This window comes from Anguilla rostrata, chromosome 6, assembly GCF_018555375.3.
Source record: "Anguilla rostrata isolate EN2019 chromosome 6, ASM1855537v3, whole genome shotgun sequence".
In the NCBI taxonomy this organism is placed as follows: domain Eukaryota; kingdom Metazoa; phylum Chordata; class Actinopteri; order Anguilliformes; family Anguillidae; genus Anguilla; species Anguilla rostrata.
The window spans coordinates 37694246-37766334 of record NC_057938.1 but is presented as its reverse complement, the minus strand read 5'-3'; the positions used below and the strand labels follow the sequence as shown (position 1 = coordinate 37766334).

Here is a 72089-nt window from a genome sequence, read left to right as displayed (position 1 = left end):
AAAAATTATGTAAGCATTCTTGATTGCCTTGTGTACGCAGTACTTAAAACATGTCAAAATACCTTGAACTTTTAGCATTTTTTCACTCAACAACTAAAGTAAACCAAATTACTTATCTTACTTAAACATAAGTTAAAACATTATTGTTACAGTAAATCATTTTGCTTGAATTATGTATACATTATTCAGATCATTGTTACATAATATTCATTTATTCAACAGGATATTTACTTAAGCAATTCAGGGTAAGTACCTTGTTGAAGGTTACAAGGGAAGGTGTACTGTAGATTGTCATACAAGGTAAATTTATAGATTTTTATACAGTTTGTGGAGATTTCCTCACATTTTCAGAAAAAATCAGTCTGTTTCGGTCAATGGGGGTATCCATACTTAGATTTTTCAAAATATGTTGCTTTGAGTGAATTGCTGGGATACATATATGATGCCTAGAATACATACATGACGTCAGGCAATGTAAGTTTGTTAAATTAAAATAATTATGTAATGTACCACTTTTGTCATGGAGCCTATGACAATAAAAACTAGCATTGTAGCTTGGAGTACTTAGTTATTTCATGGTGGGCTAACTATTTCACAGTCATGTATTACGATGGACTCTATTCTTATGAGTGAGTCATACTGTTCGGGTTTACACCCAGTGGAACTAACATTTGATCCTAGGGCTCTTCTATGAAAGCTGGATTTGCTGCAGCCATAACTGTATCCCCTGAATTGTAACAAGAGGTTTATTGATCTTAATTGCATACTTGTAATGAACAAATGTCATATTATGCCTTTAAAAAGAGGTCACATTTTTGATAAGCGTAATTATAAGCTGAAAGGTTCTATTTTCTGAAATGGAGGACACTTGGTCATTGAAACTGGATTTCGAAAAACAAATCCAAACAAATGGCAATAAGCCAAATCTGTGTTGTGTTAATATGTTTAAGAGAAAAAACTGCAACTTAAACTTATGCTTTCAACAACCATAAATAATTAAATTCAGCATTAAATACATTAGATGCCAGCATGTAACAATATTATTCTCTGAAATCATTTATTTTATCTGTCATTGGTTCAGGGAGCAGTGCTATAACCTGTATACCATTGTAAAGGCTATCCTCTTTACACTTTGATGCAGAGAGCCTCATTTGGTTAGGTAAAACCGCTAGAGATAAAATAAGACTTAGTGAGTAATTTACCTTAAAGCAAGCTACTTACCTGAAAAACCAACCCCCTCTATGATGTACCCATCATGAATTTTGCCCTCACTTGGAAACCCCATAAACATTTCCACAACCTTACAACTTAGTGTTCTTCAAGCTCATTTAGACAGCTTTTGAATGTTGTTAACAGCTTCCTTCTATCTGAAATTATTGTTTAGCTATTATGTTGTGTACCAAGTTGCTTTCTCTTTCCGTTTGTGCATAAATAATTAGTGGCAGCTTAGCACATGCCTTATCGACTTGCATAAAGGCACTGCATAGTGATAAAAATTTTATCGTGAAACATTTTGATTTGATTAATATTTTTGTAAATAATTCTGATTTTTTTCACCCTATTTTGATGAGTAGACATGTGTACCTCTACACCAGTGGGTGGAAACCCCTAGCAGGTTTTTACCACACTGGAAAGGTCTAAGGGGAGAGGTCAGCACAGTCAAATCAACTGTTATTGTTGAGAGAAGCACTTGCTTGCATATGTGTGTGTGTGTATGTGCATCTGTGGAGGAGGACAATCCAGGTTCAGGAAGTAAAAGTCCCCCACAGTAATTTGTCCCAATCACCTGGATTCACTAATTAGCTCAGTTCTTCAGTCAGGAGGTATAACTAATTTGTGAAATCAGCCGGTAGAGTTCATGGGTGGAAGAAACACATGGCAGGACTTTTACTTTCTGACCCCTGGATTTTCCACCTCTGTTTGGAGCACGGCGCAAGTATCCCATGAAACCCATGGGCTGCGTAACAATAAACATGGCGGCATACTTGTTTATCCACGACGGCTCGCTTGCCTTCCTTATCCCTTTTGTCTTTAGGCACCTGTACAGTATTTCACACCAGTCATCACGGTATCATTAACTGTCAGTCACCGCCATTTTTGTAGTTTTTGTTGTTGTTGTTGGGGGATGATGTATTGGCACTGACCCCCAGCCAGTATTGTGATGAACTCAGAAGACGCAGCCAGTCGGGCGCTTGCGGCGGATAGGGGAGGGGGGGTTTGGGAGGGGAGGGGAGGACGACTCATGTCTTCACAGACGGGAGGAGGGAGAGGGTGGGAAAGACGTGCGAAAGACGGCGCGGGCGCTCATGTGACCCGGGGCCTCGCGGCGACGGGGCGAGGCGTCTGTCTGGAATGCGCGCAGCTTAAGGGGAAACCGATACCCCTGAAAGCGCCATCAAAGGACGGGCTCGTTCAGCGGCGGGAAAAAAAGGACGACAGCCCCCTCAGGTTGAGACACACACCCTCCCTTGTCTTCTGCCGGCGCTGCTTTAATGCCGGATGAAACCCCCCCGGAGTGACCCTTTTACCTGCGCCTCAGTCTCTGGCACCGCAGATTGCTGGCAAAGAGCCAAAAAATCAGGCAGACAGGCCTAAACAAATGCATAGGCAAGTAGCAACACAAAAAAATACACAAAAACACTTGCATTTAAGAGATGCTGCGGTAGACATGCACACGAGTACAAGAAACCACAAACACAAAAGCACAAATGACACTCTCCCAAAGGCAAAAAAAAATATGCACAAACTCACACACAATACATACACGAAGGTAGAAACACGCAAGTACGCATGAACTCGGACAGAAATACGTCGACTCAAAAGCAGAGGCAGATACATGCAGACACAAATAAGCACAAATAGACATGCTCAGGCGAGAGAACGCACACTCTCTCCCCCACGCAGCACCTATACATTAAGAAACGCACGCATAAATACACACAGACATCGGCCTGCATAAAGGCAAAGCTGTATGCTAACGCTCTTGCTCCCAGAAGCCCCCATATTACCACCAGCCTTACTGAAAGGCCTCAGAGAGGTCCAGTGCCAGTGACACCACTGCTATTTCCCATGAGCGCCAGGGTGTGGTGGAGGCCTGGAACGGCAGGTAGCTCTCCCATGCCTCGGGGCTCAGAGGGGGCATTCGTCTGAGCGAAGGCTGAGTGAAGCGCTAACGTAACCTTAGCTGTCGGCCTCACCCAGCGCGCGGTGAAAAATCCCCGAATGCCCCTCAACATTTCTGGAACGGGAAATAGAAATATGACACTGGAGTGCTCATATCACCCCGCCCGCCAATGTACAGGCTCCCAGGAATCTGCACTGATTATTTACACTCCGTTGGTGAGAGGAGGAGAAAGGAGATAAGGTGGTGAGGTAAGAAAAGAGAGAAGGAGAGACAAAGAGATGGATGAGGGGAGATTATTGAAGAAAGGTAGGGAAGACACAGAAGGAAAGGTAAATGGGAAGAAAGATAGAGATCGGAGGTTTGAGAAATGGGGCAGAAAGAAGGAGGAGTTAAAATGTAGAAATACACATTTCTACTGGTCACTGATTTGGTAGTTATCAGGAAAGTTGTAATGATATGTCTCCCCATATTTGTACTTTTCTTATTTTATTTCATACAGTAAACATACTCAAATAGCTTAATGAATTAATTAGTAATATTGTATAACTTCATCCACATGCATTTAGCCTTTCAGAGCACCAAATACCACAGAGAGTGTTATGAAGGTGGTGAGATACACCTGGGTTAATTGCCAATCAGCATCAGGTGTGCATTTTAGAACATGACACTGCTACAGTCTGATGTCCTGAGGGCCTCCCAGTTGACAGTAAGTTGGCCATGCGCTGCCCCAGGCTCAGCTCCAAAATCAGTTATCTGTGCTCTGACCTCGGAGGAAGCCACGGGGTTTGGACTCATTAGCACCTGTTGTACTGGAGTCAAAGGGAGCAGCGGGGGGTTGGCAGTGTGGCTAATTGCTAGCACGTTGACAGCTGTCACACCACCTCACCTGCTGGGAACGCCAGCTGAGCCAGTGTGCAGGACCGAATGACACCGACAAAACATGCATTCCTCAACGCCCTCACGCATTGTACGGCAAGTCTTCTGCAGTGTGCTGTAGTGCTCACTTGACCGCACGGTAGTAGTCACTTCATTGGACTACAGTGCTACTTTATTGAATTGCCCAAATGACTGCTTAACAACTGTGTGTGTGTGAGTGTGTGTGTGTGAGAGAGAGAGAGAGAGAGAGAGAGAGAGAGAATTACAAATATACAATCACATTATTCCGTTATTACAGTTTGTCATCTGATGTTTCACATGTTTCGTGCTATGCTTTGGTAATACAAATGCAAATTTTGTCATGCCAATAAAGCACTTTGAATTTGAATTTGAAGATGAGAGCGAGGGAGAGTGAGAGTGTGTGTGTGTGTGAGTGTGTAAGAGAGAGAGAGAGAGAGAGAGGCAGACAATGTGTGGTGGTCATGTTGAGGTGTTCTGGGCTGCATCTGTGTAACTCTATCTTCGACCAAAACTAATGGAGACAGCAAGGAACAGACAGTTGTGACCTCTGGTGCCAGAGAGAGACAGTGAAGTAGTAATGAACACTGCTTCTGAACATCTGTCATCTGTGACTCTTGCCTCCAGCTGTGGTAACCCTGTCAGTGCATAAAACAGCCCAGACCAGCATGTGTGACACACAAATACACATAACAAAAACATTTTCTGAATTAGTTCCTGGAAAATACAATTAGCAAACATAACTTGTTTAGCCAAAATTGGACACTTTGGCTAATCACTTCAGTGAAGTAGTTACTCAGTTTAATGAATGTCTATGGTATGAAATCAATGTGCTTAAGCACCTGAGAACATTGCTCAGCACTTTCTATTCCAATTCAAGCCAGTCAGCTCTGTCACCAATTCAGCTGGTGAGATTGTCACCATCAATAAAGACAACCCCATTCCATAACACAAGAGCACAGTGCACCATTGCCACAAATGCTTAGTCTCACAGTTCAACTAAAATGTGATAGGAAAAACACCTTTAAATCATAATGTTCACAAACTGCACAATTTGTTCAGACACCTGTATCGTGTTCTCTGTAACTCCCCCAAAGGAAACATACATGCACACCTGTCTCAGTGTCATATGATGCTCATCAAGCCCTGGGCTATTTTCTCTTCACAAAAACTCACTCACTTCCAGGGAAGACATTCCAACTTATTGTCTCTCTGCCAGAAGAACTCCGTACCCTGCATGGTTGTACCATAAGGAAAGAGACTTTTTGAATGTGCACTGTTAAGCAGAAAAGTCCTGCTGTATCTCAATCCATACAAAATATGTTCAGTTTAAAGTGCAATGTCTCTCAAAGTCTCAGTATCCGTGTGCCAAAGAAAATCCCCATTTTAAAAAAACGATGAGCATGCTGTGTTGTCTACATTTCATTTTTAGTTATACACTACATGGCCAAAAGTATGTGGACACGTGACATCCAACATGTCATGGTTTTGGGTGGCTTGAGCATTCTGCTCTATTCCTTTCCACTCCTGCTTCTCTAATTGGAGTTTGTCACCTCGTTTGGGTTAATGGTCTGTAGGCATGCAGAATTGACTCTGCCTACAGACCCCTTCCGCACTGATTGGTTCAGAGCTCGGCAGGCGTGTTGATTGCGTTAGCTGCGGCACCTGTCTAACGTTACTTAAGGTTTGGGTTCACAGAAAGACGGTGCTTTAGTGTCATCTACACGCAAGAGCCGGTACTGGTAACCAAACACTGCTTTTCAGCGCGTCGTACCTTATATAAAGTTCATGTCCAAGAATTATGCCCATAGGCATTAATAATCTTTTGCGTGAAAATTATATAAGAGAGGTATCTGGTTTAGCATGTCCGTGACTCCTTTAGTCAGGATTGTCACGGGGTAGAGAGTTAGGAGGAGGTCAGTTCTGCGAGTTGTGCAGTTAGTCCTCTCTCTCTCTCTGAGCTACGGAGGTTTTTGAGTGTAGTGCCCAAAGGTTGGGTCTGCATCAGCTCGTTCCGTTGGGCTGTTGTTTATTTTATTTTCGTTCTGAGTTTTGGAGAACCTATCTACTCCTCCCCCTTGGTTCGGAGTCCTCCTTTTGAGGTTCCCTTATTTAGTTGGGATATTCCCGTGGACGAGTAGTCGTTTCTGTTCGTTTATCTTTACCCTTCCTCGATCTCGGAAGAGATTTTGTGGCGTGCTCAGTTTTTTAGTGAGATGCTTTATTAAGATCCCTGTTCGGTTGCGCTTAGTCTCCATCTACCAACCCTTACACAACATCCAAAATTATGGGCATTAATATGGAGTTGGTCCACCCTTAGGTGAAGGCTTTATGTTATGTCAGAGTATTGCTGCAGGGATTTTCTTCCATTCAGCCAGGGTGGGCACTGATTAGGTGATTATGCCTGACTCGCATTTGGCTTTTCAAATGATGAGTTGGCCAGTGTGGGTGCATACACCTAATTTTACTAATCAACCACTAGAGTCTTTGCTAAGCACCTTGATTCGTAGAATCAGGTGTGTGCAATACTCCAACTTCACATTCAAGATTTGATTACTTATTTAATTTTATACAATTCACACATGAATAGCAGTTGCATTCCTTTGTGGGTGAATGTGTAGGGGACCAATAAAACCACTCATGGGTTTATCACCATGAATGTGTCATGTCGACAATACAAATTTAGCCCAATTCTGAATTTTTCATGTTGCACAAAACAACACTAGAGAATGGTAAGAACAATAATTATATATCGTAACACTACCTTTTGGGTAAGGCAGCCGCAACTGAATTCTTCATTCAGTCCCTTGGGGGTTCTATTTCAGGAGATAAATCCTATTTGCTTCTCACCTTACTTGCGCCGTACTTCCACCTCAGACTAGACACTTGATAACCTCCATGCCAACAACCCCAAGCAAACAAACCTCATGTCCCAAGGAAATGTGATGCTCCAAGACAAGATTATTATTATTATTATTATTATTATTATTATTATTATTATTATTATTAACATTTTTTATTTATAATGAACTGCCAATGACTATAGCATATCTTTCCATGTCTGCCTTCATAATCCATAATGGCTACTCTTAAATGGTTTTGTGAGGTCTACCTTGCTAGTTAGGAGAACTTCTAATGCAAAATAATTACATTTGTACTCACGCAAGATTAAATCTGAGAAGTTTTATTTATATGGTGACTGCCTCAAAGCATTGTGGCAATGCATAATGAAATGGTGAGGGAAAAATAGATCAGTTCTGAAATCTGAGCCTGACAGTAAAGGCTAATCGTAATTATTCATTATAGAATGATGCTAAATATATATTATCCATTATTCATTTAGCACTCCATCTTGTGGCTACATTAGTATAAGAGAGGGAAAACAACCACCTGCTTAGATTTTGGTTCACATTTTGTCTTTTCGTTGTCTCCCTCTAGTGGTTTATATCACAGACCGTATATTTTGCAATTGCTGGCCTTCAGCAAAACGTGGTCTGATTTTATTGTCATGCTGTTAAAATATTCTCTCAAAGGTTTGAAATGTACTGGAATATGTATATGGTAATTTATCATACATTTTAACCCTCCTGTTATGTTGCGGGTCAAATTGACCCTTTTTAAAGTTTGAAAATCTAGGAAAAATACTTAAAATTATTTTTTCAGTATGAAACTTCTTCTACTGGCCTTAATTAGTGTAATCAACATTCTAAATGAAAATGGTTCATTTCATGTATTTGCAAACCCCCCCTGTATGTTTATATCACCCAGGAACATTTTTGCTGTACCTAAAAAATGAACAGAATAGGAGGGTTAAAACTAATAAAAAATAAAATATATTAACTAAATGAAAACACCTTTGTTCGAACACAGTGTATTTACAGTTTAGTTAATGGTATAAGTTAGTGATAAACTGACTTAGGTGGAGCTGCAATCGATTTTGATAATTTTGCAAAGATATTGTGAATGATATTTATCTGCATGTCATTCCAGAAAGCAGCAACCTTTGACTTACACCCAGCCTCTGTGCCCACACTGACTGTGGCTTATCACAGAGGCTTTGTTATGGAAAATAATGATTCATCCTGCTTATTCTATTTTTGCTATTTTCCACCATTATTAAGACTGCAAAGAGAATATAATATTCTCTTAAAATACAACTGTCATTACATTATGTTTTCTTCCATTCTGCTCTAAAATAATTTACTTTAATTCACATATCTGGTAGAAAGCTTTTGTTGTACATTGAAAAATAAAACTTTCTGGGGGATCTTGTCAAATTTCATACAATTTGACCTTGGAGGCTATGCAAATGAGTATTTTGTAAAAGGCACCCCCAACAGGCCATATTGCACTATAACATTGCGAGCCTGGGAATGCTCATCCACATTTTGTCCACTTAAGTATTGTTGCAATCATTGTAAATCTGTGGCCATATGTATATTTTGGCTGTGGTCAGCCATTTTTGCTAAACTGAAAGTATGGTCCTGCAGCCATTTTTGGTCATATCAAAATACCCTTGGCAATTTAACACAGGGACGTGTTATACATCATGCATGTCTACTTTGGTGAAAATCAGGAAAATACTGGAAGAGAAGTACAAAAAAAACTTTTAAATTGTAGTTAAAAATTGTGGAAAATCCACTATGGTGGACAGAATGAGTTCTGTGAAATAATTTGTTCAGCTTGAGGAGGTAGACATGTGGATAAAATGTGGTGCGTGTATGTGAAACAGGGTAGCCGTAATACTGTTTTCAGTATTGCAATTTTGGAGGTGCTGCTGCAGCGCCACCTAGAGTGTCAGATGCGCGTGTCTTGCATAATAAATTGGGAGCTATACTGGAGATTCCAACCAATTTTTGTGAGTTTTTGAACATGGGAAAGCAGTGAAAATTTAGTGAGAGGCTGAAGAAGAAGAAATCCACATATGTTTTGAGGGCCAGTTCAACACACAGTGCAAAGAAAATTCTTCAGTAAATCCTACCCTGTAATACAAACAAGGAAACAAACCTGGATGTGCTTCGTACCAGCCTAGGCAAGCAAAGCTCTAAGAATGTTTGCGTGCTTACGGTCGGAAATATTTTCTTGGTAGATTTACACTATTGTGTTCCAACAGCATTTTTCCTAAATTTATTCAAATACACATGCTGTAGTGCAAGCCACATTATAACCTATTAATACCATGTAATAACAATGCTATTAATGCAGCTTCTTTGTTGCTGCATACAATCAAAGTGAGTCTGCTGCACGAGAATAATCTAATCGTTGGGAACTGGCAACACTCCAAGGTTCCTTACAGTTTGTTTTTCCACTCTTGTGACTTTCAAACAAAGGTAAAATGTTTTAATACTGTCAAATAATCAGTTAGCGCTACAATCAGGGGTGTCACATTGGATGGAATGGTGGAACTGTCCAGGGCATTGGTCTACAATTTTAAGGTGGCCCACAAAGACTGCATATGCACAGGGCCTAGAATTTTGGGCTACACCCCTGACTACAATTAATAACCTGATACACAGTGAGGTAAAAATTTAGAAGGCTGCATGGTACTGTCCAAGGTACTGAAATGTCTTTTCTGCTTTTTTAAATTCAGTGTGAAAAAATGGTCCAGATTCCTGAAGCAATTTCTAAACTATCAATTATGCCATTTATACACTACAGTTTAATACACTACTCTCAAAATTATAAGTAGGTGGTCTTTATGTTGCAAAGTTCTCTTTTTTGGATTAGAGGCTTAGCTAATGGCATTTAGCATATACAGTAAGACCCTGTTGCTTCCCTCAACTCAGTCAACAGCATATATGAACGGCAGGGCTGACTATATACAGCAAAGCAATGCTTGAATGTGGGCACTGCGGCAATGCATGGTCCTAATTTTGGCATTTAATTTAAAAACATCAATGCACTTCGTTCTCTACTTCGGTTTAGATAAAACAAAAAGGGATTGCCTTTAAGGATCCATACACACCATCGAGAGATCAGAAGTCACCGAAATGAGATGCAAATATTTATAGAAAATTGAAAAATGAATACTACTGGAAAGCTAAAAACAAAGTGCATTATAATTACATTAAATGGTTCACTTCAAACAGGCCCTATCACAGTATTTATGTTACTAGTATTATAGGTTTGATGTAGTTTTACAATGCAAAAATCAACATGTGTACTGACAGGTGGAGGGAAGGAATCATAGGCAACATTTTACATAGGACTGTATCCTCCGATACAGAGGGGGAAATCTGACTTTGACAATTCTATACACATTAGATGCAAAGCAACATTAGCCTAACGCAAGTCCAAATGTGGCACAAAATATATATTTCAATTTCGTTTAAAGTCTTTGTGTGTAGTGCTCAGCTTCTGAATTGTGCACATTCACAATTTGTTTTGTCAATATTTAAAGCACTGTGGCTAGTTACTGTCACCAGAGGTCGCTTTTCACCTTTAGAAGCAGTTCAAGAGCACGTTCTAGTGAGCTGAAGTAGGCACGTGTGGGTGTTGGGGGAGTGGGGGAACAGCTTTTGCCCCAAGTGCCCGATGTGCCCCTTTTATTTGATAAGAAAACATTTGTATTATTATATTACTGTTGCTATGATTATATTTCATTAATTCATTTTGATAAAATATATTCTGTACAATGACTGGGCGTTGCAAAATCTTTCTAGGTTGATGTGCCCTTTTTTCTCACTTTGAGCACCTGCTCCTCAAAAGGTCTCTGCACAGCCCTGAGCTGAGGTAATTAAACTACTAAAAGGCAAATTAATCTCAAACTATGATTTGTTGAAATCCCGTCGCTAATATTCACAACAAGATTAGTACAGCAATGCAACATTAGCAAAGCTGTAATTGGCCTACATCATAAAGCGTGAAGCCTTTTGGCACCACGCTTTGTGAACTGGATGCAGTCGGTAAATTCACTTGTCATTTTCATTATTTATGTCATAGTTCACTGTCTCATCTAAACATCTTGTGCTTCCAAAATGCCTGCATCTTGTCTTTAATACAAAGCATCTTATACCCGGTTTATGACAATGAAGCTGATGGCGCGAATAGGCACTGTGTATTGAACGTGAGCGTAACACCTCAATAAATAACTGAGAGGCAGCTCGTTCAGTTGAAATCTTTGCAAATTACTTCTCATTCATGCAAGAAAACTCAGGTCAAAATTGTTTCAAAAATGTTCTGCAGTACGGGCCAGAATGTAAATGAGCACTTTGCCGAGCGCTCGCGCCCTGCATGCACAAAATTCCCTTTCCCGTGCAAGGTCGAAGTGATTAGTGGCTGGCTAAGAAATGGGCCCACAAAATGTCGCTGGACGGTTCCCACAAGGGAAAACTTTTTTTTATAAACACTATTACAAACACAAAAGCTGTGTTTGGAAAGTATCCCACTTTGGGGGTAATGAGGAACGACAGACTTAGAACTCAATGATTCCAGGTGCTCTTTTTTGATAAATGTGGAGAATTGGGTCGAGGAAGGTTTGATTAACAGTACAAGCGAGGCATTGAGACTTTTCTTTGCAGTGCGTATGCCCTCAGGAGAGTATGGTCCCCATTCAACGTTCGTCCTTAATTGTGACACGAAAATACACGCAGCTGCATTTTCTGCTAAAAACACAGAGAGTTAAAATGGTGATTTCGGAACTCTGCAATACCGTGTTTGTGAAGAAAAAAACCTGCATGTGAAGTAGGCTACAAAAGTTGATTGAATTCAGACTGGGGAGTGTTTATTCAAGCAAGCCGATGTCATTCATACACAAACAGTCATTAGATTAGGAGTGATCTGTGGAAGACGGGACCCAGTGGAATGCTTGTCTAATGTGGCTTAATTGCGTAAGTGGGACCATTTCCACTGATGTCTAATTCGGAATGAGCTGTTGGGCACACAGCGGCATAGGACAGGAGGCCAACTGGTGGGGTGGAGGGAGGTGGGGTTTGGGGGGGGGGGGGGGGGTAGAACCACTTCGAGAGAGAAGTAATTAATTATGGTGGGGACCGAGCACTTAAAGACCCCAAAGTTTTCTCGCTCTCATTCAGGGACTTTCCAATTTTTTTATTGCAGGACGAAAAGATTGTGAAGTGGCCACTTCAACACGCAATTAACATTCAAAAAGTAGCAAAAAAATAAGGCTACTAGGGCCTTTGCTGGGAGCATGCAAAGCCTATTAAACAAGACATACTGCCTACTACTAATACTGCCATTATTATTATTATTATTATTATTATTATTATTATAGCACTACACCACATTCTTAAGGGGGGGTCATGCACCCCCAATGGTGGAAAAATACCCCCAATACCACTACCCCCCACCCCCCCACGCCCGCACACACACACACACACACTACTCATTATAGGCTAATTCTGTGTTAAAAATATTTATCTTTCGAGCGGGGTCAATAGATGTGTCTTCTGTAGTATCGTACTCCCATCCAACAGATAGCGCTGTGGCACAGTGGGTATTGGTTTCCCCTCTAGACTCAGCTAAGGTCAGCGTTTATGACTCGTGGGAGAGTAGCAAGGCGGAAACCACTGCTAACCAAGAGAAACATTAATGCTCGTCTCACAAAAAAAGCACCATGATGATCCCCAAGCCTTTTGGGATGTTCTATGGATAGATGAGTCAAAAGAGGTACATTATGGATGACACAAGTCCATTATGTCTGGCATAAAGCAAATATAACATTTCACAATAAGAACACCATAACAACAGTCAAAACATGGTGGAAGTATTGTGATGGTGTGGGGATGCTTTGCTACTTTGGGAGCTGAATGATTTGCCACTACTGAAGGAACCATGAATTCTGCTCTGTACCAGACAATTATTTTTGAGAATGTCTGGTCTCTGTCAATGAGCTGAAGCTGAAGCATAATTTGGTTATGCAGCAAGACAATGTTCCAAAACACAAAAGCAATGCCACATCTGAATGGCTGAAAAGTAACAAAATTTAATTTTTGGAGTACCCTAGTCAAGTCCTGACTTCAAACCAATAGAGATGCTGTGAAAGGACCTGCTTCAAGCAGTTCATGCTTGAAAAGCAATTTGTCTGATTTAAAGCAGAGTGTGCTAAAAGTTCACCACAGCAATGCGAAAGACTGACATCAAACTATAGGAAGCATTTGGTTGCAGTTGTTGCTGCTAAAGGTGGTGCAACCAGTTGTTAAGTTTAAGGGGGCAATTACTTTTTCACTTGGGTGAGCTGGGTTTTTGATCACTTTTTTCATTACATAAATGAAACAATAATTTTAAAATATGTTTTGTGTGTACTCAGGTTCCCTTTGTCTAAAATTACATTTTGTCTAACGATCTGAAACCATTCAATGTGACAAATATGCAATAATAGAGAAAATCAGGTGGGGGGCAAATGCATTTCCAGGTACTGTAGGCCTATGTATAATTATTTTTAAATGATAAAAAAGACAAACATAGCCTTAACGAAAAAGGGTGTAGCCTAAATTCGGCGTTTTCTAAGCACGTGTTAAAAAATATCCAAAAAACACAGCCGCCGCTAGCAAAGTTTCTGGCCAATGGGAATCATTCGGTAAGTCAGCAGAAGGTTTCTTGCAGTGCTTAGGTACGTGTGAATCTTGCTTTTCGAAAGTTGATGGACGATGGTGCACTGTAGCGTTTCCTCAGTTTTGCTCATTAGCCTTCTGATGTTCAGTTGTGACCTGTCCTACACAGAAAATGCCCAGTGCTAATTAATTTATATGAGAATAGCCTACCAATTAGACCAATAGGGACCACATGCAGCAACTCTGTAAGAGTTGATTTAACACTGGACATTTTACTGCCTATATTGTTTTGTTCGAGGTTTGGATGCTGGATTCGGAATTAAGCGTTCTGAAAAGTGCTATATAAATGCAATGATTCCGTCATTCATTCATAATAAAAATGCAAAATGAATTTGTTATTTTATGCATGACTAAAATGCGGTAAACGGCTTGGTCAAATTAGAAGCGCTTAAGAACACTGGAAACATCGTTTTTAAAAATTAAAATAAAAAAATCGAAATATATTCTGACCAACAAAGGTGCAGTAGACAAGGTGACTCCTGGTTTCAGTCATTGCTGATTTTTAAAATGCTCCACAGTTTTGAATGTATGTAGCAACATTGTAGCTGGGGGAAAAAACGCGATGGATGGACTGTCATGGATCGACTTTTCAAAATATTAACCAATATTGAGCCAACCGACATTATTTTACGCGGCTACACACAACGCCGGGGTCTAATCAAGTCGCAAGAACTAACTAACTAACTAACTAACTAACTAACTAACTAACTAACAAATACAATAAATAAATAAATAAATAAATAAATAAATAAATAAATAAATAAATAAATAAATAAATAAATAAATATTTTAGGTAAGCCTAGACATAATCCGCATATCCACACAGCTTTGGTATTGAATTTGCATTATTGTCTACGCTATTGGGATGCTTTTTGACCTTACCGATTGAAGAATCAGTTATAGTATTACACAATGCTTTATATATTTCTATATAGTTCCAGGTAGACACAATGCACATCGGCCAACACAGACCTTTGTACATGCAACTAAATTAAATCCCTTTTCAGCTATTATAGTTTCTATAAAATTATTCTATAAAGAAGTCCAAAGTCTGTCATGGATAAGCCTTAGAAAAAAGAAAAAAAACACTTGGATATGGTATGAAAAGAAACCCTCATTTGACAGGCTTAAAGTTGCGGATAGAAAAACAGTATTGAAGTGAAAGAAATTAGGGTAACACGCGATCTAGCAATTATTTTATTGTAATGTGTTCGAAAAGATTATCACACAAGTATAACCAGTAAGGGGGGCTTATATAGGCCTAGGTCTAGACTGTCAGGAATTGTTCAATAGCCTTGCATAGCTATTTTCAGATTTCAGAAACTATTTTTCTGTGTTATTTCCAGAAATGTTAGCAACTGATCAGCATGTAACATGATGTCAAATATCATCAAATGATTATCTTTCTTTGGAAAATCACAACTCTGACCTAGTTATTTTCAAAACATTCGCCAATCATCATTCGGTTAGGAAATGCCAAACTCAAAGTCATACGTCGTAGTAATGTTCTAAAGTGAATGCGCATGCTGGAGTTTTCTTGTAATGCTGAAAAGGGACTGTGCGTGATGTTAAAAAAAAAACTCATGCTTCCGACCACCATCACCAGCACCATCAAAATGTTCTAAAATCAGTTGTTCAGTCCAGATATTTAAGTAGAACATCATGAGAGGTATGTAAGCAACAAAACGGTTTTTTATCACTGAAAATCATAAAAAATGAATGTTGCATCGTTTAGTTTTGTAGCAACAGGCATCTTAGAGGTGAATGTGCAAATGAAATAGCACTGAATATACACATGCATGGATGGCGGATCACAAAATGAATACAAGCACAATATTAGCTCTATTTTAAGTCATTCGATATTGCAGTCCGCCTGATATCCCAACCTTCGCCGCAAATAAATAAATAAATAAAATACATTTTTGTTACAAACTGTGTGCTTTTAGTACTCACAGTCTTTCAACGGAAAAGTCTTTCATGAAAAAATACGTATTAGCAGCCTACCTAAACAAAACGCTAGGGACTCCCCTTTTGTTCAAAAGGGGACGCGAGACCCCATCATTACTGCTCATTACCGCTGACTAGCTTGACAACCTCACTGACTGCAAAAAAAAAAAAAAAAAAAAAGGGGGAAAAGCTTTTCACTTATCCTTTTCTGGCTTGCCCTCACTCAAGCTGCTTTCCGTCCTCGAGCTGAATAGAACACCAAGTCTTTTTAAAACTGACTTCCTCTTCCTATTTAACACAGAAAAAATATTTTGGATTTAGAATTGTTTGCGATTGAAACACACCAATAACACAGCTTACAATTAATTACAAACACCACCTGTCAAATAACCACCAAACGAGAAGGCAGTCTTTAAAAAGTTGTATATTCCATATTTGCATGACCTATAATCATTAAATATTGTGCATGCACCTCTCTCTCTCTCTCTCTCACACACACACACACACACACACACACAGTAACAGCAACAACAACAACAACAACAACAACAACAACAACAATAATAATAATAATAATAATAATAATAATAATAATAATAATTAATATAGCATTTTTGTTATTTTATTTAAAAATGTAATTATCTACACTTTTACTTTTACCAGATTTTCCATATTATTAACAGTTAGCTTACTATGTGATATGTTTTTATATGCATGCGTTACCTTTATGTATGTTGGGCCCGTGCTGGCAGGCGCAAATAGCCTATATAGTTTTTAATTACAGCAGCAGACATTCAGGATACATAAACAATGAAATGTGCAGTGTTAATGCAACTCTGCATTGCAAAATTCTCAGTTGAAATCAATTGTGTGCACTTTTAACTTCAATAGAATAGGCTACACTTTGCACCCACTGGAAGTTAGACTTGATTTAACATGGTTAAAAGTGATATAACACCCAATCTTTTTTTCATAAAGTTTATATTAGTCCAATGAGGATTATATGTACAGTACAGAAACAGATTTTTTTCAAAGAACAATTTCGCTAACACGTAAATGGACTGCATTTATATAGCGCTTTTATCCAAAGCGCTTTACAATTGATGCCTCTCATTCACGTACAAAATGTAATAGGCTACATAAATTGTTTTCAAAATAGATGACGAACAAAACAGACATTGCACATGTTCTGGTCTGTAGGCCAAACACCATGAATGGCAAAAACATATTTCTGAAGTAGAAAAGCCAAATGGCCTTCGCATGCGTAAGGATGATTAAAAAGGTAATTCGAACCCATTACTGGTATGCAACTATCTGATATTTCAGTTTGGTTACTGCTTGGAATCACTGTTGATGATGCTTTGGATGCAATGTCTTTACTCTTCAGGTTTTTCATTTTATATAGCTGTACTCCCCCAAACGAATAACGCGGGACTACATGTACTCACCATAAAATTGCACAGCTCAAGTTACTTAAAGGTTCATCCGGGGTAACTGCATCCCTCTGTCAAGAAAGGTATCAAGACTCAATTATTTTTATGGTGGTCGCGAGGACCAACTGTTTGTGACTCGTCCTTTTTCTGACCCTAAGCTGTCAAAATGGATTACAGAACGCGGACCAAGCCAATTAGAAGGCACAATAAACGTGTCGCCTCTGTGTCAAGTCACATTAAACAAGTAACACAATTTTCGCACTCGTGCGTTTTGGGAAAGAACAATACATTTTTAAAATTTTTTTTTTTAAACTAGCTACTTTACTTATAGGCCATGGGACGTTTTGACGACTGAAAACGTTCAAATGAATCCTGTATCAAGCATAGGCTAACACAAATAAAGAGAAGAAAGGTATTTGCCAAACATAATTGAATTCCTGAAGGTTATATTTTTTGATTTGTTTATGTCATGATGAAAATCATAAATATTTTGAACAATGACGCTTTAAAATTTATTTTACTGTCTGATCTATATTCAAACATAATTCTTTGACTTTAGGCTATCTTTAACCATATCTCCACTACCACAAACCTGTAACATTTTGACTATACCGCAGGCCCACATTAACCCGACTTCGATAGATTTCTAAAAATGATAAGTCATATCACATAATAGTAATAATAATAATAATAATAATAATAATAATAATAATAATAATAATAATAATAATGTATTCACTGCTCATCGCTATTGTAATAAAATGCCATCTTCATTCATTTGATGGACAAATTATTTCTTTATTTTACATTTTTAATGAAATAGTCCTATATATGTCCACCACCACTCAGAGACACATGTATTCTACACGTTTCAACTCTGCACAATGAACAGCTAAATAAATCATTCAAATAAGCGAATAAACATCCATAAAAAAGACTGAATAAAAATGAGAGCAGAACTTGAAATAGCCTTGAGACTTGACGTGCAGATGCTCGCACTGTGTTGTCTTGTCGATTGTTTTGCAGTGCAATTTGAGGCTCCTTTAAAAAAGGGGAGCTGTTGTTCTTTTCAAAATGTCTGTCAGTTTAATTTTATTTCAGGTGACCGTTTTTCTTTTTTTTTCTTTTTTTCGTGTTTTAAAACGGGCGTCTATAGAAAAGGTACCATCGATTTTAAAAAATGTAAATGGAAAATATATACATTGTTAAGACATGGCATTTCGGATGAAGCCTGACGATTTGGCAGCCTTTGGGTTAAACTGTCCTCATTCCTTAAGGCAGGCACTGTTGTTCCATCTTGCGGTTTATAGCTATCAGTTCACTTCCTAACGTATGGATTTTCTCTTTTATATCCGGTCTCACGCTGGCTGGCGGGGCGCGCAATTAGATGTCACATTCGCTGTCGCTGGAAGTCAAGGAGACGGCCGAGGGGGCGGCTTTCCTGGTAAGACTGGTCTCGGGACTTGATGCAGTGCCGAGTCGATCCAGAGTGCCGTCATCTTCCGCTATAGACCGAACTGAGCCGTGGGATAGGACTTGCTGCTGTAGCCTTGGCAAAAGATGAAAAGGTCAAGTCAGCATAATCACACGCGTTAATGCGTAGGCTGCGATTTATTTTAAACCGCACTCTGAAATACGCTGTTGATGCTAAAATGAAATTCTGTGTGTGAGTTACTGTAGCCTGTCACTCGCAACCTAAATAGCAAATACATAATATAATGCTTTGAAATTGCGAAACACAGACACGTATACGTTGAATTACAGTTGTGTTTAAGAAAATGCCTCGGAAGAACAAACATGGCTGGATCTGGTCAACGTTCAGAAATGTCAGCTATCCTGTTGTGAATGTGCACGTGCAGAGTTCGATAATTGCAATAATTTAGTTGTTATGTGAAAGAATGAAGCATGAAAGATGATTATGCCATTTATATGCGTCACTTCGCTGTAGAAGAAATTTCATTTTGCTGTTATCGACAGATTCATGGTCAATTCCGGTGGAGAGCTGAAAGATGCTCTTAATTGACAATATTTAGCCTAACGACTGAACTGGCCTGATGAGAACTTGCTAAACATTCGCTCTGCAGACTGCGCGTAAAACAAACATACTGTTTAACCTAGGAGATTCACATTAATTCGGAAGTCATGGGTCAAATCCTGACACAAAAAGTATAACTTCTTTAATAAAGTGAAAACTGCATTTTAACACAGATTTTTACTATGTCGAAATTCTAAATGTTGCCTTGCCATTTTCCCCGAAATACTGTACAAATAACGTTCGGCCTTACCACTGGTCACACTGCGCATTATAATTACACTTGAGATGTCCATAGATGTGTCCATATTTAAGATATATACATAGGCTAAGATATATAATTTTCAAATATTTTCAACTTAAAATATTTTCAAATGAAGCAGCATATCGTGTAAAACCTTACATATATTTTACACATTCCATGCTTATAAATCAGTGTAGGTTTGTCCTTTTAAATTTAAAACCTCATTGTGCTTTTTTCTTGTAGCAGGGTTCAGAAATTCTTTTACGAGCAAGTGGGAAACCAGGTGCGCAAATACAGTTTACAATCGTTTACTTGCTCATATGAAGATGAAATTCTCGCCACATAATACGAAATTTTCTGTGAAATATAAAATGAGATTGCACATAAACAAATACCTAGGGATGCGAACACGTAGCCTACCTGTTTTTCGCGGCTGCAGCTCTGTCCCTTTGTCTGCGGTTTTTGAACCAGTTCCCTACTTGTGTGGGAGTCAGTCCGGTAGCCTGAGCAAGCTCCCTCTTTTTGCTCGGGTTTGGATAGGGATCCTGAAGGTACCATTCTCTGAGCAAATGCCGGATTCTCTCCTTGAAGCAATGCGTCTTTTGTTCGCCATCCCAAATCGTCCGGGGCAGAGGGAACTTCTTCCTCACCCTGTATTTATCCACCGGTCCTAGCGGGCGGCCCCTCAACTTCTCCGCCTCCTGGTAGTGCGACTCCAGCCAAAGGGCCTGCAGTTTTGAATGAGACTCTTTGGTAAATTTGTGGCTTTCCAAGATGTGGTAGAGCTCGCGAAAATTCCCAGTGTGGAAGGCCACGATGGCTCGCGCTCGCAGGACCGACTCATTCTTGTTGAGCACATCGCAGGCAGCCGGAGCTACGGGCAGCGACCAGAGGAAGCGACCGAGCCTTTCAACGTCCCCGCTCTCCTCTAAAGTCTCGCAAACCCCTGCTACCTGCTGGGGGCTAAAATTCAAGATTGGCAGCTGAAACATGGAGGCTTCTCTTTTCCCCCGCGGTCTCTTCTGCTCACACGCACTCCCGCTCCTTCGCTCAAGCGATGCCTCTCGGATCCAAACAAAAATGCAATCCCACAGTCAAAAAATCAACCGTCAAAAATACAAGGGAAGGGGATGCCCTCTGGCTGACTATGGCAGCCTCGATCAGTGAATTTGGGGGGTTCGACAGTAGGAAAATATAAAACTAGAACCGTGATGATTTTGAAGGGAAAAAGACATTCAACCCACTGCTGATTTTCTATTGGACTTGGCAGATCGGTTGCGTAGTTTGTACGGATGCCTGTCAGTCACTGTCAAGTTTGCCAATCACGTGGAAAGGGCGAAAACAGACTTCAGGACCTCCCCGAGCTCGAAAGCGCCTTTAAATTCTCTATATTACGAGCTTTGCTTTTATTTGTCTTCAAACATTAAGCTCCATTGGATGTTTACCCCTTCATGCGCCTGCGTCTCTGTCGGCTGCTGTTGGTAGCCGATATTCCACCAAAAAGGATAACCATATAAACAAGAGTGGGTTTAAGAAAATACGTTCAAATGACCAGGCTGGCTTCTGTTCGTTTAGTCTTTGAGAAAAGGCATAACCATTCCAGTTTGCATCTCGACATAATGTATTCTGAATGAATAGTGGGATATTAATCCGGGAAAATTCAACATCATGAACCAACTTGATTTAATCACAAATTATGACAACGTTGCTCTGAAGCGAATTAAACCGGCAAATAAAATACTATAATCTGGAAAATAATACGGCATGTATTGGAATACAATTTGATGTTTAAAAAGCGACGATTATTCGCGTATACTTTAACTAGGCTACGCGAGTTTTGGAATCGTCGCTAATTCTAGCGTGGCATGTTAATGGTCGGTCGCGGCAAGTTAAACGTGCATCGTAGTATGAAACATCATAACATAAAGTACAACCAGAAGAATCACCCAGTTTCGCTCGAGGATTACAACGCGTACGAGCCAGTCAAACATACATAAAATGAGCCGTATCTGCACCGTGCACAATTATTTAGATTAGCATTGAACTCGCAGCGTATTGTGTCTGCGGATTTAAAATTCTTCGTGCCTCACCGTGCGCGCGCGTGGGCGTAGTCTTTTCGCAACGTTATAATTATTTTCCACATCACAAGTAGGCTAATTCCAAGTATAATGCCTGAACTATGCTTAAACCTCTTAACCGTTTTTATTTATTCGTACAATTCTCTGGGTATAATCCATAATTTATACATTGAAAAGTAATAATTTATTTAGGATGAGTGCTGAGTGTGGTGCGGCAGGCTGTTCGGGTTTAGTATCAGATACACTTCGCTTTGTGTGCATGCTGATTTGGTAAATAAGAAGGCGGATGGATGGCGCAGATGGTTTGAAGTGTCGGGTCAGATTATTTCATGGCTGGGTACAGTGGAAAGTTCATTCTGACGGAAAGCCCTGATATTATTTTCACAGATCCACACGGTTCAGTTGACGAAAGCGCTCCAGGCGTTTTTACTTGGTTATAGAAGTGTAGTGGCTCGGGTCATGGAACTGCCTTCTGTACAATAAGCTGCTCATTTCCATACGCGTCCTGTGGCCCCAAGGAATTACACTTATTGAAATGTATGCTGTAATATATCGGCAACCTTGCAATGCTGTCCAAAAGTCTTTTTTTATTAAATATTAAGCTTTAGTGATATGCAATTTATCTATGCATTATCTACGTTAGCGCCTCCATTCAATATAACTCCAACGCGCATAGTTCTGTTTTACATTATTAAATGCAGCGTGTTATAATGTTCCTCAACTGAGCTTGCAGTCACCGAGCTCGTTGCGTCGTACAAAACCGAATGAAGGAATTCTTTACTGCGATGCTGTTAGCTTGAGATTCTTCAAAATGTGTTATGACGCAGTATACCCAGGCTATCGCGTATTAATATGGAAATAAATATTAAAACGCACCAAGCAATTGAGAATGACGGAGAGGGTGTTCTGTTTTGCTTTTATGTATAACTGCAGTGCTTTTATAATTCAAGGTCAATACGCCATATATGATGTTTTACGTCAAACCAAAATGGAAGAGAGGGTTGTCATTCGAAATTCTCCAGAATATACCGTCCTGCTCATCATTAAACATATGCATAGTAATTCATAAAAGTGATATATGTTTTCTTGGAACTTACAAATTCCAATTACTGTAGATTCCGCCGGAAATGAATACATATAACTGAAGGATTTGAGAATGCTTCTGAAATTAGGCTAAGAACGGGGTCACGAGACAAAGAGTCACGAGGTGCATAGTGTTGAATTGTGTTGTACTGTGGGACTGAGGCCATGCATATTAAAACCATTTCATTTTGTAAATATTTCATCTGTAGGCCTATGCCTAAGATCCTAATGAACGCACTCCTCTAACGATATTACTCTCATGACTTTTACATTCCTCCGGTATTCATATTTGACTTGAATGTAGGCTATAATAAAGTCAAAGTCGGTTTAAGCCGGCAGAAAACATTTTTGGGGACAGTGGAAGAGAGACAATCCCTAGATATGTCACAGTAAAACAGTGTAATTAACAGGCACGCAACAAATAAGGTTTTTTTTTTTTTTTTTTTTTTTTGCTGTCCCAACAAAGGAAGTATACATTAAGGTGTATGCAGATACGGCCTACGGTCAATTGCATTACACTGTAATACTTTTAATTATATCAGCTGGAAATATGAACTTAAACATTATTTTAAAGTCACATTTTCACATAACTATCTATTATAAGATCGTACACCTTATAAAGATGATGACTATCACCTCGCGATTCTCTATAGCCTAGTTATACAATGGTATGAAAGACCATTGTAATTTGTAACATCGCAAATGTATTGTTTACAAATTGTGGCCAAAGTCGGCCCATATAACAAAACGTCATTATCATAATAATAGCAATATTCCTACAACAATACTACCATTATACTGCTACTGCTGCTACCATAATACAGATATAATAATGCAACCATTATACACATGCACTGAACAATTTTGAAACACAAAATTTTTACAAAGATGACGGTACTGATATTTGATTTCAAATCAAATACCTGTATACATCGACCGAATAAAACCGACTCTGAAAGAGAGAACGAATGAACGCACGAAATAATGAAGGATTGAATTAATGAATCAATGAATGAAGCACACCTATGCACATATATGTATTATTATTATTATTATTATTAGAGAGAAGCGTAAAATGGAATTCGTCTAGTTGGTCTAGTTCCAGTGAAAAAGTAATTGTGCATTTGCAGCGCTTGTAAACCAGAAGGTCATGCTTTTGATTCCTGAATTAGGCTACACCATAGGTTGAAATAACGTTGCAGCATCATCGGAGTGCTGAAAATAGATAGTCGTTTGATTATGCTTCTTTTTGTCCTTTGTCTAGGTTGAAAGCGTCGTGAGAGTCGGCCTAACGGTTTTTATTTCATCTACACGCTGAATAAAAAACGACCACTGGAAAGAAAACGCCTAATCTTTCTATATCTGTTAAACGAGGGCCACTGTAAACACCCTTCCAAGTTTCCAGTGCCCGTACTCTGTCGCTTTCTCCCTTTCTATTACAAATTCTACATCTGGCCTACATCTGTCTATTCACGACACGCGGACTCATCAATCATTTTACGAAATGTATTAATTAATCATAAACTTATACTAAGAAATATCACTTGTATCTGCGGGGGTTTGGCTAACAAAATTAACTTAAATTCCTGTATGTGTGCATGTAGCGACAAATAACCCGGATGTCATACTCTTTAGTTCCAGGGAACAGAAAATAAATGAACATATAGATTTTTTTTAAAGTGAGGCACCGAAAGTGATGTCTTTTTAGAGCAATTCTGAAAGAAAACTAGCATAACACCCGGCTCTCGTGACAGTACTGCCTCAGTCTAAAAAATAATTCAGTGGCTTTGTAAATGTGACAATAATAAAAGCTATACTGCCTCAATAAAATTACTAAAAATTACTAAATATCACTGAAGTGATTATTTGGCCATATAAAGTCCAACAAGTAGGCTAATTTCGTCTGAATTTATTATACTAAGCTTGTTTCATGAAAAGAAACGAGGATTTGTCCAAAAAAAATCACAATATTTAAATATTATTAAACATTTTGTTGGAATTTACATACAATAATAATAGACAGACCAGGTATAGCCGCTGGATTTAAGAACTTACAATTATTAGTCATTCCAAATCAAGATTATTCGTCCCAAAGAACAATTTAAGAATGTAAGATAATAATCAGATGTCTGCCGCTGCTCCAGAGTGAGCGCCGCCCAATTTTCCAGACTTATATTAGAAAATAAATGGTACAGTTTCTGAAAATGTTTCGCAGTAGTAAAGTGTGCTTAGCAGTAGTTTCAGTGTAGATGGTTATTTAGTTAAGGGGTGAATTCATACGATGTGAGCGTTTGCTGCGTGTGGGAAAACATCCTTGCATTGTGATTAATAAAATTATTTTGCACTATTAAAAGAGGGCGCGTTTTTTTTTTTTTTTTTTTTGAAGACGTAGTACCTAAGCGAGAAAACAGCCGTGCAGTTTTACGAACTATGTTGCAATGTTGTCATAAGCGTATGCATTTCGAAGAGATATTGCAATTAATTGGACTTATTCAGAAGAAAACAACATACTGATGTGGATGTATACATGTTTTCTATTGTATCTACTCAATTTTCTTTATCATGGTACTAACTTAAATCAGAACCTACTCAAATTAACAGTTGCACTGACTAATATTTTTTTCTTCAGCAACATTTAACTGAAAGTAGACATTATGAATAAAGTACAACAAATTATTTATACCAGAGTTGCCAACAGGTGTCATTCATGACCAGTAAGATGGGCTTTGAGTTTGTGAAGGTGAAGTAGCTGGCTCTGTGGATAGAATCAGAAGAGAAGACAGGAGAAGAAGGAAAGCAGAGTGCAAAAGTGAAGACAGGAGAGGCGATGAGAACAGAATGTATAGTATATGGGGAAGATATTATTATTATTATGATTGTTATGATTATTATTATTAGGGGCCCAAGCACAAAGTGCGTAAGAACCCTATAATTTTTGCTAGGATTTTTATTATTATTTCGCCGGGTCGAAATCTCATTCTGCGGAAAGAAAATGTACATGGGACAAACACTGAATTTAGCTGGTGGGCTGGGGAGGGTCTACACACCTCAGACACAAATGATGACCCACATCCAGCATGGGGGGGGCTTAGGCTCATAACTGTACGTCTGATTGCAATCTTTTTTCCTCTGAGTAGACTTCTTTGCTGGACATGATGATGTCATTTCCCATATGGATAATTTTCCCGCCATTTTTGCTAAATGCAGACAAAAATGTACCTGATTGGCACCGTGGAACCCATATACACACGTGCGTCAAGACCCCATCTGTAAATGCATACCATCAAACCAGTCCCCATCTGTAACGCACCATAACACAGCAATGGAGCCATGCTTGAACGTCCATGGCTAAAATCGATTGCACGGAAAAGCACATACATGATAGAAATGCCAAATTTAGAGGGTGGGTTTGAAACTTCCTCAGCCACAAATAATAGTCCATGTTCACCATTGGGGGGCGCTATACCTGAAGTAAGCGCATTTAGGCTAGTGACTCAAATTTGTGTCCAATTTTCAAAATGTTTTTCCTCTGATTCCCTGAGACATTACCTGTTTCACGAACACTACGATATAATTTCCTGCCTGCATTATTTCCCTGCCTTTTTTTCTCCTAAACTTGGGACACTACAAAAATTTACCATACAAAAAACCCACATCCACATATCCGGGGACTATATTTGGACCACTGTGGACACCGTACCCAAAAAACACCTGGGAGGTGCCTTGTGGGAGCAAGTGATCTTCGGCCACCTGCTGTGCACCCATCTCAATGGTATTGGAAGGTGACAAACTGCTTCGGGTCGACTTGCGCCCACAGTTGGTAATTTCATCTGCAGCTTAGACCCCATCATAGCTGCCTGCAGCTCTAGTTATTATTATTATTATTATTATTATTATTATTATTATCAGTAGTAAAGGGAGGGTCAATTTTTTAAATAATCTACAGAGGACTTGGTGACGCGACATGCTCACAGCGTAGACTGTTCTCATCTGTGCAGCACACAAGTGAACAGAGGCAAAACACATGGCAGAGGAAGCATACAGGGGAAGGCAGTATTCATATTTCATTCAGCTTAACCAAAGGAAGAAGATGCCAATGTTGGACCAATGGCTCGCACTCAGCCAGTCCACAGCCTGCATAAGGCGGTGGGACGGAGAGCCACAGTAGCGGGCGGGGGGTTCTGGGGGTGACCCAGGTTCTCCTGGTTCCATTGTGCGGCCGAAGTCTCCGGACCCCCTCCCTGTAGTCCTCTCTGAAGACAGGCCACTGCTACATCAGCCTCACTACATTTCTGGTGCACAGCAGCAATACCGATATCTCTGCCCAGTAAGCTCTCTGATTTTACCCCCCCGGCCCAGGCCACTGGCCTTGCGGACATTGTGGACCCCTGAAAGGTCACGAGTAGGGGGCGGAGTCAATCCAATCCAAAGAACTGAACAGGAGACTGTTGGGAGGCTGATGGCCTTTTTTCGTTCCTCTACATAATGAATGCGTCAGCCACTCAGAGTGAGTCAGGGAGCAACAGTGAACGACTGAGCGACAATACCATCTCCAAAAACGGGGAATGCTTTGGCTCTGCTTGGTGCTCAGAGGGACTGTGGGTAATTGCCCAGTGACAGACCAGTGTTCTGTCCAAGGGGAGAGCTCGCACTTCAGCGGTTTTGCAAAAAAAAGAAACGGGGATAAGCTCTGACTCCATTGGTTGCCCAGCCTGTCCGCCCTCACTCAGCCAGTCCCTCCCCCATTCAAGCGCACTGCAGCCCATTAACTGAAATCCGGCACTTCGCTGAGAAATATACCATACCATTATTAAAAAAATCTTAGTAGCCCGACAGCGCAAAACCCTTTGCGTTTCCTGCGCAAAGTCTTGGGTCTGATGCGCATTTAGAACGTGCTTCCATGCCTGTTCAGGCTGGCTCATTAACCGGATGACGTAGTTTGTGTGAAATTCATTTTGATCATACAGTTTTCAATGCCGCCAGTCAGCCGGTAAAAGTGAGAAATGTCGCCTAGTGTCTGCTTTGCATTCCAAAGGCCGTCCGGTATTAACTTTCTAATTACAGTATCATTTTCAGAACTGTCATTTGCAACCTTCTGGCGGCCTGGTTCAGTAAGCTATAAGCATTAATAAAGCAGCGAAACCAACAAAGAAAAAAAATGTTATTCTAAGCCATCTGCATGAAGATTTGAAGGATAAGCCAGGGCCTCTGATTGCTGAGCCTTTGTGCCCGTATGCCCAAGGTCCTAGCCTTTTACATTGTGCAATCCTCGGATTTACGGTAACAGAGAACACTTCTTATGAACCGGCCCGCCTGGCCTCCATCCCATAATCCTCCAGGCCGTACGGCGTCTGCACGAGAGCGCGCCGGACAATGGCGGCACCGGGCGGCTCGCCACGTACGCGTTCGCACAGAGGACGCGTCCCTGACCCAGCACTGCTCTTCATGGTTCACAGGGTTGCCCCCTTTATTCCGGCATGTGACCCCAATTCAGCTCTGTTTGTGACTGCACACTGCTGAAGGTGCTTCACAGCAGCCTTCTGTGAGACAGTCATGGACATCTTGGTCGTGGTGCTTTTTTATTATTTTAATTTAGAATTACAAGGGAGGGATTGCTTTCAAAACTGTTTTCCAAATGACCTTCAGTGTATTCACTAAGCGGAAGGAGTTGTATAGTTTTCCCCACTAACAGGACCTCACATTGCCCGATACCATGAAGAATTCAGTTAACGTTTTCAAAATAGCGCATAAATTCAACGTGTTTAGACACACTAGAGAATGTGACAGTCACTTCTACACTATATTGTACTTGTGCATGGGAGACTTCTTTCATAAAATGGATATTTACTGCTGAAAATAAGGACGATGATAATACAGCAGGTCACAGGTTGAGATCCACTAATTCAAACTGTGAGAACGTGTGTTCTCTGGTTTTTGCAATATATTAAAATTCTAGGTACTTGGGGAAATTTGTCTTGATCAGAGGAGAGGGATTTGAGAGTGAAAACTTCAGATCAAAGGGGATACGATTTAAGGGTCTTTTAAAGTTTGTGCTTTCAGTCATCTGCAATGGTGCCACCATATTATCAGAGTTTGTACTTGACATCGGTGTTTAAAAACGTGGTGAGTTGTTGCTGGTGGGCTTTTTATCTATTTTGGCCCGAACTGATAGAAAGAAAAAGAAGAGAAATAATAAAAAGGGATGTAAGCACTTTATGCTGAAAAACATCTGCATGTTTTTAACCCACAGATCACTCTCACAGTCCTCACCTTCACCTGTCCTTCTTTCCCCTAAAAAAATCACTGAATCGTTTCAATTTTTAATTTAAACTCTGATGAAAGGCTTTTTTTATCATTTACCAAGATATCCACTTTATAGAATTTATTTCAATTAAAAACACACTTATTGAATTTTGTAATTTATTGAAATCTCTTCTTAAATGGATCCTATTCATATTGCGGGTTTGAAACAGCCAATAATAATTTCAGCTGGGGCAGAAGCTTGGCTGAGGGAATGGGCTTACTGGCTATAGTCCAGGGGGTCTCCAATCTTACCCGAAAAGGGCCGGTGAGGGTGCAGGTCCTTGTTGTTCAGTCCAGCTCTAACACACCTGATTTGACTTGATTGAAGACCACGATTAGTTATGTAGTTTGAATCAGGTGTCGGTGCAGGGCTAAAACCATGCACCAACCACACCAGCCTTTTTTTTTGGATAAGACAGGATACCCCCCCCCAGCCAGGTCAATCAGACAGCACGTATCCCATTCCTTTACTTACACCAAGCGGAAGCAGACGTACTGAGGTGGGTCCATTACACAGTCTCTCCCGCGTCAGGCTGACTCTCTCCCAGCTGAGGGGACGCAGGCCCCACGTATGTTTACCTAACAAAGCAATTATTCTGTTATGATTCAAAAAGGGCCTAATCCACATCTGTTATGTCTATTAAGCGCTGCTGGGCTCAGACTGGTATTTGCCTGTTATCTCAACGTGGTTTTTAATGCACCGATTAAAAAAACAACGGCGCAAGCAGCGGGGTGCACTGAGGACACTTGCCGGAGCGGATTAAGTTGTTTTATCTGAAACGCAACCCTTTTGGATTAGGGTCATTTAAACAAGCAAACAGGCTTGCACTGGGGACTCTGGGATACGCCTCACACAAAGAGATGCTTGTGAAAAAAAAAACACCACAAAGGATTGGGGCACCCTTGTTTGAGGTAAGTGTTAGTTAAGATGGCTAATAGGTCTCACATAACATAACTGGAGGTCCATGAAAAATACATGAATATATGAGGAAAGGCCATGCATAAACACAAATTAAATACTGGTATTAATATTTCCTGTAATATTTGTCATATGTTGATCAAACATATTTTGAATCCGCTGACAGCACATTTTGGAGGAGATTAGGAATGTGTTCTTTGAAATACAAACCTTAAAATGAAGGTAATTTACAGAAGCAAACAAGTTCATTAAAAAAAACATCATTTTGAATTATTTTTAATGAGTTCACAAGTTAATTTTAAAGAACAGACACTATTTGACAGCAATAATTACGTTCATGCTGTTTTTGCTCTGACATGCACTGACAAACCTGAATGAAGCAGGTTTGTCAGTGCAGGTCAGAGGGTTAAGAGGGTTGAATGATTAAGATTAAGATAAGGGAGTTGATCTGCAGGATTCCATTAAATAAGACCCCCATCATATGAAGCATCTGCATCTTGGAATTCAAAAACATATCTTGGATTTACTTCAGGATTGTTCTGTCACGTTTTCCACAGACGCTCACTGTACGAATCTACAATCAGTTTCACGGTTCTAGATCGGAATGAGTTCATTAATGTTACATTAATGCGTTATTGATTCTAAACGCGCTGAAGTCTAGCCAGGTCTAGCGCTGTCGCTCACGTAGCTCAGGTGAATGCGCGTTATCCTTCGCTGTGCACCGCTCTGAATAAGAGCACCTGCACGCCAAACCAACGCAATGCGGACACCAACCGAAAGGAAGGAAGAGCAGCGGCAGCACGCCGTCGCCTAGCAACGGGCCTTCCCCGCGGCGCCGCCGGGGTCAGGGCCTGCCCGCTGGGGGGGGGGGGGGGGGACCGGTGCGGGGTGCGCCCCGCTCACAAAAGCCCCCGCGATGTGTGGCCTTGGGCACCGCGGGGCCCTCACGCGGCCTGGGCCTTCCCCCCCACCCCCCCCACCCACCCCCCTCTCCCACTACCAGAGAGCGCAGGGGACAAAACCAGAGACAGGGGGGGGGCCCCCCTTGCCCAGCAGGGGGAAAAACACGGGCGTGTAATTGTGACCGGGGAGCACAATGGCGACGATGTCCTTTTCTCCACCGCGATTGTTCGCCCCGGGGCTTTCTGACGGCCGCACGGTAATTGGAGTGCATTCCAGCGGCGGAGAGGGGGCAAACACCGAAAATACTCCAGGGCTCTCTGCCTCCTTTTTTTTCTTTTTTTCCTCCCCAGTTTCCGGCAACACAAAAGAAAGCAAAACAGGAGCGAGCGCACGCGCGCGCTCTCACACTCGCAAAACGTTTGTGCGTCGTGAAGTAGGGTGGCGAGGAGGGGTTCTGTACGGACGCTTCGGAGGGGGGGGGGGGGGGGGGGGGCGTCGCGTGCGTGTGTGTGGTGTGAGGAGGAGGTACAGCGGGCGCTTCCCCGGAGGCTGGTCGGGGAACGAGCGAAGAAAGGGCGTTGGGGTCGGAGCGGTTTCGGGCGGAGGGGGAGGGGGATGGAGACGTTCGGGGGGGGGGGGCGGTCCTCCTGCCGTCCTGCCTCCTTCCGAGCGGGTCATTAGGAAGAAAGCGGGCCCGCCGTCGGGCCTTGCTGCATCAGGGGGCGCGTTCAAAAGCACCCCCGGCTTCCCGCTCGCCCCCTCAATCCGCATTCCACCCCTGTCCTCCTCCCCCGGCTTCCGGGGTACTGGGAGATTTTGTTCTTCTCTGTATTTACAACTACACTCACCGTTTCACTTCACAAAAAGTCTTCACCTAAAGGAGGAAAATGCAGCCCTCTAGTCTTGTACAGGTTTGCATTGTTCGTTATCTAGTGACCAGAACACATGCTTTTTGATAGTTTCCCAGCTGTGCTTCTCAATATATTTGTTTTTCAGGGCTACTCCTGAGAAAACATTGCAGCTCGTGGAAGGCTTGCAAACCATTAAACAAATGCAGCTTTTCAGTTTCCCATTATGTCCCGTGCAACTGATCCAGGATCTGCAGACCCAGTCCTAATCCTAGGCCTGCACATTATATCAAAACTTATTAATCAGATCCAGAGTCACCATCTATCTGTGCCCTCAACCTCAGTCATTACTAATGACCATTTTCATGACAGAAATGAATAGAGCTTCAATATTTCATAAGTGCCATTTTTCATCACAATGGCCCTTTTCCTCATATATGGATGTTGATGTATGATGTCTTGGCCTGCAATGGGCAATCTGGTTTTACGCAGGCTCTGCCTGTGGCCTGAATTCAGCTCGACGGGCCGTAAGCACTTCAGCGATATTAACTTTCCCGAACAACAGGTAACGCTATTATACGCTGTCGGAAAGTTAAAGCATAGCGAGATAAAAACACGCAAATGGCATTCATTTATTTCGTTACGTCGCGCTGCTTCATGAAAGCTTTACCGCTCTCCGCCGCGGAAATACGCGAGCTCGTTTTCACTCACCGCGGTCGTGTCCTTGGACTAGGCTGCGCGTCTATTCCCATTGTGCACATTTGCGGGAAAGGCAAATTATTAAATGGCCAAACAATGCCGGACGGCTGCAGGGACTTTCTAGGCCTCACCGAAGGGTTGAACTTGAAGCGGTCAAAGAGTCGCGCGCTTAAAGGGTTAGGGGCGTGCGGGCTCCACTCCGGGCTCGGGCTTTACCTCCGCCTTCGTGCCGCCATCTTCGATGAGCCGCAATACGTCTCCAGCACATTGTTCGGGGGGGGCGATTTAGTTCGCTTTGAGGTGGGGGGGGGGGGAGGGGGGGAACGAGCAAAATCGCTTGTCTAGGTGTTTTGGAAATTCTCTTTCGCCGTCCAGACTTTGAGCTGACGGCCAATTAAAGAGATTACGTCTCGGGCTGAAGGGAACCCCCCTGACCAGGCCGCCATTATTGCATCTGACAAGGTCAACGGATCGCTGTACGACAGCGCACGACCTCGCCGGGTTGCGTTCTGGTGCTTAAACACCGAGAAGACTGCCTCCTTAAGACGACATAGCTACATAGCTATGGGGGCGACATAGCTCAGGAGGTAAGACCGATTGTCTGGCAGTCGGAGGGTTGCCGGTTCAAACCCCGCCCTGGGCGTGTCGAAGTGTCCTTGAGCAAGACACCTAACCCCTTACTGCTCTGGCAAATGAGAAGCATCAATTGTAAAGCGCTTTGGATAAAAGCGCTATATAAATGCAGTCCATTTACCATTTACCAGTGGCACGGCACTGACTGAAGTAACAGCACCGGATTCCAAACCGAAGGTAGACAGTGGTTGCTCCTTTGATTCCAAACTGAGGATGGACAAACAAAATTATCCATAATATTGCATAGCGCTTGGTTTAAATCCTCATTAATGATTGTTACCTTTTTTTTTTACGATAACAGCAAATGTAACAAAGGCTCTTATCCGAGGCCGAAGGGGATCGTGAGAAAACGTCTAAATACATGCAGACGGGTGCATCTGATTGGTCCCTCAACACAGGTGCAGATCCATACGAGCCACATACCCTTGCGTCGCACTGTCATTCAATAGGTTTTATCGACGTTGTGCGAGAGCAACGTGACCCATCGCTCGATCGATCGGTCGGTCGCTGCCGTTCGGCGAACAAACCGTTCTCAACCCCGCCTGAAAGTGCCACCGGCACGTTCCACCTGACCGCGAACGCGCTGCTCCCTGTATTCAAACGCGTCGCCGCGGAAACAAGAAAAGCACCACTGCGCTCCACAATAAACCAGCCTCAGGACTCAAAGTCACATACTCACAGGGTTTGAATGGACATGAGAGAAACTAACCTTTACCAATATATCCCCAGCTCTATAGGTGAATGCACAGATTCACAAAAACACCGTGAAACACTCTCAGGATATGAGAAAGGTCGCTTGCTGATGTAGGGGACATAAAGGTGCAGGCAGTTTGCTTGTGGTACAGCCCTTTGTAGGTCCGTACATACAGAGGCACTTAGCCCGTGCGGCTCACCTGAGGGCCTGAGTGATGGAGAAGCCGACCCTGTGGTCCAGGAGAGCAACACAATGTGTGCAAGTCCCACGAGGGTAACGGCCCAGGGTACAGGACATGCCCTTGGCGGAAACGGCCTCTTTTTGCCACCCCCCCACCCCCCTCGTGCAGCAGCCCGCACACCGTTTTTCCGCTAACAAAGGGCATTTCAGTCCGTAGCTTTGTGCTTTTCAGCGCCCTTTCATGGACACGCAGCTGTCCCATCCTAACATAGACCGGGGGGGTACTCAAAATCTGGCCCTCGAGGTCAGCGAGCACTGCTGGTTTTTCTCTTCTGCCCGATAGTTCCTGGTGCAATAATGCCAGTGATTGGCCAGAGATTACGCCCACCTGGTGTGTCGGTTTGAATCAGGCCCTGATTAGAGGGGCGAATGAAAAGCAGCAGCACTACTGGCCCAGAGGGGCAGATTTGAGTAACCCTGACATAGACCCGGTCGTGTCTTTACCACTTACGGATTCATTCATGGCTGTGTTGGGTAAACAGGATTATTTATATTAAATAGAATCTCCGCTGAGCAAGCAGCATGCTTTAAAGCCAGATATGCCCTATTATTTATCCTCTTTCTGAATGATAACCAAAAGGCAAAATTAGTACTGGTAAATGGATAATCATTTTAATTCAAATCTCCAAATTTGCTGACAGGAAAGTCAAGCAGTAAACTACAAATCAACATGTTATCAACTATCAAGTTAAGAGTACTTACCAGATTTAATTTTAAGTTGTTTGATTCATATGGACTTAATAATGCCAGTTTAAATGGGCAGAAAATAGTTAAGATAACCATAAATTATCCGAGAGATGTATCCACTACGCATCCATCAAATACATATTCAAAGTAATGTCAAAGTGTAAAAACTCAGATCTCAATCAGACATCAAATCAGTATTGGAAAAAAAAAAAAAAACTCAGGATTGTTGGGCATGCCAGTGTTGCCCTAGCTTTTTTTAAAAACACCACCCATTTCTGAATTGCATCATTCTTAGGAGACTGACACCATCACGTTACCGCGTCCTCTACGTCTGTGCATCCAGGGAGGGGCGTGTAAATTCAGCAGGCTTCCAATGAAAACGGAGGCTTGGTAACAAAATGGAAAGCCCTATAGCGCTAGGGGTAAAACGACTAGCCTAGCTAGCCAGCCAGCTAGGTATAGCACCACATGAGGGGATGGAAAACATGGGAGAAAGAGCGGGTTGGAAAAGGAGGGAGACTGGGAGAGGGATAAGGGTGTTAGAGGGATTAAGAGTGGACAAACAGCAAAATAATTAAGAGCTAATTTACAAATCTCTATTTATAACAGTTCAACAATTTTCTATGGCAAAGGAGTGTTTCACTGAAGCTCTAACAGGCTGTTTTAGCAGAACAGAATACTTTTATTTGCCTCAAACTATGGGAAAAGACATGCAACGATACTAAAACATTTATTGGCCATTACGACCTGGACCCAATAGCTCAGAGTCTGGAATAAATAGAAAGAGATAAATATAAATAGAAAACTCCACCCATTTAATCCCCGCATAGGAATGGACAGAAATGTTTAGCCAGATACAAGTTCATATTGCTTAATACATATCATAACCTCACACAATATAGTGTGAAGCCATTTGTGGATTTACCTTTGCAATCACATTAAAATGCTGAATGTCAACTGTAATTGTACTGCGATTGTTTTGAAATGACTAATGAGGGAGCCAGTTAATATAAAGAAAATATATCTACCCAAATATTTTATAAACTTGAAGTAATGTGATTGCACAACATTTTGAAAACTCTATTTTCAAATGAATGTGTTAATCTACTGGATTAACCAATATCACTCATGTGGTTTGCAGGGAGAAAACAACAAAAAATTTGGGACTATTCAATTTAAAAGTTTTCAACTCTGCTGATTCATGGCAGTATGGCTGGTGAAGAAAATTAGCAGGACTGGTCCAGTGCATTCCTCAGACAGGCTCTTGATCTTACAATAGCTGTGCAGTACCAACTCAAGACAAAGTATGTCAAAGGTTCACATAACAAAAATATTTATTATGTATACGTCTCAGGTATCACATGTTTGGGCCAAAGGAGCATTCCCTGGGCCGTGTCACTGTGGACAAATGCAAAGCACCTCAAGCTCCCTCCATCATTTTAAGATTTTAAAAAATAATAATTTTTTCCATTTTCCCTGAGAGAATTTCAGGGAAATTCAATAGCACAGCATGCCATCTATTTGTTGTAAAAAGACGAAAAGCCAGAACGCATTTTAAAATGTGCAATGTTAATGGGTTCAGAACTTTGAGGCAAAGGTCACGTGTAAAAGCTGGCAAGGTTCAATATTTTTAGATTTTTTAAAATTTCTAAAGCATTCAATAGCCTGATACAGAATGCTTCGGCTCTTCCGCGTTGATAAAACGCCACAAATAAAATTAGAAGGATAAACATTTTAATAACCCGTCACTCACTTTTCAACAATGCTAAGTGCAATCGCACAAAAAGCTCTCGGGTCCTCGGGTTTGGAGAGCAAATTAAAAATACCTCAGACCATCACACACACAGAGGAATTTCCGTGAATAGACGAGAAAAAAAAAACTCAAATCAGGCAAATAAGGTAGTAACCCATTTATTTTAGTGGCACATTTTGCAAACTAGAAATGTATTTTCAAACTTGTCGGCAAAAAAAAAAAAAAGAAAGAAAGAAAAATAGAAGGAAGAAAAAAAAGCAACAATTCACAAGCGAGGAATGCAATTTGTTCAACTGACTCCAAACAAATAGTACAGTTTTTTCGGGCTAGGGAACAAAGCTTTTCACAAATTCTTTTTTTTTTTTTCTCCTTTGGAATAAGTACATAATACAAAATATACATTTATTGAGCTTTCGTGTAAAGTCAATCACAGAGACCTCTAAGTAGCAGTTGAAACAACATAGACAATAATTTACTATAGCATTACACAATCTACATACAGGAAAAATATTTCTGCAAATGTGCGTATGGCTAAACATACAGACACGTACAGAAATAAAATGCATTTAATGGTTATATTTTTTCTTTTTTTTATTGTTAAACATGACTTGAATTACTGTTTCAAATGAATTACATCTTCTAAAGGGTAAGCAATGAAACGTGCTTTTCCTGGCCTCTATGGGGTGATTTTTTAAAATAATTTAGACAATCGGTAAAAATTTCTTATTCGATGAAAAGAAAAAAAAAAAAAAAAAAACATACCCACAACCAAGAGAGAAAAAACTATGAGGTTTTTTTGTATGAATACCAACATGGCAAGTCGAGTTACTTCCCGGGCGAAAGGAACCGGCCTTGCAGGTGCTGGGATGCTTAATTCAGTAAGGCAAAACGGTGAGCTTATCAGTGAGTTAAAGGTTAGCAAGGTGGGCTTTTCCAACTCCTGTCTCATAGTCTACCCACCTCTACTCAGCTCAAAATTTATACCGATGCCAGAATAGAAGCGACGCAATTGTCCCATTTTTAGTTTTTTCTTCTTTTTTTTTTTTTTTTTTTTAAAGTAGAATATGTTCGAACAGGTGACTTTTTTCCCCACACATCCAGTTATCCATTTGAACAGGTAATGGATTTTACTGGCTGGTTCCCGGTACTGAACGCCATTTCTTTAGATTTTGAACAATTCCCCGATCCCCCCCGCCCCCCACCCCTAAAAAAACCCCATAATGTCCACAAATCAGTGCAAATACAATTTTGTTTTAAATTTTTACTCACAACAGTGGTACATATTCCTAATAAATTACAAGTCAAGTATATATTTTGAATATATTATTTTTGTGTATTTCCTAATAACATCCCATGTTACCTTTTTATTTCTTTGTTATTATTATCATCATTATTATTTTGTTTTAGCAAACACATACCAGGGAGCACATCCATCTTTATGTGTCTCAATACAAAATACAAGGGTCTTGGACAGAGTGGGGGGGGATGGGGGCGGGTCATGATTTAAAAAAAAAAAAACAAAAAAAAAAAAAAACACAATAAGCTTTTGCGTTTAGACATTTTTCCCTTGTACAAGTCAGTCATATTCTACTACAGGGCACCCATTTGCTACAGTTTTTTTTTATACTGTAAGCTATTAGCCTAAATTTTTCCTTGTTCATTAAATCGTCACCGGGGTTACTTGGGTTGGTGGTGGGGGGGGAGGGGGGGGGGTTGTAGTCACCACTTCTCAGTAAACTAAGTGCACCTACAACATTCAGCGACTCAAAACAGATCAGGAACCAAGCAAGCTCCCGTTTTCCTCTCACGCGCGGACGAGGAAGAGAAGAAGAGCGAAAGGAACAGGACAGAGGGGCGCTGCGTTCGGCCAGGGCACAGAAACGGAGCGGGGGCGAAAAAAAGCAAAGAAATCGTTCTCACAGCCAGTGAAAGCCGGACAAAACCAGGAAGTGCATATACTGGTGTACGTTTATGAGGTATTGTAGTTTTATTGTGTTAGACCATGAGAGATTCTGACTGCTGAGAGAACTGATATATACGACTGAATATTCCATTGCCTTTACAAAGCAACAATCTGCCATTAGCGTATCGTTTGAAAACAACAAAAAATAAAAATAAAATAATCCCGCCTTTCAAGTTCAGTGTCGCACGGCTTCGACGCTCTTAAGCTGCTGCAAGACCGGGTTATCGGCTTATCGGAAAAAGGAAAAAAAATGCAAAATAAACTGAAAATGAAACGATGAAAGCACACTTTAAATCTTTTTTTTTTGTTTTAAACTTGATATTTTACCCCTACACCCATTTAAAATGCTGTTTTAAAATCATGCAACTGGAGTAAAAAATGGAAACTCTGCTCACCTCCTAATATAGCACTGACACCTATGGACACGATGCAATCTATTGTACAAAATGCTGTCTTTGCTCGTCTATTCAAAGTGTAAGTATAGAAATGCAATATATCATTTATAATGCATTTTTTTAAAAATAAAATGTGTATTTCCAGTCTGACAAGGTTAAAAATAAAAATAAAGCATTAACAGTGAATGAATAACCTACCGGGGAAGTATTTAAGGAACAGAGTTCCTTTAACAAAGTCTTTGCACGTCAACAGATGAACACAAACACGCGCGCGGATTATCTGCGTGACTAATATTTTCAGAACTCCTGCAGGAAGATTGAAAAGCTTGCGAAGAAAATGAATGCATAGAATTCAATTTGATCCTAAAATTACCCTTTCCAAGTGTGATCATTCGCTAAAGCCACCCCCACAGCATTGATGGGGAAACCCCAGCAATGGAGCGATAAATATTTGGGCATTCTGGCAGTACAACGTGTCGCGTGAAGTTGGTTCCCTATGTATAAAAAAAAAAGCAAAAGTAAGGAAGGGGGGGCAGTAGCGCTATTTATGGTTGCAAACAGCCGTACAGAAGACATACTAGAGAGATAAATCAGAACGACAGACGTGCTTATCTACTTCCTGCATTCAGACAGACGGTCGATGTTCCCGTACTAATTTAAGGCTACGTTTCAACTGCATGGTTTTGTGCACAAGGTAAGTCACATACAGTCTCAAGGGAAAGCGGGGGAAAAAGATTCGGCGTTGATCGAAGCGAGAGACCGCACGTAGGAACCGCGCGACGGATTCAGGGGAAACACTGACGAGAGCCGAACAAAAAGAAGAAGTGAACGACGCGAAAGCAAAAGAAATACTGAACGCTGCTTTCCTGCCCTGCTATTATTTCCATTTCAGTGTAATTGTTGCTTCGCTCTTTGTTTCTGTGTAACAATCCACACTTTGAGGGGAGGAGGAGGGGGGAGGGGGGGGGGGGGTTCAGGTTTTACCATATTATTACCCCTTTATCCTGAGCTGTAGAGTGCAACTGGACTTCTTAATTTCTCTTTGTTTTAGCTTCGTTAGCTTTCTTAGCTACCGTCTCAAGCTCCAACGTAAAATAAAAAATAATTTCAGAAGCTCTGCTCGTTCTCCCTCATACACTTGAAATGCTGCTCGCTGCCAGGCTGTGTTTCCGTGTGAGTGTCTCGCGCTTGGCTAGGTGGCAGGTCGGGTCTGGAGAGTGTAGATTTAAGCTCACGAAAAAATCGCTTGGTAAAATCCTAATCTACAATTAAACTACTTTTTTAAAAGCCCACTTAATGTGTGTGTATGTTTTTTTTCCACATGGGGTTACCTTATTAAGATTGTCAGCTTTAAATATAATTTCCTTTCCCCCCCCCCCCATAACTGCATTACCCTGTATTCAACAATTGAGACTATTGTTCAGAGGCCAACAAGATAATAAGCCACGTGAAAACAGCTTTTCACCTGCAAACCCTCTTCCTTTGTATTCAACCTGCAGCAGGCACGGGTTCAATCAAACCACAATGTGCCTTGACTTTTACCTTTTGAGCCACAAATTCAAGCAGCTGCGGCTTTCTCTTAGACTCGCGCGCAAAGAGCTCGGCGGTCAAAATAAACGAGTCGACCCGCCGCGGTAAAAAGGCTACGGCCTGCGGAAATCCGTGACTCGAAATTTAAGGATGGAGCGGGCTTCGCTTTGTGCCTAAATCTAGACTCCTGATTTTAAAATCAAGGAAAATAATAAAAGTACCACAATCTTTAGTAACCATCACACACGTTGCATTGCTTTCTCTTTAGTAATACCGCCAACTATGAATAAGTCCGCAACTATCCCCCCCCCCCCCCCAGAAAAAAAAATTGCATTAATTTAAAAAAAATTGAAACGATTATTAGCTGTTAAAGACAACTTCTGATGGAGAACCAATGTTAAGAACAAAAAGACTTGGGGGTTTAATAAAAATAAAAAAATTTTTAAACTTACGAAGGGCGATCATCAAAACACACACACACACACACACACAACAGCAGCAGCAACCATGGCCAGCCCTGGATGCTGCGAAAACAGAGGTGGGCTCTACACTCAGGGAGTAACACTCAGGAGTTAAAACCGGGAAGGGGGGGGTGGAGGCTTGCTTTTCCAGCCGGACGCAGAAGCAGGGCTTTGGGAAGCGCGTCAAAGCACTCAACGGCCAAACCCGTCCACCGGTAAACGACAACTTCCTGACAAACTAAAATCAGCTAAATCCTGGTTAATGCTGCGTGTGTAAGGTTTGTGCCCCCAACTATACCATTATTGATTCCTCCTGGCCAAAAAAAAAAGAGAGAGCAAGGCGAGGACCCATCTTTCTTAAAAAGAACCTTGTATAGCTACCGTTACTGTATGTGCTTTACGCACTTGTATTTACACTCGAATGAACAGACATGCAGTGGAGGCAGAATGGAAGTTTAGCATCCCGATGAAGAAGAGAAAAGTGTGAGATGGACGCCAGCAATGGGCGGGGCCGCGGAGAACGAGCTCCTCGCTAGGACAGACGCCGAGCCGGCTACAGCAGAGCGGCGCGCACACACACACGCGCGCACACACCCGCGCACGCACGCACGCACGCATGCACACACACACACACACACATGCACGCACGCACGCACACACGCACGCACGCACGCACGCACCACCACACACACAGGTACACAAACACACACAGACACCTCTTTTACCAAAACACACGTGCCGACAAACACGGGGGTTTCCCTGTTGTCAACAAAAACTGAGAAAGGAAAAAAAAAAAATATATCAAAATAAAAGATCTAAAAAGCGCTTCCCGATTTCCGGGGGGGGGGGGGGGGATGAAAAGAAGAACGCAGCCGGCAACAAAGACTCGCTCGGGCCGATTTTGCGGGAGAAAGGAACGGCGACAACAAAAGAAAAACCCTTTTCAGACAGACGCGCGCGCGCGCTCCGACAGAACCACGGACCGGTAAAAAAAAAAAAGAAGTAATAACCTGCAGTTGTCACAAGCCATGATTTTGTCTGACTTACACTCTCGCTTTGCCGTGAACTTGCAGAATTTACCCGTTTCTTTAAAGTGCACAAACTAAAAGAGGAGGGGGAAAATGGGGCCCCGGGAGGAGGGGCCGGCCGGTATTCGCCACACAGACCAGATACTCAGAGCTGCAGTCCAGACCAAAAAAAAAAGAAAAAAAAAAGGCAGATAGTGCATACCGGTCATCTTTTTTTTTTTTTTTTTGTTGTTTTCCTTTTGTTTTTACTGAAACCAACTCAAGCCGCGTTAAATACAGGCGCTTCTCCGCGTGCAAGCACAATTGCACTTCACAAAAAAAGAAAAATACAAACACGCCCGCCCACCCGCACGCACGCACACGCAAACACGCACGCACGCACGCACGCACAAACACACACACACAAACACGCGCGCACAATAAATCTCGAGTCCGATTAATTACAGCAAAGAATCATTTCAATCAATTAAAAAAAAAAAAAAAAAAAGAAGATAATTAAACATTGTTGTTTTTTTGACTTGGTGGTGGTTTGCAGTTTACCTGGGTCAGGGAGGGAGGGAGGGAGGAGAATAAAAGGGGGGCGGGGGGATAGAGAGAGAGAGAGAGAATAAATCCGGGGGAACAGGGGTGCTCCCGGCTCCCTGGGCAGGCTGTCGCTGTACTGCAGGCAGCGGGGGGGGGGGGGGGGGGGGGTCCCGAGCGTCTCCTCCAACCCCCCGTTCGCCTCGGCCGCTAGTTCCCTTCTTTAACAAACGAGAGGCGGGAGGAGCGAGGAGGGACAGAGAACCTGGCAGGCGGGCGGGCGGGTGGGTGGGCGTGGCGGGTGGTCTCGGGGGGTGGGGGATTGTGGAGGGGTTTCGGTGTAGGTGGCTTGTGTGTAAAACGCGACGGGCGAAGCGTGGGGCTGCGTTACCACATGTCGTCAGTGGAGGCGGAGTCCTTCACAAAAAAAAAAAACACAAAACAAAACACAAAAACACAAAACAGGAGTGAGAGCCATTTTACAGACACGGAGGAACATCCAGGCACAGCAGTTTATCCATATCCCAGAATGCAACTGGTTTACGAGAACGCACATTTCCACCACGCTTAAGGGCTGGCCAGAGCACGCTCGCTAACTGGACGCGGTCCGCGCGCTACGCGTTCTGGTGCGGTGGGCGGGGGGGGGGGTTTGGTCGCAAGGGGCGAATCCAATCAGAAAGCTTTGCTCTCGGCACGCGGGCGGGGAAGGGGGAGGGGTTCCTGCGATGACGCTGAACGGGCCCGTGTTCGTAGCCGTCTCGAGGCGATCGATGAAGTAACGATCGGGACGTGCACAAAGGCGCGCTCAAACAACAGATCGATCAATACTGGAGTGCAGACGCGCTCAAAGGACACAATCGATACTGGAGGTTTGAGTGGGGGGGGGGGGGGGGGGGGGCCTTTCCCCATACAGAAGTTTCAAGTTGGCAAAGGATGGGCTGGGTTTCTGAGAGCCGACTGGCCGCTAACCCGAAACCGCTAACTGCAGGAATGCCACCGACCGGTCCCCCAGAAACAGAAACGTTCTGCCAGGAGAAATCCAGGGACGACGCGTGAAGGGCTTAAAACAGGAACCCCCTTAAAATGGCTTTTATTTGTAATCTTTTTGCTCCTGACAGAAGTCGCGGCAGGCAAAAGTCTTACGGTCTTAAGTACCGAGAGGAAGACTTTGCGAGTAGCGAGTCGCATAGGCTAGCGAAGGGAGAGAGAGAGAGTCCTCATCATCCCCGTAATGGGTGGAGCTACCATAGGCTGCGGCTCATTGGCTCGCCGTGAACCAATCAAAAGCGATTTGCCGCCAGAGTGCTTCGATCGAATTGGCTAGTCAACAACACGTGACTGTGGGCTTACGGGGTCACGAGGTTTGACTTCCCCAGCAGTAATTGTCACACTCCACAGTTAAAATACCACCCTGCAAAGCTGGCTCTCTGAAACAAGGGGCCGTCCATCCGGGAACCGTGCATGGACACGGAAATACTTAAATAAAGGGGCCCGGGGGCAGAAGCGAATATACAAACAGAAAGTGCTGAGGTGATTTTGAGACAGGACCGCCCTTAAGAAACCCCCTGACTGACACTGGTCCCCCTGTCACTGACCAGGTTATACGTCTTAGAAAGGGAATTTAGGGATATGGAGGGGCTACTCAGTGCTCTTTAAAAAGACAACATGAAATCCCAATTCCCAACTCCAAAAGGGAGGTTGCCATACCCCTCAAAATCTTTGCAGGTTAATTCATTAAAAACATATTGACTTAGGTTACATGATCCACATACATACAAATAAGAAAGATAGTGTAGCAGCTTAAGATGCTGAAGCGAATGTGACTGTACGACTAGCCTGACGTCTCACCGATGGGACTAGAGTTTGGCAGCAGACGGGGGGGCGGAGCTTACCGTATCCTCGCTCCGGTAAGGGTTGAGTCTATTATATACAGCTTCCACCACGCTCCGTCTAAAGCAAAGGGGGGAAACAGAGGAGACAGCTTAGCTTCCGGAGCACGGCGCTAACAAAAACCAACACAAAAAACTTCAGCTGAATGAATAATGCTAAATGCTAAATATCCCACCTGCCAGTCAGCCGTTCACTTTACGAGGGATCGGTTGACTGGCTTTACAATTTTAAGCTACACAAAATATTTTCCTTCACACAACAATGGCAACTCAATCTCGTTTAAGCTGACCCCTAAATTTACACTTATTACACACACTTATTTTCCAATTATTATAATTTTTGTTGGAACTTTAAAAGGAGACAGGTGATACTGTGAAAGGTCTGAAAAATAAACGGTAAAACTTGCTTAAATTGGACAGAAATCTCAGGACAAAGCAGCAAGTGGATTAAATACACCGGCAACATTTTTTTTTTTTTGCCAATGCGCTTTTTTTCATCGCTGAAGGGGAAATCGATACAGAGTGCGACTCCGGGCTGACCCTCGGTGGGGGGTGGGATCGCCCTCCCTTTCATACGCGAGTCCACGAGGGTGCAGCCGGGGGACGCGATGCTGTCAAGAGCTTCGGTGCTCCTCTCTGAAAGGTGTAAAGCTCAAGAGAGAGGGGGAGCCCGGGCACCAGTAAAGACTGTAAATAAACCTTAGCGATGCACCGCAATCCCAGCGCCCCGCGGGGTACCACAGAGTGCTCCGTACACGACGAGGAACGTCTTCGACGTCTCGGCGGTGTTTTAATGTTTAATTGCCTCGCTGTGAGAGAACAGGTAGTGGTTGTGACACCGGCCCCCATCGGTCCCCGGTCATCAGCCCCTGGTTATTCATTAATGACTCCGCCGTGTATCCGGGGGGCCTAACGGCAGCGCGGGGTTTTGAAGCAGAGGCAAACACCGGAGCACCGCCGCAGCTCAGGCACGAGACCAGCCCGGGCAGCCTGCCATCCGAGCCGGGCGGCCATTTTAAAAAGGCGGCGCGGACTCGGTAGGTGGCGGTTCAGCTGGGGGTGGGGGCGGGGGGGTGTCAGCGGGGGAGGGAGGAGAAGCGAAAGGCAGGAAGCGCCGCGGCGCGACCGTCAAAGCCTTCCCCCCCTCCCCGGCCATCCACGATGCGCGGGGGTGGGGTGGGGCGGTTCCGCTCCGGTTTGCACCGCCGTTTCCGCGTGGGGGGGGGGACCGGCGAGAGCGCCTCCGTGCAGCCCGGGGGCCGACCCAAGCTGCTGCTTTTACGGACCTGAAGCCGGCTCGCACGGGGAAGGGGGGGGGGGGGCTCGGTCGCGACAACTGCTCTCCCTCCCCCACCGGAACTGCATGTATTTAAATGTATTATTTACTTTTTTTGGAATTAAATTTTCACTCAGAAATCTTGCACACTTAAAAATGGTCACTCACTTGCTGGCCAGTTCGCCGCCTGGTGGCAGGTTGGGGATGCTCTCCGTGGCTAATGTACGCATCACGTGGACTAAGTCTGGCGCTCCTTCATCCCCCTGCTTCTTAATGATCTCTGGGAATCAGAAGGACTTCTTGGTAAGTGGGGTGGACTCACACAAGCATAAAATATTCACATCAATTTACGGAGGGAAAAAAAAAAAAATAGCAACAACAAAAGAAACCCTTAAACGCACACACACAGACATACACACACACACACACACAGACAGTGGTAATGCCGCCATGACAACATGTGAGTCACCACCTATCCGCTGGAGGCAATTGGTCGGGGGGGGGGGTCTCCTCTCTGATTCATACTGACATCAGCCTGCCTGCACACGGCCCTGCTTTTCTGTCCAATAAAAAAAAGGGGGGGGGTGGGGGCTTCAGCCTGTGCTGAGGGCTTGGAGGAGAGCTTCCTTAAATGCCGCGGGTACACCGCTGGGTGTGCGCGCGTTCGCAATCGCGTTAACGAAGGCCCGAGAACCCCCCGACGTTTCGCCGCTACGTCGCATATTAGCCTAACCGCGTATTAGCGTGACCGCGGGAGGCCGCGTCTAAGCTCGATCCCGGGGGATTTAACGACAACAAATAAAAGCCAAGGAGCTCAGAACATGTTCAGTAAATGTCTTTTATTGGAATCACCGGTGACAGCTAAAAATGACAACATCACAGTTCTCTACATTTCGAATGCTGTGCTCTGAACGTATAAACATTTTAAAAAATTGGGACCCGGGGCTTGGCTCGGCCCCTCCCCCCCCCCCCCCGTTTCTAAGCTACGGGAGCTACAGCTGGACAGACGGACAACCCTCCTATCAGAAACCGTTTGCCGTTTCAAAGACACACCTATCGGATCTGACACAGACGAGGTGCGTCTGGGTACAAGTTTCAAGACAGGAAAGCTCCCTGACGGTCTTCTATGAGAGTTCACCTGCGGCAACGGCTGCACTCGGACCTCATTTCGTTTAGGACGAAACGAAATGGGGCCTAAGGTCTGGCGTTCAGAAACACAACACGTCGGAATTCCACAGTTTTCATTTCCTTGGCATGACCACATGACACACACAAGTAAACGCATATAAAAAGTCGTGACCACAAAAACGTCAGGATATTGCAAAAAAATAAAAAATAAAAAACTAGATATATAAATCAAGTGGTTCAAAAGACAGCTTACATATCAGGGTACAACATTAAAATACAGTTAAGAAAAAAAAAACTGAAGAATAAACTGAGTGTATCGTCTTTTATTAGTAGTGTATTTCGTTTTTTTCTGAAACTGGGTGCGAGGTCCTGCTAAGTGTCAGTGGGGTCAGTTCAGCACAGAAGCGATGCCATTTGTCGTCAATGAATCTCAACCCGCTGGCTAAATTCATTGCAGGATTACTAACGCGAGTGAACCTGAAGAGTGTTTAAATCAATTGAATATCCCCGCTACTTCAAGTACTATCTTTCATTTGTGTGTTTATACATCAAGGAACGCCTATGGATAAACTCACATCTACATTATAGACACAGAAAATTACAAAGAAACGCCAATGTCTACATGCTTTGAAAGGCGGATCAGAAGAATAGCAATTGCTGCTACTTTGCCGTGAGCTTTTCGAGCATCACCGAGCCATGGCCTCTTTGCTGAGGGTTGTTTGTTCTCCAAGCTTTCCACTGGGAACCTCAGCAAGGTAAAAATACTTTACCAGTATTAATCCAATGACTGGAAAGATATATCAGTGCAGCACAGATTGAAAATGGTAATCTGCGTGTCAATTCCTGTAAAGAATATCTGCTTGAATCACTGAAACAAACCGCACCGCTAACTACATTTCCGTCCAAATGTTTCGCAAACGCCAAGCGACTTTCCGTAAAAAAGTCGGCAAAAGAAAATGTGAATCGGTGTGCGTTTCCATCAACCACTGTTAGTGAATACTGGAAGATGGCGCGACGAGTGTGTTACAGGTCAAGGAAACTAGGATAAGCCGCAAGCAGGTCCCTGGAAGTAAACACTGCCTGTACTTGAGCAGGTACTTAACCTGCATTGCTCAGCATATATCAGCTGTTAAATGGATCAATGTAAAAAATGCTTTAATGAAATAGTTGTGAATCGCTCTGGATAAGAGCTTCTCAAGCCTGATGCAGGGATTTACCATGTTTGTGAAATTCGAAAGAGCTTAGAACGTTAGTTTCGAGTGAGCCAGACACTATGGAAGCCTGCAAGACAGGCTCACTCTTGGAAGACTGATCATAACAGCTCTCGCTCAGTTATACGAGGCCGCATTACGTGCGGCCCAGAGACATCGAAGAGGGCATGCAATGGTCTATTTAACGACCACTCAGATGGCTATATCACCACCATGAAATCCACCGTACGCCTGGGAATGCTGGCGCATCAAGCAGTTCTCAGAGACTGTTGTGCACGGGCATTTCACCCAGCGGTTTTGGGTAAAGCATTTCGGAATTTAGAATGCTTTGTAGAATCGTTGGGTTTTCTGGAGTGGAACCAAGTGACTCAGGGCCCTGTCAAGTCGGCATTTATTCAAAAAAATCTGTTCCCATCACCTTTTATCACATCTTTTTTTATCTGTACTTTTTATCTGCCAATTTTTCAACCTCGGCCAAGCGTATAAACGTTTTTTACGATATTTCGGATCATTTCGGACGTTTCCACTCAGGTTAACTTATGCGCAAATTCAAAATTTGCATAAAAAAAGCAGTTTGATGGAAACCTCATAAATGATTGCACGAAGAAGGAAGAGCATGGGCTAACTGAATGTGCAGTTAGCATTTGGTAAGTTATTCATGGTTTATGCGTTCATTTAAAATGTATCTGTGACAAAGCTCCCTTAAGCTCCTGTTTTGAAATTTCAGCCAGCATTTCATTAGTGAATGAGTCTATTTACTGGGCGACGTTACAGGGTTCTCTTCCTATGCGGTACGTCATCAGTTCTCAATAGATTCCCAGACTATTGGCAAGAACACATATACCACCGGTCAACTGCTATACTTTCATATAGCAATTCATATTTTTAATTGCGTAACCAAGCAAACGAAGAACCAATGAAAACACAGATTTCCAGGGGTATAAATTAAAGAGGCATTTTTTAAGGCTATTTTTAAACTATGCATGTCATGCTACATGAGGTATCTTCCTCAAATACTAACAAACGCAGTCCAGATGCAGCACAGCATTCCTTCACAACCTCAGCATACTTTCCGCCACCTCCTCTCTCTTCCTTAGCTAACCTTACGAGTCTCGTAGTAAAATCTGAAAGTCTACAGACTTGCACACTTCCCTCCCGAGTCCTTGCCGTCACGAGGCAGAATATCTCACCTAAATGGTAAATGGACTGCATTTATATAGCGCTTTTATCCAAAGCGCTTTACAATTGATGCCTCTCATTCGCCAGAGCAGTTAGGGGTTAGGTGTCTTGCTCAAGGACACTTCGACAGGCCCAGGGCGGGGTTTGAACCGGCAACCCTCCGACTGCCAGACAATCGGTCTTACCTCCTGAGCTATGTCGTCACCTGGAGTTCCGAACCATCCCGGCCGAGGTCACTGTCATCTGAAAGCCCCGCCCTCAGACGGGTGATAAATACACTGAAGCACAGTTCAGAGTGACCAGGATGGCTCTGAACCAGGCACGCAAACCCGTCCGACAGCACGCGCGAGACTCCGAAGCAGCACTGCGGCCGTAGCCAGGGCGCTGCGGCCGACGCCCACCTCACAGGACGGAGACGCCGAGGGCGGCCATCTTGAGCGGGAAAACCTTACGAAAGTCTACGTGAGCAGCGATAAAATAAATAGTGTTCAAAACTTTTAACAGCAGCCCTGTTAAGACCGGGCCATTCATCAAGTGTTGCGGAGGCAAGGGGGCACAGCCCGCAATTCCAATGCGACGCGCAACTCCGTTCACCCCAGAGGTGAAACGTAGAGCAACCGACCAACTGGACCACACACAAATGACAAACACGTGCAAGACGGGAGCTCATTTACATAAAGATCTGTGCAATGAATAATACATAATAAACAACAATCTTCCTGAATATTTGGAAGTAGATAAAAAAACAAACACAGATGCAATATGTACAGTCCGCTAGTGCTAGTGTAAGGTTTGTTGGCACAAAGCTTTTCGATTTCGGAGTAGTACCCAGAATTGTCAGGTGAACACAAAGTGTTGAAGGCTTTCAAAGGTCAGCCCTTAAAGCTAACGCAGTAATCTGCAGGTTTTTAGTGTTGATGCCAAGATAAAGGAACATGCAGCAACATATGGTATTCCTAACCAACCGACGCCACAGTTATCAGGCTACTTCCACAACGCTAACAATTAGTGTAAATAATGTGTATCAAAGTCATCAAGCAAAATTCTCGCAGCAGTATTCCAGGTAGGCCTATATCATTCCAGATTAACTCAAAATAATCTGGATTCCATCCAGCCACATATCAACCATTTGAAGACTTCACACATTCAACAGAATCCTGCACACCCCGACACGAAGCATTAGAACGACTGTATGATGCAAATTAAATATGCAACATGACGCAGCTTGTCGGTACCAGCATCAGAGAGACTCCAAGAGCTTAAAGAACTGTGCCATTTTAAACCAAAGTTTGCCCAAGTTCTTTTTTGCTTTAAAGCATGTTTTTAATCGTTTAATTATCACATACATTAAATAAACTCGTTGAATGAACGTTGTTTCGCCAATTCGCTGTTTTTGCGTTCGACTTTGTCAGCAAATGACCTCAACGAGCCCGCCTTTTCCTTGCCTCGAAAGAAAATGAACAAGCAAAGAGCGGCACAAGTCGGGACACACCTAGTTTAATAGCGAAAGCGCAGACGTCACGCTTGGGTCCCAGCCAAACCTCCAGTGCAGCTGCCTTCCATTTTTTTCACCCCAGGGTTAATACTGGTTATGGGAAAACGAGCGGAGCTACCAGACGTTGCAAATCACCTATTGGCCGGCGTCGACCAATGAAAACGCCGCGTCATTCATTGAAAAAACGCTTCGCTCAACCGTCGCTCGTTGACACCCTTCGGTGGCCGCCCGAATAGGCACCGCGGGACGCGTCAAGCCTCGACACGAACGGTGCCAACCTAAATCCTGTTACACCAGAAACAAATTCCAAATACTGCCTGTGGAGCATTTCAAAAAATGGCACGTAGAAAGGGAATTTCAGGCTTCCAGTAATTCTAGAACTGTCGTAGAATCCCGTTTGCCACCTTCCATAAAAACTATGCATCCAGGTCTACAGTTAAACTAAAAAAAGACAGAATTACCTTTTACATACAAAAAAGCTGGCATGCCAAGCACAGCACCATATTTTAGATCTGTACTAAAAAATGATCAGGATTTTTTTTTAAATCAACCATTTTGTCTTACTATTAACTTTACAATGGGGTGGCAGGTATGCGTGGCATTCCCCATACTTATAAAGCACTGAGTCGGTCACTTTTCAGATACAAAAATTTGCAACACATGCAGAAAGTATGTGCTGGGATTCTTCTGTGGCTAGGTTATTAAAAATATTTTGCACATCAAAAATGCAAAAAAAATCTTCCCAATGTTTTAAATATTTAAAAAAGTGGATGCTGCTCATTTTACTGAATTTCATTACGAGTGAAAACTGTCTGTATTTTTAAGCGCTTCCTTGTTAGCAGGTGGTTCTGCGTCCAAGATGCATGACTTGAGCGCTTAGAAACATAAACAGTGGGAAAACTTCCTTTTGTACGTCTGTAGTGCTAACACTGGACTACTAGATAGCCAGGCCCACTTTTACCAATCAAAATACAACTGCAGAAATAAAAGGCAAAGCACATGCATCTCTTTGCACGACAAAATGCAATACGTAACGGCTAATAGAAAGTGCCAAGAAGAAAAATTAGCCTTCACATGCATTCATTCCACACCTCATCTAACACCAAATCTTGCAACTCTAACGATACATTATGTCCATCTACTTTTTCCACATGCTAACCTCCAAGGTGGTTATTGTTACTACGATTATTTTTTTTGCCTTCTGTACTTTGTTATAACTGGAAATGCTAAAACATTCAAATAAAACGGTTATCAAATACATTCTCATGGCAGAAGAATTATAATACATAATGGAAGTGAGATTACACTGAAATAATATTTGATGGCCACGCTGAACATACTCATTACATATAAAATGGCTCTTCCATTTTGGTGTCTTTGCTACTTTCATTACCCTTACTTAAAGCAGCTTTTAGAAAACATTAACGACAGACACGTCATGTGCAACACTTCTATCTTGTTTAGAGAATAGTTTTTTTAAATATATATCCATCTCCCATGACTACAGCTAGTCAGGTGTCAAAAAGTGCAACTCTGAATGCGGGACTGTGCCTAAGTTACTGTTGGCGCATTTAATTGGCAGCTGCAGGAAGCCTATAGGAAAGCTCCGTGTGAGTGAGAGGCCTTGTGTAAGACAGCTATTTGTTAGCCTTTTTGGATGCTCCACCTTCTACTCTGTTCTCCAGGTACTTATCCAGCTCCGCCTCTCTCTTCACAGCTTCCGGACAGATCTTGGGCGCGCCAGGAAAGCACACCAGCACCACGCTCATGTTGTCTCGGCTTCCCTGTTCCAGGAGAGAGAGAGAGAGAGAGAGAGAGAGAGAGAGAGAGAGAGAGAGAGAGAGAGAGAGAGAGAGAGAGGGGGAACAACAAGAGCAGAGGGCTGTTAGCACTTCCCACCAATTCCTCCAATCCAGTTCAGTTCCACGGCTCCTCAAGTGACTGTTCTAAAGGCTGAAACTCAGGGCTGCATTTGAAACGCAAACCATTTCCCTTTCTGAAAAGCCAAATGGGAAACTCTTAGCAAGTTAAAGAACCCGACATAGCGAGCCACATGAAAGGCACTAAAACTCGGTGGCTGTCGCCTCCTGGTTCCAAATCCCGTATTAAATACTGTCTGAGGTTTACAGAAAATGGCTCAAACCAATAATAACTGACGTGAGATTCAAACCCATTTAATATTCATCAGGGCCATAAAAAAAACACCCTCAATGCACAGCAGTTTGACTCATTCTGCCACTCACAAGTACACTGGTGTATCGAAGCCAACAATAGTCAGGTTACACCTAGCACATTAGCATAACGCTCGTAAGACCTGGAACGGCAGAAACTGCTATGTAACGAGAATGCCGTTTCCATCCCTGCTCAAGCCTAAACTGGTTCACCCATTAGCTAAAAAAACGCCCCATATCTTTTTCAAACAAAGGGTTTTCAAACAAAGTTAAAAGCCCATTGACCCCTCTCTCCCAACTGCAAGCCATGTCCATTAGCAGTGAGAGCCACGGTGTGTTTAAGCTGCACATGAAGCCCTGCTTACAGTAAATACTGCAAAAAAAAAAAAAAAATCTCCTTGACCAAACAGTCCTTATCTGGCCGGCCTTACCTTGTACAAACAGGTGTCGACGATCTCGTTGCAGACTTTCTCCAGGTCCTCCGTCACCTCTAGCCGGGACCGGACAAAGTCACAGAGTTCCTCGTTGGCCATGACGTCCCAGATGCCGTCGCAGGCGAGCACCACGAACTCGTCGTCGGCCTCCGACCGCTCGATCTCGTACACCTCGGGCTCGGGCGAGACCAGCTGCTCCGTGGGGCCCTTGCCGTGCACGCACTTGTAGTCGAAGTCGCCCAGCGCCCGGGAGACGGCCAGCGAGCCGTTGACGCGCTGGATCATGACGGAGCCGCCGGCGTTCTGGATGCGCTCCTTCTCCAGCGGGTTGCTGGGCTTGTGGTCCTGCGTGAAAAAGTGCACCTTGCCCTTGCGGCTCAGCAGGCCCCGCGAGTCCCCGCAGTTTATGAAGTAGATGTGCTTGGGCGACACCATCACGCCCACCGCCGTGGAGCCGCTGCGGTCGGCGCCGTGCTTCTTCTCCGAGATGGCGCGCATGTGCTCGTCGATCTGCAGGAAGCCCGTCCGGATGCCCGTCTTGACGCTCTCCACCGACGGCTCGGGGGCGGCGCCGCGGAAGTCCGGGTTGCTGGTGATGTGCTCCAGGAGGTGCTCGCAGCAGTAGCGCGCCACCTGGGAGCCCGCGTGCCCGTCGTACACGGCGAAGAAGGACCAGGGGTCCAGTCCGTGCGGGAGGCCGATGACGGCCGTGTGCGCGTCCTCCATCTCCACCCGCCAGCCCTGCATGCTGCTCAGGCCGTAGCGCAGGCCGTTCCCCTCCCCGTGAGAGTTATGCTTCTCCATCTTTGGCTTGTCCAAAAAAGCACCCATTTTCACCTATCCTTTGACCTGCAAGAAGAGAGGAAGGAAGGAAGCGGGACAACAACAAAAAAAGAAACAAGAAGTTAGAAGCCAAATAAACTAGGGCTGCGGCAATTGATCCGACTAATCGAACTTATCGAATCAACAAAAATCGATTTGACGCAGTGATAAATCGATATAATTTAAGATCCCAATCGTTTCCCCGAACCGTCCACACATGAACACAAGGTGCTCATTGCTTTGATGGGAAAATAATTGAAACTGCAAAACTGTGGGCAGATAAACGGGCTGCCTTCTCTCAACAGTTATTTGTTTGAATGTTTTGGGGGTGGGCGGAAGTCCAATAGAATATCCTTCATAAACAAAGCCACTTGAAGAACTGTAAGGCTAGAATGGCTGTCACAGTATTCTTCAGATGTTTAACTGTGTCAAATGTCTGTGCTGTTAAAAAAATAAAATAATGTTTTTTACAGATTATTTAAAAAAAAAGGAATTATTGGTTTATAAAATCATCAATAGCTGTAGCACTGAGATAAACCCTGGCAACTGTTTAATATAGTTAGGCATGAGAAAAATAACTTTGTATTAATCTAGGTAGCATTCCAATTCACAACATACAGAATTTTACATAGGGCTCCTGTAACCACACAAGAATTATCCCAACACTGGCACAATCGATAAACCAAGAAAACACATAATCCATTGCAAATACGAAAATACACTAAAGACATTCCATATAATTTAATGTTACAGCACGCAAAAATGGCATACTCGATTGCAAACGATAGCGTACGATTAACTTAAACATTCGCAAACAGACCCATGTCCGGGCAAACGCAATTATATTTTGTATTTTAAAACAGCAGCGGTACACAATGGAATCCACAAGTATCATAATACAAATCCGAAATATAAAACGTACACCTTACAGTTAACTTGTTTTGTTGACGTCTGAAAAATAGTAGGCGACTCCAGCTAACTTGGCTGGCTAACTGGCTATGATGTAGGCTACTGTTTATTTTCACTAGCTATAAATAGTGTACAGCTGGCCACAGGTTTAACTGTTCCACAATTTTTATAGCAGTGAATACGAGAACGAACTTTGACACCAGTCACAATGAGCGTATGACTGCAATGTAACTTAGCTGGGGAGCTATAGCAAGTACAAGAGTTTAATTTATTTTTAAAACAAGTTTCTCTTGCAGGGTAATTTATGCACCCAAAGCTCCTGACAGCTGTCAATCACAGGGAGGCCCACATTTGATGCAGTCATAACTTAGACCGCAAACTAGCTACCTAGCGTTACTTAGGACTAGGTTAGTAGGCTGTCTAGCTTGCTACGGTTAGCTAGCTAGCTATGTTATCACCAACGGCGAAGAGAGTACGGCAGGTCGTCAGCTAATCTGACGTTAGCTAATGACTCGCGTTACACAATTCTTAAATTTGCGTAACGTTACCATTATACGGAAATAGGTTACTAACACGCCTTTAATAAATCTTATATAAGCTAAAAACCATTTAGCTACCTATCGAACTAGAAAGCTACCAAGCCATATCACATAGATAAACACCCTGCGTCAGTAGGCCCCGGACCTGCTGTCCCCGAGGCCTAAGCGCCCCCTACCATTGTATTTACACGGCCTACATTATAATATATACCCTGCGCGTCTTGCTAGCTAGCTAGTTAGCAGCTCGGCTATCGATATTATTTCGAAGCAAAGTATGGTGCTGCTAGAGCACTTCACAACTTACCCAAATCCGGAACGAGCTTTGCGTTATATGAAAAAAGACACAAAGGCGGCGGCAGCGAGAGGAATCGCTACCGCGAAGAGAAATACCGAAAGAAAGAGAGAGGCTACGAGCGATAGCTAAGTGAGGGGGCGAAACCGCCTTCAATGCATTCAGGTTGAAAAAGAGACTAGCTCTCCGTTCTGGGTGAGCCAGGGATGCATTACTTTGACATGGGTGGCGACGACAAAATGTTTTCGAATCTCATTAGCAAGTCTGTTGCTGTATTTGGCCAGCGTGTTTTTGAGGAAAAAAGCCCTAACCTTAGAGCTCAACCCCAGCCCCTCCGAGAGAGAGCCTCAGCCTGCATCTATTAACGATAGCACAGGGACCCGGATGTACATACAGCAGGTTGCGTGCTTGAAAGAATTACATCATCACGGAGCCGAAGAGGAATAAATCTGCGAGCTGGTCTGCACAGCGCTGTGTGTCAGCAAAAAGCCCGTGCGTGGTCTGCAACAGAATTTGTATGCTGCTATCTCGATATTTCCAATCGTCTCTCCTGCTTCAGTTTCTACATATTTGCAGTTCCATGAATTAACACTGCCCATTCAATATGTTGCGCCATAATAATGTAATAACGACATGTTCCGTTTATATTTTATCAATCTATGTGAAATTGTGAACGCAATTCGTCTGTTGCTGGACCTTGCTGGAAAGTTAAAAAAAAAAAAAAAAAAACTATAAGGTTCACTATAACCTACGCGCACTCGGCCAGCATATTTTACAAATTCCATGATGAATACCCGTAATTGAAACAAAACATTGCGTCGACAAAATGAGATGTGCTCATCTGCACTTATTTGCCATGTAAAGGCATACAGTAGCCTACTTTACATAATACAAATGGGATGTTGCCTGGGAATAGTAGCATACTGAGAACTGCAACCAGAGCTAGAGAACTGTCTTTGTGGTATTACGTCACTCGAACGGATATTAAAAGACCCCAGTCAGCACGGTCTTTCAAAGTCGTGGCGAAAGACACTCGTGACAACTAACCTAATTACACTTACTAGCCTATTGTTAGTTATATCATAAAACAGTGCTTTTCAACGTCCGTCGCGTAATTGTTCATTGTTTTGAGAGAGTAATCTGACAGAAAGAAATTACGATTGCTGATATTACTGTAGTTGCCTGGCCATTTCTAATTCAATATGCCACGTGCTTTCAAATGACATGAGTTTTAAAAATAATTTATGTAAAGTTGTATTCAACTCCAAGAATGCTTGGAAATTTTAAGTTCCAGTACAGTTCAGTTCCTCTTCGTTCAAATTCTACTTTGTTTACATTGTGTTCTCCTCAAAACCAATTTCAATAAGTTCAACTAACCCCGATTCAAATCATTGAATTAATGCAGCGATATAATATTGGATAAACAGCAGCAGAAATAGTTATATCCCTGGAAAATACTATATTGTTCATCTTAAATAAGACCAGACATATTTTTTCTTTGAATGAATTTGAAAAATTCACACAGCTCAGTTACTTACTGTTGCTGAATTGGAGGGGAGCCGTCACACACCCCCATGTCCATTTGATAAGAGAATCTACAAACTTACTTTATGTGAAAGGTTGAAGAAAGTTTGGCACTCCCTTCTAAATCTCAAGCTAAAATTATATTATGCTGTGAATGATGTGGCGGTTGGAGCCACTTGAGATCCTGGTGTAGTGTGGATGGTGGCGTTAATATGTTGTGATTTATGAAAATAAATTTAAAAAGCAAAATAATAATCAAGTCCCACCCCACCATCTAGGGCACCAATCGGCAACTAAACCGTTGAGACTCCACCCTAGAAATAACCCTACACACCCATTCTGTGACACCTACTTTCAAGGAAACTGAGAGCTATGAGGCTTTCATCAGCATTGCAGATACACAGTGAGTCATGAGAACAGCTGTACTGTCTCCACCACTATATTGTGGAGGTGTCCCTACTAACACACAGTGCTGTGCTAATGCGTCTGTTGTTTGTAGCACACAATTTTTGGACTGTCACATTTTTAAAAAATACGAGAACATTCTGTGCTGTATCCATGTGTCCAATGTTCCACTGGAGTGTGTGTTGTTATTCATAGTATTGCGATTATAGTATATATAGTAAAGCCCCCTTTCTCTGGCTCTCCTGTTACACATTTTATAACTTTTTTCCTCTTCCCTTTTTCATGTAGATTAAGTATGGGTCAGTAAAGAAGGTAGTAAGCAAAAAATGTTTTTTGGACAAAATGTTATGGAGGTTACTGTATAAATATATATTCCCCATATAGTTTCTGAAAATATATTTTATGTTTTATTCTTTTTTTGTATGGTTCATAAACATTTGAGAATTTCTGAATTAATTTCGTAGAAAATAGGATAAAATTCAACTTGACAATTCAAAAAAGTAAAAAATAAAAAGAGCATGCAGATGAAGACATGTTCTGTGACAGCCAGAACAACATACGTGAGAGGGCTCTTTATGATCAATACCAAGCCAAGACAGAGTGGGTGCCACTTTTAAAGCCATCAGTATGACCCGGTCAGAGTCTGACCTCACAGCCTTCTGAGGGTGAGCAACACTCTACCCACCAGGCCATTAAACCGGAAACTTCTAAATCGCTGTGGACTATGCTCCACCCTGCAGTTCAATTCACCCTTCATTCACAAAACTACACATCCCCAGGGGATGCTGTTTCCAGGCAACCCAGAGACTGAGGGGGGTTGGGGGCAGGGAAAATGGTCGGTCATAGAGGGTGGCTCACAGCCAACATTATCATGACCCCACAAATCCAGACACCCAGCTTCTCCTGACCTCAAAGCTGAACAGCAAGAAACAGACATATGTAGGTAATGTACAATGAGCAGCAAGGGACATACATGAAGGTAATGTATCCCCTTCACAGTATATGACATGTAGCCTACAGTAAAAAACAATAATAGTTTTTATTTTCTTTTTTTTTAAAGAAAAATCCTGCGTATAACAATGTTTAACATTTACACTGATTTTATTTTATTTCTTTATTTTATTTTATTTCTGCAACTTCGAGGTGCTTCCCTGCTTAACTTACAAAGTACAGTGTTTTCTCAAAACTGATTTGTTTTTGCTGCCTTGATGAAGCGTTACCTGCAACAAAAAGCCTCTCTTACCCTGGGCCTTTTCTGCTTTAAACTGAAGCATGAATGAACTTTAATAGCTTCCAAGGTTCACGCCATTTTGCGTCGCTTAATGGAAGGAATGAAGCAGTCCTTGCTTACGCGCAATGGACGTGATTCTCTTTGTTCGTTCGGCTCCTTCTTCGGTGCACATTGAGTCCTGTGTATGATGGTGCGACGTAATGCAAGTCCTAATGTAAGGGAATATTGTCCCTCGTGCGGCGTTCGTGGGTTTACGTGAATGAATGAAGAGGAGTGGCCGCATCCGTACACTCGGCCATTAGCGTCGGATTAAGAGCTGTCTGCTTTAGTGCTTCTGGGGCTTTCTCGATTGTGTTATTATGCGGCTTTCCTTTTCAGTTAACTGCCAAATTAATGAGTTATGTTTATTGTGGGGTCTAGGCCAACATTGAAAGCATTTTAGACTAAGGGTGACCCAAGTGTGTACAGTTCTGGTGAAGCCTGCGTGGAAGCCTGAATAAGACAGAAGTTCAAATATGGAGAAGAGAGAATGGCTATTAACCTATTCTATAATAGCCTAGAACCTCAATACAAAAGAAACAATGGGGTTAAACATTGCGTTTTCAACTCTATACAGTATAATGATAATAATAATAATAATAAGAAGAAGAAGAATTATATAGCTCAGTATACAACTACTGAATTTTTCAATTTAGGTTTCCCATTTCCTTCTTGTGGTCAAATGTGTTCTTTTGATGTAAATTTAAAACATATTTCTTTCCACTAAAATTTTTACTTTTTTTCCAAGGAGGCAGACATTTCAAAGATTCAAAAGATATTCTAGCAGAAGAATGAACTAAGGAAATAGCAGCTATCTTTGTTCAAGATGCACTCTAACATCTTATTGCACATTGATGCGGACATTCAGTAACATAAAGTGGGCACAGATACAAATGGCAATATATTGATTTATTCCTCGAGCACCACAAGGTATAATTTTTGCTATAACTAAATTTCTCAGTGCTGTTATTCGGTGGGCTGGTTAATTTAAAAGATTACATCTCAACTGTGTTGCACACACACGTGCGCACACACATATGCTTTAACTTCTCCAGAGTAAATTCATGCGTTTCTAATGGATGGAATTCATGAGCACTTATTGTTCCGTATACACAAATAGCATGGAAATATTTTGGACGTTATGAATACAGATAATAGCTTTTATTCGGGTCACTTCTCAGTGAGCCTGACTGGATATGAGAGCTTCAACTGGAGCTGGAAGAAAGCAGTGCTGACAACAGGACCATAATTGGTGCTCTGGCCCCTCCCCATATGCATGAACACATATTTAGCTAAATTAAGCTATCTCTGGACTGTCACTTTTGTCCCGTTTCATATAATGACCACAACAATGATTAAGCGTTTTCTCATGGTGCTAGCTCCCTTCACAGAACTAAAAATTCTCTGTGCTGCTTCAGTCTAAAATTCCATATGCTAAGTATATGCTATGAGGCTGTATATGAGCCTGACACCAGCAGAATTAAGACAGCTTAAGAAAAATGTGTTGCCTTTGCTGCTAACAGGCTGTCTTTGGTTGCTATATTGTATCACAATCTGGAGAGGTAATGTTCCAAATTAAAAATGTTACCTGCAAAGTCATTGTACGTTTCACTGTGAATGACTAGAACACCTATGCGCTAAGCTGTAGAGTATTCATGCTTTTCATTGTGCTTGACTGGAATCCAACTTCCAAATTGCTCACAGAGTGCAATATTCAGTTACAGGCAGTCTTTCAGGCTGTGTGGCACACCCGGAGGCACCACCAGGGATTTTGGGCCCTCATCTCACATTGGGCCCCACCACCTCAGAAAATTATTCATATAATATTTTTTGAGGGCCCCTGTCAGTCAGGGCCCTTGGAATCATCCCACTCCCTTATGGCTCCCCTGGGCAAATCACAGGCAGTGCCATTCTGACCTGCTGGTCTGCTGTGGAGGACTTGACATACCTCTTCACACCTTTTGTAGTTCAAGGTTATTTTATTTTTATGGTTTAAGTTATGCCATTATTATTGCTTCATGTTTCATTTCTTAGGGTTTGTTAGTGATATATTCTGTATGTTTTCAGGATGTGTATTTTGGCTGTTCGTTAAGCATTCATGAAAGTGCAATTTATGCACAAAACAAAACACAAACAACAAACCACAAGAGAGAGATGGCAGAAAAACTAAAGGCCAAAGTGGACACAGACAAGAAACACAAGGGCTTAAATACTAATACTAACAGGTACGGACACTCTGCTAATGAAACAGACATGTGCAGAACTCAAAGAATGCTAATACAATGAATGAACTAATTAGCATGGAAAACTGTAGCAAGGGCTGGTTCAAACAAACAGCTCCAGACATTCTAGCAGTATCTGGGTTGCATTGTTTGAATTCCCGGATGAGGTCTAGCTCCAGAATGTTGCGTGCAGGAATCCACGACCACCTCTACGGGCTGTAACCCCCTCCCAGTCCACAAGATATTGAGTGGACCGTCTGACCTTGCAGCTGGCTAGGATGCATCAAACCATAAATGCTGGTTGGCCCCCAATGACCCTTGGCGGTGGAGGAGGCCATGCAGTAGGCACAAGAGTACTGATGAACACTGGTCGAAGCCTGAACACATGGAAGCAAGAGTAAGCATCCCCTCAGATACACCGAACAGCAGACATATCTGAGTGGTGAAGGAACAGGTGTAGTCTTACCTCGTGCTCCTGGAATCTTTGTGGGCCGGATAAGAGTCCCACTTTTGTAAACCACCCTACACAGGGATGGACCCTCGTTGACTGAGGCAACTAGAGACAGTAAGTGACAGGGATAATGCATATATAGTAATACTTTGAAAGGACCAACGAACTGAAGGAACAGCTTCTTTGACCCTTTGCCTAAGTGTGAATAGCATGACACCGTCGATTAGCCTGCCGCTGGTGTTGGGTCGTGACGCTCGTCACAGGGCCGTGCGTGCTCTCTTCCAGGCCTGATGGCACCTCACAATGAATGCCTGAGCTGAGGGAACCCCAACCTCCTTCTCTAGATCCGGAAACAAGGGAGGTTGGTAACCATAATGACATTTGAATAGGGACATATCGGTCAAAGAGCTCCAGAGAGTATTGTGGGCGTATTCCACCCAGGGAAAGAACTGGCTCCATGCAGAGGGGTTAGTGGACACATGACATCTCAGCCTGACCATTGGACTTAAGGTGGAAGCCAGGCAACAGGCTGGTGGGGACACCAAAGAGAGCAGAACACCTTCCAAAATCTGAAAGTGAATTGGAGATTCTGATTAGAAGCAATATCCTGCAGAAGCTCAAGTAACCTGAACACATATTGAATAACCAGTTTGCACAGTTTCACAAGCTGAAGGAAGTTTAGAGAGCACAATGTGAGCAGCTTTAGAAAATCGGTCTGCCACTAACATAATGGGAGTTAAACCATCGGACTGAGGAACCCAATAATAAAATCCACGGAGAGGTGTGACTCTTGGAGGTGGGTTTCTTACTGAGCATGCATGTGGTGCCTGCTGCCACAAAGAATCGGACATTAGCCACCAAAATGTTCTCTTAAGTAGACTTGGAAATGATGGTCTCCGAGAGCTCTGAAGGATGATACAAGGACAAGGCATCAGGTTTCATTTTCTTGGAACCTGGATGGTAAGCGATGGTAAAGTGGAAAAAATTAAAGAAGAGAATCCACCTGGCCTGGCGAGACTTAAGCCTCTTAGGCCTCCTGAATGTATTCTACGTTCTTATGGTCAGTGATAATGACAAATGGTTGCTTCGCCACCTCAAGGCAGTGCCTCCACTCCTACAGGTGTCAAGAGAAGATGGCACCTGGCTGAAGTTTGTTATCTTCAGGACAACATTGTGATAGAACTGCCCCCACTCCCATGTCAAAAGCAATTTAGAGGCGGCATCTGCCTCAGGTTTCTAGGAAGTTAATTTCCGAGTAAGCCTGGTCAGGGGGTGGTCAGGATACTGGAAGGAAGTTTTTAATAAAACATTCATGAAAGTTAGCAAATATAAGAAAATGTTGCACTTGTTTTACCAAGTTTAGTATGGGCCACTCCTCCATCACCCAGAGCTTATGCAGATCCATCACAAGACTGACCTGGGACACAATGAGCTGTAAGAATTAAATCTTTGAGGTGTGAAACTTACATTTCTCAGGCTTGACAAACAACTTATGCTCAAGGAGTCACTGTGGAACTTTGCAAATGTGCTGCACGCGTTCAGTAAGGAAAAGGTCATCGAGATACACAAAAACAAATTGGTTGAGCATGAAATACTGTGGGGTGGCACAGGGATGCTGTGGGTGGCACTGTCACAGCAAGAAGGTCCTGGGTTCAAATCCCAGCCTGAGCCTTTCTGTGTGGAGTTTGCATATTTTCCCCGTGTCCACGTGGGTTTCCTCCAGGTAGTTTGGTTTTCGTCCCACAGTCCAATGACATGCAGGTTAGATCAATTAGAAACTCTGAAATTGCCCACAGGTGTGAGAGTGAATAGTGTGTGTGCCCCACAATAGATTGATGGCCTGTCCAGGGCGTGTTCCTGCCTCACACCCAATGCACGCTGGGATAGGCTCCAGCACCCCCTGCAACCCTGCCCAGGATAAGCGGGTATAGATAATGGATGGATGGATGGAACACTAACTCCCCCACAGTATTCCATTCATCCATCCATCCATCCATCCATCATCTGTTATGCCAACCCAAATGGCATAACCTGGTATTTGTAGTGGCTGTTGGGCATGTTGAATGTTGTCTTCACGTTGCACAGTTGCAGCTTGGAAAACACTGTGGCTCCCTGCAAGGACTCAAAAGCAGTGTTCATGCGTGGCATTGGATAGCAATACTTAATGGTCATTTTGTTGAGCAATCGAAACACGGCCATAACATCTTTTTTACCCACTAAAAAGGATCCTGCTCCTTCATGTGGTGTGGATGGACGAATGTAGCCAGCGGCAAGGGCATCTTTCATGTAATTATCTATAGGCTTAGTTTCAAGAGCCGACAACGAGTAGATGCGTGCCCTGGGAAGCATGGTTCCCAGCAGCTGGTTGATGGTGGTGTTGAATGACCGGTGACAGGGATAGACTGTGAGAACACTGCTTGCTGAGCACGGGGTGAAAGTCCCACTCCTAGAGAGGCACACAGGAGAGATCAATATCCTCCTCACTAGACGGCATCTACAGATCTGGAGAGAGACTAGGGGAGAGAGTAAAGCATTTTGAATTACATTTACTAAACCTGAAGGCTAGGTTATATGGTGGTTGTGCACTTTATGTCATGGATGTCCAAGCACCAAGTTTGTTCAGGAGAGTCCACAAGTCTAGGAGATACAGTTTTATCTCCTTTGAGTGAGAGAGTTGCCAACCTGCGACTGAATGGTAGAAGTGACATGATTAATAACTCCAAACCTGATAGGTCTTCCAACTATAGCAGCTATATGCCCCAGATCAGACAGTTCTTGTACAGGAACACCCTTCTTAATAGTCTTTATCTAAAAAGGTTCCCGCAGCCCCAGAGTCAGTAAAAGCCATAAGATTAACAGTGGAAGCAGACCACCAGATCTTTGCAGACAGCAATGTTTGTGATTGTTTTGCCTCGGGAGATGTTATTTAGCTCATCAGGAGTTTCCCAATCCCTGATGAGCCATGGAGTTAGTTTCCTGACAGTTCAGGACAGCAATTGCGCAAGTGGCCAGAACGCCCACAATAAATACCAAAGTTCTTTCTAATGCAGTGATCACATGCTGGTCGGGAAAAATTAGTCCAAAACAACTGCATTGGTTTTTCAGGAGAGGCTATGGCAGAATTAGAGGAACCGGAAAATGGAGGTAACATTTCCTTTGACGGTCCCATTTGCTAAGGCGACTGTCAATCTGAATAGATAGGAGAAATGGACTGATCTAGGTCCAATGGTAGCCAGTTAAACCTTCAATTGTTCTGAGAGACCGTGTTGAAGCATAGTAACCAGGGCTTCATTACTCTAAAAATAAAAAATACATTTTTTTTAAAAAAAGACTCCTGCATTTTCCCAGACGCACATTGTAACATTTAGGTGGAGGTAAGTGCTATCTGGTGGGCGAGTAGGATTGCCTGGTATGAGGGCTGGCTGAACCTGAACCCTTGTCAGGTGGTGTAGTAGTCGGCTTACGCTGTACAGCTGTGGTCAGGGACTGCAGGCTTTCAGAGGTGGTTTTTAATAGCTATTTGTGGCAGCCAATGGTGGTTCCTTAGCTTGAGAGAGCACTCCGAATCTGGCTTAATTCTGCCTGATCCATAGGTGGCTTGTTCTTATGTCATGCTGCGGACGAGGCAGTGGACCCAAGTTCAGGGAAAAGCCAAAAACAGCAATACAGGATAAGTTGTTTACTGAACAATAAGAAACATATTTACACCAGTAAAACAAGACTGGGCCAAGCATAAACAAGTAATGAGGCAGGGCAAGGTAACACGAGAGACAAGCACAAAAGAAAGCAGAAACTAAGACCAAGCAATGAGACAGGTACAGGTAACAGGTACAGACACAATACTAATGAAACAGACATGTGCAGAACTCAAAGAATGCTAACACAATGAATGAGCACAGAACCCAAACAGGACAGATAGTGCCCTCTAGCGAGGGCTGGTAGACACTGTGACATTCGCTGATCTAGGAATGTTGTTAGCCTGGCACTATTGCTCATAAAATTTGGTGAGGTTTCCTACATGTGAATTGCTCTGAATAAGAGCAGCTGCTAAATGAATGTAATGTAATACATGAGTTACAATTCTTTATTAAACTACGCATAATTGTGAGCTTACTTTTTGCAACAAGTGAACAATACCCCAGTTGGATACCATACCTTGTTTAAAAAAAAAAAAAAAAAATGTGAATGAGAATTTTTCTGCAAACAATCCACAAGACCAATATAATGTATGTTATAACAAAAAATATGTGGAAATACCAGCCCTGGCTGGTATCATGCAACAGAACAACCACAAGCATCTTACTTTTTTGTGTCCTAATCACATCATACACAATAGCATTATTTCAAGCCATTTCCCCAAGCACTTTCTACTGTCTATTTTCCAGGTCCCATGAAACCATTGGATTGCTAAAATTATGCTCATTTTTTCTTAGTCACTTGATGATGTTTCTAATATGATACCTTACATGTGAGTCCAGAGGGCCTGTGTTATTTTAACATTAATGGTGAAATATCAATGTGATGAAAACAGAGGTCTGGTGTAAAGGAGATTATGGCAAGAGGCTTTACCCTCCTCAGTTAACTGAGGAAAGCATTTGCAACCTGTGTAAGACACATTCACACTCTTACCCCCCCACCCCCCATCACCCACACAACCACTACTCAAGGCAAGTTGTATTATCTGGTAATCCCATTCAAGATTAACCCTGAGCAGTGTGGACCCGTGTCAGCCACAACAATCCCCTTGTAAGTCTAAACAATAAAGACGAGGACGGGGACAGATTCAAGATGGAGACGGTATTTTCTTGTGCCACTGTGGCACGTCTGATGAAACCCGCATGACAGGAAGAAAATGGCTGTTTTTTGTGTGTGTGCCAGCCTGCAGAGGCAGAAGGATTAAATTGACATCAGCTCTTCTAATCTCTCATCTTGTTGAGCCCCTAAAGCACTTTTGGAGAGGATTCTTGGGAATGTGTGGGGCAATGGGGTAGGGGCGTGGGGGGGGATTGGGGCACTTTATGAACTGAATAGACTCGCTTTCTTCCTCTTGGTCCCTCACTTCCATGTGAGACCAATTGGTAAGTTATATATGGCCCAGAGGGCAACAGTTTGTTTAACGTCCTGGGGCCAACATGGTTTGTTTATAGCTGTTCTGTTATATTATTTATTAAAATCGGTATTGAAAATGCAGAGCACTTTGCAAAAATGGGCCATGGTTTAAGCCTATTTTTTATCCCCTGAGTGCCTAGTCATTGAAAGATTGTTCCATTGCTGCATCATCATTATCACAAATTTGGAACAGATCAGACTAGCACACAATTTCAGAATGCCGCCAGACACTACAGCTTTCAACTCTGTATTTCCACCGTGCACAGACTCTGCCTAATGCAGCCTAGAAAACAGTTGCTACAGATCCAATATAATTCAGTGCTCTGGTGTAAACTGAAGATCTAAGCTCATGACAAATGTTTTGCAATTGTCCTTTCGTGTTTGATGGCAATATTTCTTCTTCCGCACACATTTATAGATACTCAGAAGAATGAAGAGGCTTGATGTACTATATTAGTTTAACCGCATATGATGTGGTGGTTTCATAACAGAATTCTTTCTAATTTGTTATACCTTACATTTACATAGATAAAATTACTGTTCACAAGAAGCAAGTCATTGTTTAAGATAAGCCCTCATTAAAAAAGCTCATGGAATCCAAGCTGAAAAAAGTACACTGAAAAATATAATTCATATGATTCATTCAACTGAGAGTGATTCCACAGGATTTGCTTGCTTTAAATGTGCCCTATATATATATATATATATATATATTCACAGCATAAACATAAAATGATTGGATTGAATTAACATGATTTGTTGGGTACTTTCAATTGATGCTGTTTATTTTTTCTTTTTTTATTGTATTACAGTATATGACAATATTTTTATCTTATCACTAGTAGATTTGCAAGAGCAGCTTCCTGTAGCAACCAATCATTTTCATCCTCATGATTCACCCCAGTAAAGGTCTGGCAGATAGTTCAAATCTTGTCAAACCCCATGGAAAGAATTAACTGGAGCTCTTTTTTCTTTCCTGATCTGGTGCGACGTACCCTGATGTAAACATATCCTCAGGGAATGTTTACGGTAGGCTATAGCAATTCCCTATGATGCACATTCTGTGACCTACTTGTTAATAATGATCATGATTGATGATAGATGATGATGACGATTATTATTATTATTATTATTATTATTATTATTATTATTATTATTATTATCTCGTCCTGAATCCCCCATCTGTTTTCTGTCACATTCCATTCGTCTGAACCCGTTCCGAAGCATCGAGTCCCACCCCTGTCAGCTCTTTATCCACACGGCTATGTGAATTATTCATGTTCTTTATGCAAATTAAGATTGGACAGCAAAAAAATGGCCAGTGAGAAAGCCATGTATGGTTGAACGTATGAACGCGTTGGTTCGCACATTCATATGCTAATATGCTCTCGTTCCTCATATTAGCTATCCCATTCAGTACCGCCTCCCATTCAAATACCGCTGCCTCCGTGGGAGAACAGTCAATTTATCTTTGCTTTGACACACTGAAACGGGAGAACTCAATCAGCTGGCAAAAATATATGAAACGTGCCGGAAAAGCTCTTTATCGGAATAAAAAGTCACGTGCAAGCATATGATTTTCTCATCCCAAATGATGTCGGCATTCTTTGGAGAGAGACCAGGCAGATAAGGGAAAGGGAAAATTGGAGAAAATGAAAAATTACGTAATATTAAAGTGGCTTTCCAGCACTGTTCCTTGGACATGTAAATGATCGGGCCTGTGCATAATTACTGCAAGGCACGCACTACGGTAGGGTTTTGTGTACATGCTGAGGTGTTAGGTGCAGATGAACGTATGTCATATTAAGCTCATAATCTGACACCCCCACAAAACAACTCTTGGCTTCCTGCTATCTGCACATCACATTTCTTCATTTACAAAGTAACAGCATCTGTCTGAACAAGAGTTTTTCAGCATCTTTTGATGCACTGTGATTTCTTTCCTTCTGTATAATAATTAAATCTGATCACTAATTCCAATATTAGTTACTGATATAAAACATCAGTTTATTGTTAGCCATTAAGTATAATATGATGCTTATTAGTGTTGCTCTTCTGAATCATGGTTTCACCCAAGGTATTGTTGCTGTTCTGTTCTGGAAAGTATTTAATATATTTTGACATGATATGCCAGGTTGCTCTGGCACAGACTGTGTGTGTGGGTTTGTATGTGTTTGCATCTGCGAGTGAGAGAATGTGCACATGCATGTGCATTATGTTCCTGTGCAATCATATTCACATGCACATGCACAAACATACGCACAGACAGAGGTGTGTCTGTGTTTATGTTCATGGAGGCATACAGGCAATAATCTTCAGAATATGTGTATTTGTGTGTTACAATCACTTGCTGGTGATATGTCTGTACATGTGCATGTGTGTAGGTATGTGCAGTCTATACATGTGCTTGTTTTCTATGTGTGTGTACATGCACATGTCTGTGTGTTTGTACAGTGATGAAAGAACTGTGTTAGTGTGTGTGCGTGTGTGTGCATATGTGTAGGTGTGTGTGTGTTTGTGCAGTGATAAAAGTACTTTGTGTGTGTGTGTGTATGTGTGTGTAGGTGTGTGTGTTTGTGCAGTGATAAAAGCACTCTGTGTGTGTCCATGCATCCATGCGTGTGTTTGTGCAGTGATAATAGCACTCAGTGTGTGTGTGCGTGCCTGCATGCATGTGTCTGCATGTGTCCGTGCAGTGGAAAAAGCACTCAGTATGTGTGTGTGCGTGTGTGTTTTGCCGGTCTTCCCTTCTGCGTAGTTCATAGAAAAGGGTAGCATGCACTGACCTCTTTCACCAAGGCCATTGATTGAACAGAGGTGCGTTTTCAAAAAGCGCTGTTCTCTAACAATGGTCGCAAGTTCTATTGGAAGAAGCATCAAGAGACGATTTGGTGTTCCTGAAAACCGTAATTCGGACGAACATTCACAAGCACCATTGCAAAGTCGTGCGGTTGGAATTGCAGCTCTCGACCTGTCAATTGCAGCTCTCTCCTTGTCAGTTCCTCCTGATTACATAATTTAAAATGAAGGTTCCTTAAAAATATTTTTAATTGTGAAACTGCTTTAGTTACAATATCTTGTTGTCAAAGCAGTTAGTTAATTAGTAGGCCAGGCTAAGAAGAAATGGCTATAAATCAATAGTGAATAGACCGAATGTGGCTAATTAGATAGATAGATAGATAGATAGAGCCACCGGGAAATGGTTTGTTTTGGGAAACTATTAACACCGACTCAGCAAAAATCATTGTTGGTAAGAAAGGTAATTGAACATTATTTAAGGCATTTTTGAGGATGTAGCATAGCCTAATTTTCTGTGCAGTTTGGAGATATTGAGTCATGAATGAAACAGTGGTGGCCCATGTTTTAAAATCTAAATAACATACAGAATATTGGTAGGATATAGAACTCTTCACTCATTCCATTAGTTATTTAATACTATATAATCGTGAGTACTGTTCTGTGGTAATATTTGCTCTGCAGTATTTTTAAAGTTTCTGAATTACAGAAAAAATAAAGGGCAGGTAATAAATAGTGTAGAACCTGATGAGTCAGAACAGATCTGTGACAGTTGTTCCTTTTTTTCTGAGAAGGGTGAATCGAAGAGCAATGAGGACACCTAGTGGTCACAAGTAATGCATGCAGACAGACAGTCGTCACTGAAATTTAATTGGCTGATATTTTTGTTGTGCCATAATTCTTTTTTTCAGTCAAAACAAGTATCATGACACTCAGACAGGCCAGTTACAAGTTCTGGTTGTCTTACGCATTTTTATTTTTTCATTCTTCTCCAGAATCTGGTGGATGTTTGTATTCGATTCAAATGACTTGCTCAGGTGGTTAATTAGCTGCTAGTGGCACTTGTCACCATCCTGTCTTGAGACAATGACCACACCGTGCGCTAAAACCAGGGATTTCCAATCAGTTTCCTCATGCCAGCTGGCTGCCCCATCTTTTTGGGCATCCAGCAGCTGTTCCTCATGGCCCCGGCTCTTCTTTGCCCTCATCCCCCGATGGTGGAACAGCCTTCCCCAACCAATCAGGAAGGCAGATTCGCCGGCTGTTTCCCACAAACATTAAGACCCATCTTTTCAGATTGCGCTTTAATTTATGTTTCCATTTAAAAAAACAAAAGCCCACTCTTCCCTTCGGTCAACGGTGACACGGGCTTAGCTCTAATGGCTCTCTTAGCTGCAATGCTTACAATGTTTAATGCACATTTGTAATTCACTTCGGCTAAAAGCATCTTCCAAATTCCTAAATTGTAACTGTATATTGATAAAGGTTTATAACTATTTGTAAAGGCATGTGCTCTTGTTAATCAAGTAAATCCAATGCATTCATTTGCATCTATAAAAGATAATTACTTCCATAAACCCAGTTTGCCAGGGCCATACTTTTTGTGGGTGTTGGGATTGTTTAAATATACAGGACAAAATAGAGTGCTCTCTCTCTCTCTTTGTGTGTGTGTATGTGTGCAGTGATAACAGCACTCCGTATGTGCGTATGCGTGTGTGGCTGTATGCGCGTGTGCGTGTGCATATGTGTGCATATGTGTGCTTGTCCGTGCACGCGTGTGTGTATGTGTGTGCTTGTATGTGTGCATGTATGGGGGGATGGGTGGTTAAAGTAGCCGCCTGCGCATATCTGCCGCAGAGAGACAGCAGCCACCCGATATGGACGGAGCACTCGAGATTAGAGCTCCATCAGAGCAGACTCACATCAGATTCACCATAGAGGTGCGCTGAAGCGGGATAATCCTCTCGCTCACTCCCATGCCCCGAGTCCCAATCTGGTTTCGTAAGGGATATTTTTATCTGTCTTAGCAGCATCCAATGTGGCCTACATAGCTCAGGAGGTAAGACCGATTGTCTGGCAGTCGGAGGGTTGCCGGTTCAAAACCCCGCCCCGATCATGTCGAAGTGTCTTTGAGCAAGACACCTAACTTCTAACTGCTCTGGCGAATGAGAGGCATCAATTGTAAAGCGCTTTGGATAAAAGTGCTATATAAATGCAGTCCATTTACCATTTGCCTAGTATGTCAGCGAGAGAGCAAAATGCGCTGGATTCAGATAGGCTGTCTCTGAAATCACATGTGCCAAACCAGGCGAAGCCCCTTATTGTATCACTCACTGTCTCTGTCACACATTTGCATACTTGCTGACTGATTAAATCCCTCATCGATTGAGAAGCCATCTACTAACAATGAACCCTTCATTTTATCAGTAGGTACTATAAATATTATATTTTGTTTAATTCAGATACACAAATGTAATATTGAAGGAATATTCTCTCTCAAAAATCTCTGGCAACCTGCTGTTTGTCTATATACACAAATAATATGAAACGAGGTGCGATTCAATGGCAAAACTAAAGTCAAAAGTGACAATACCAAATTGTTGGCATTTCTGGCACATGTAGCTAAACCCCAGAGATCGTTCAGGGGATTACTGTAAATGGTGGCCGTCTTCTTGAGCATAGATGGTGTGAGGACCAAACGGTCTAAATGAATACAACAAAATTAATTCAATGAACTGAACTTTCAAGGGAAGGCAGGGTCACTTTGGCCTTGGTTCACCTAGCCTCTGATTGCCCAGTACTAATTACTTCCCTGCAATTACTTCCCTGCATGCAAGCTGCCATGTTGGGTAGTTTGTCCTCATGCTAGAAATTCACTCTGAGAGAAAATAATTCGGGTAATGATATACACCATCCTATGACACCAGGTATTGAATGGATGACCACACCCGGTTTTGAATGGATGAAGCACAGAGATAAAAA

The 72089-nt window shown here is 42.5% G+C and overlaps 2 protein-coding genes across 3 annotated transcripts; both read right to left on the bottom strand.

Moving 5' to 3' along the window:
• Positions 1-16141: 16141 nt before the first annotated feature.
• On the bottom strand, positions 16142-21441 carry LOC135257071 (homeobox protein SIX6-like). The gene is made up of 2 exons (XM_064339494.1): positions 19667-21441; positions 16142-18519 (listed from the first exon to the last, which is right to left on the bottom strand). Exons 1-2 carry the CDS (start codon positions 20236-20238, stop codon positions 18354-18356), a joined length of 738 nt encoding a protein of 245 aa, XP_064195564.1. The 5' UTR covers positions 20239-21441; the 3' UTR covers positions 16142-18353.
• A 20706-nt stretch (positions 21442-42147) lies between these two features.
• Positions 42148-55720, bottom strand: LOC135257070 (protein phosphatase 1A-like). 2 transcript variants are annotated; one of them, XM_064339493.1, is made up of 6 exons: positions 55642-55705; positions 52766-53617; positions 51830-51947; positions 45319-45430; positions 43878-43935; positions 42148-42402 (listed from the first exon to the last, which is right to left on the bottom strand). In XM_064339493.1, the coding sequence occupies exons 2-6, from the start codon at positions 53597-53599 to the stop codon at positions 42373-42375; spliced, it is 1152 nt and encodes a 383-aa protein (XP_064195563.1). In that variant the 5' UTR covers positions 53600-53617; positions 55642-55705; the 3' UTR covers positions 42148-42372. The 2 variants fall into 2 exon arrangements, with proteins under 2 accessions (XP_064195563.1, XP_064195562.1); XM_064339492.1 differs by having other exon boundaries at positions 42151-42402; positions 55343-55720.
• Positions 55721-72089: the final 16369 nt, after the last annotated feature.

Bases quoted from the DNA above. Each gene is read 5' to 3' on its own strand.
- LOC135257071 (XM_064339494.1), bottom strand. From the start codon at position 20,238: ATGTTTCAGCTGCCAATCTTGAATTTTAGCCCCCAGCAGGTAGCAGGG. The intron at 18,520-19,666 runs GTAGGCTACGTG...TCTTTTGCCAAG, and splicing joins GCTGCAGCCGCGAAAAACAG to GCTACAGCAGCAAGTCCTAT.
- LOC135257070 (XM_064339492.1), bottom strand. From the start codon at position 53,599: ATGGGTGCTTTTTTGGACAAGCCAAAGATGGAGAAGCATAACTCTCAC. The intron at 45,431-51,829 runs GTGGAGCATCCA...TCTGATTCCCAG, and splicing joins CCTGGAGAACAGAGTAGAAG to AGATCATTAAGAAGCAGGGG. The intron at 43,936-45,318 runs GTGAGTGACCAT...CCTTTGCTTTAG, and splicing joins GGCGGCGAACTGGCCAGCAA to ACGGAGCGTGGTGGAAGCTG.